The 58,261-nt window shown below is 42.8% G+C and overlaps 1 protein-coding gene across 1 annotated transcript; it reads right to left on the minus strand.

Moving 5' to 3' along the window:
* Positions 1 to 3,583: 3,583 nt before the first annotated feature.
* On the minus strand, positions 3,584 to 21,567 carry LOC144108049 (uncharacterized). The gene is made up of 3 exons (XM_077641329.1): positions 20,115 to 21,567; positions 14,541 to 14,659; positions 3,584 to 13,856 (listed from the first exon to the last, which is right to left on the minus strand). The coding sequence occupies exons 1-3, from the start codon at positions 20,504 to 20,506 to the stop codon at positions 13,567 to 13,569; spliced, it is 801 nt and encodes a 266-aa protein (XP_077497455.1). The 5' UTR covers positions 20,507 to 21,567; the 3' UTR covers positions 3,584 to 13,566.
* Positions 21,568 to 58,261: the final 36,694 nt, after the last annotated feature.

Consider the following 58,261-nt stretch of genomic DNA (forward strand, 5'->3'; position numbering starts at 1 on the left):
AGTTTCATTAAATTGGCACATTGTTCCATTGCAGCACTTCTAACTTATGCAAATTCTTGTTACATGTGCCTGCGGTTGGAATGTTGTGAACAGGGTGTTTAAATTTGTGACCTCTGATGCTGTTTTTTTTTAACAAAATAAAAAAATCTATTATTGCAAACAACCACTTGGCCATATAATACCCTTTTCCACTTGGCTGACTTTTACTTCTAGCTCTATCAATGTCAGTTGGCAATGCCCAGTTTCGAGAACTTTGGAGTGCGTGTTTCAAAGACAACATGCAATCTTTCTTTAGAGTAACTTTTCCTTTTTTTTCGAAAGAAATAGTAATGCTTTTTCAGTGAACAGTTACCTGTCCAAAATGTCTTGGTGGAGCCCCTTGTAACATTTTTACTCAAGGCAGATATTGTGCAGCATTGTATTATTCACTTAGTTTAGTTTTGTGGTTTGTGTTCAGAGGAATCGAAGAGGGCACTTCGACAAGAAACATATGCTTGTAATGTGTTGCATGATTCTGAATGGCCAATTTTGTTGTGTAAGGTGTGATAAAACGCTCTTGCAATGAAAGCCAGTTTTCTGTTGATAGACAGTGACGTGAAGGAAGTGCGCTGTGCATGGACATTTGTGTTTGGTGTGCCTTAATTTTTGTTAAGAATATATTTGTTTTGCTTCGTGCTCTCCGACTCTTGTATGCTGAAAACAGCAAAAGTGTCATGTGCAGCCTGCCTCAGAAATCCAGGCAGAAGCACATGGTATGTGCTTCGATTGTTTATTTTCAGTACGAAGGGCTTATAAACCTTTTTTACAATAAGGCACGAGAAGCATCCTTTTTTCTTTTCTAACACTTCATCCGCAAAATGTTCATCTGTCGCATTTTTTTCTGTGATGCTGCCCTGCAAGTGGGAAAGCTACATGGCATCTATCCTGAGATGATTCATCATTTTTACTTTTTGGGCTGCTGGACTCTACAGCTTCTTCCAGCCATGCAAACACTCTTTTCCCTTGTGGAGCACAAGTCATGCAGCACACCTGCGTGTGGCTGAACTGTTACTAGCAAAGAGTCGAGCTTTTAGTGCACTAGCACTTACAGTGGCCATTCCCTGCATTCCACCTAGTAGGTCGTAGCTCCAACCAACAACTGACCTCATGCTACCACACATATCTGCATTTGATCTAATTACCCAAATCGACTGATTTTTTTTTATTGTATTCAAGAATGTGATCACAAACATCTGTAGTGAACCATTCTTCTCATGTGCATTGAATCACAAGGTTCACTAACTGTTGAATGCACCCTTGCTACCTATGTCTTCACTGACCCGTATTCATGAAGAACCACCTGCACAGCAAAGCAATTTGCACTCTGTTGGTGGCAAGTGCCAGCAGTGGCTGAATTATTTGAAAAAAAATGAAAACTGGAGTGACAGCTGCAGGAAGTGCCACATCAAATTCAGAAACCTGAACAGCACCCAGTGGAAATAAAAAGGTTAGAGTGCAGGAGAGAAGCGTGAATGTTAAATTACTATATACATGAAAGCTTACAAGCACTGATGCACACAAATGAAATGTGTTGGCAGTACAATAGTGTTACAAGTTGATGCATTTACTGGGAGTGATGTCAGTTCTCTCCAGCCAATGGCAATTATCTGGTCTGGTGATGTCACTTCCCTCCAGCCAATCAGCGAATTTTATGACCAAAGACACATTTTTTTTTTGTAATGAGGCTTCTCATGCTATGGAACTGAAAAGAAAGTAAACAACTGTGTGCATGTAATTGTGTGTACTCATTTGTACACTGTAGTGTGGCTTATCCCGGCTGTGTTGCCACAGTGTTTTATGACACGCAGAGCATTGCTGCATTAATCGTTGAACATGAAAATTACTTTGTACGAACCAATAGTAACTATAGTCTACTGTTTCATGTTGATTATAAGGGCATAATGCAATGAAGATGTACATATTAGCAGTAACATTTGTCATTGGTAATGTTGTTGGCTTTGGTAGGCTGTAATGACTCTTCTCACGTCTGATGTCAGCTCGACATGGCCCACACAGGAAGAGGTACTCTTTTTCACAACTTGTTAGCAGTTAAATCTGCAAAGGTGAGGCAACGACTTCCAAATGTGCTGACTTATGAGCTTGAGAGGCTTAATTGGTACACCTCGCACACGTTGATGAAAGATGAAAAAAATTGTGGTGATGCCATTTGGATATTTTAAGTAAAAAGAAAGCACAGCGCCACTGTCTGCTTGTAAAGTGAACTACATGTATACTGGCAAGTGGGAAAAACGGAAAACAGCCGTCCCAATCTGTGTGCTCAATCTCTTAGCGCACACAAGCACAATAATACGCAAATCCTGAGGACTGTGCCAACTCCACACCTGAATCACCAGCTGTGATAGTTGCATACAGGAACATAAATGTAGAATGCAGCTATCTTCTGCTCAAGTAGTGAAAATATTAAACATGACTGTGCCACTGACTGTGCCGCATCCAGGTAGCACAGACAATTTTGTAGTCAAATCCCCAAAGCTTCATTGCTCGTTATTTAAAGGGCACCTCGTACATTGCATTTGCATACCTTGACCAATCTGCACCTTGTGCTGGTTTCTGAAAAACCTGTGCTTTGCAAGGCATATTCACTGATGAAGTGCAATACATTATTACCATGATGTAGCTGTATTATTTCCAGCACTGCAGAAGCTACGAGCGTGCACAAGCCTTCCAAGTGGTGCTTGTCTCCTCAGAAGCGCACAAGCCCGCAACACCGAAACGGTAGCGTGAGCTTGTATCTCCTACAGCACTGCATGGAACTACAGCAAGTCGTCACCCGTCACTTCAACAGGCGCTGAATTTGCAACTTCCATTTCAACTGCGAGACCCCTTCTCAGCTACCAATTAAGTGAACCAAGTTGTGGCACGACCACTGTCAAAATTGGCCATTACAAGGCCACCAAGACGTCAGGAATAGTTGATTCCTTGGAGCACGTGAAGTGTGTTTCATTGCTTGTTCTTTCCTGGTGGAAATGAAGTTAGCCATTAATCCTGTACCTTCTTTTCACGGAGTTCAGAGTACCCAATTTCAAGGGCAAAATATTTTCAATCGCAGCATGTGGCGATGTTTGGTTGGTGTCTGCCTTGCTTTGCAACTGAGCAGGCAAGTGTAGGAAAATTATGGGCTTGTTATGATGTACTCTGCAAGTGGTAGGCACAGCTAGTATGTCTAGGTTTAGGTACGACAGCATCAAGACAAATTTAAAGACCCTTTTTTAATTCCATTCAAAGATGCAATAAACCCCTCTGTAGTACAGTTCTTTTTTCTGATGAGCATTAAAATTTGTTGACAAACAGAAACTACCTCCTCATTGCAGTATATACTATAAAACCTCTGAATAAAATGTGCCAAAGCCAAATTTTTCAAGGCAACTTGGAGGATGTGAGAGCAAAAAAAAATGAATGCATGCGATGTGTCTGAAAAAAAAGCAGCCTATTTGTATTACAAATAAACATTCAAAACAGTCAGTTTGCACTGTCTGGTTTTCCACAGGTCGTATTACCACTTCTACTTTTCCATGTACACAAATAATCAATAAATCAAGTTTATTTTTCCAGAAAGAAGGCTGGATGATCTCCTGGGCTAAAAGCTGCTCAAGTAGCTTGACTGAGGGCCAAGAGACCACAATACAGTAGCAGTCAAATATAAGGCACAGCAATAGAAACAAAAGATAAAGCACCAATAATCATCAAATATCGAGTTGAAAAACAATTCAAAACGTGAAGTAAACATTTGGCAATACAAGAAAAAATAACAATAAAAAATCTAATAATAACTGCATTCTAAAACAGTAAACACACGTGAACACATAATGCTTATTTGAGCTCGAAAAACAAAAACCCGATTAACATTGGTCACTATAAAATAAAATATTGGAATGAAAAATCAAGTAATTACATTCTAAACTGCTAACAGACAACATGATGCTTCCTACAGTTCCAAATACAAAGACCCGAGCTCTCTTTTGTGCAAGCCTGCTATGTGCATGAATTTTTTAAGTAATACTGGAAGATTGTGAGCCAAAGATTGGTGTTTGTAAAACGTATAAAAATGAGGAATTTCCCATACATCCAGATTTCTAGTGGCTATATTAGTGGCTCGGCACTGTAACCAGTAAATGAGGCTATATGGTTAGTAACTGCAGGAGAGGAAAATTAGAACATCTTTAGCAAGTGGAATTCATAGCTGTGTTTTATGGGAACTATTTCGTACAACCTAAAAGCATTCAGCAAAAGAATATGCTAAGCTGAAACCTAACAGCAAACATCTCCAAAAGGTAGTGCACTTTTCATGATACTATCCAATCTTCCCAAGCAGAAGACAAACTGTTCAGTTAAACAAAAAATTTTGTAGTGCGTCTCATTTCAAAAACATGCATCATCATCATGAAAAAGAATCGTCCAGGACCAACACTGTACATATATAAAGTACAATGACTACCTTCAAGTTCACTCCACAATGCTGGTAGAGCATGCTAGTTTTATGGAGCAGTGGATGCCTTGGGTGATTATTCTGTTTGTTATCTAAGTTGATGCTTGTACACAAATTCCCGCAAGTGAAACTGTCATTTCAGGGTTCCACATTTGTGCCATTCCACATGTCGATCTAGGTATTCCTTGCGTGTAAAGGCAATGGGGCAGAGGTGACATCGGTGTGACTTTTCACCCGTGTGGGTGCGAAGATGCCTTGTCAGGATGGTCTTCCTTGTGAATTTCTTGCTGCACTGAATGCACTGGTATGGTCTCTCGCCCATGTGGCTGAAAAGGTGGTCTTTCAGGGTGTCACTCCTAGAAAAATTCCGCCCGCAACGGCTGCATTCAAACGGGCGCTCTCCAGAGTGTGTCCTCTTGTGTCTGTTGAAGTTTCCAAGACTAGCCGTGATATAGCCACACTCAAGGCACTGAAACTCTTCCATTTCTGCCTGCAAATCCACTTCATTCCGTAAGCTATACTTAATCCCGGTCATGACTGCACCTGCATGATAAAAAAAGCACATTTCTTAAAATGTGAAGGATGCACCTCAATGCACAGACAAAAGCTAACCTCTCCCACAAACAGTTAATGCACGTTGAAGATGCACGAGGAGGATGCCCTGCACAGGCCCCTTTTTGTTGGTGCCGTGCACATATGGTTCCAAATTCAGTGAGTCCAAGTGCAACACAACTTGGTCTTCCAATAAATTTTTTTAATCCACATCAGCATGACAGGCAACAAGCAGCCTATCATCAAGAGAACGTCTCAAAGTACAACTCAGTAGAAAGCTACAGGATATGGGCAAACAAAAACATCAGCTTGAAATCAGTCCTTATGCCAGTTGTTTCAGGAAAGACTTTCATGAATTTTCAAAAAAAGTTTTTTGGGGTAAAAATATCGTTTTTGCAGCACAGTATTACCAGTGTTGGCAGACATCGGAAAGCCGACAAATTGTCTTAAGTAGTAAGCTGATTAACTAATAACTTTTTAACTATAACAGCTAGCCAACTGGCCACAATTAGAGATTTGTAGCCGGTCATTAGTATTAGCCATATCAGTTTTTAGAATTTCGAAAACACAAAATTATCACTGGCATTGTGGCTCGACAAAATTTGGCTACATCGTGCCAGATTACATGCGCTTTCGAAAAGCATGCAGGCAAAGCAACCTTTCCAGTCCACATAACTAGACAAAAAAGCCAAATATTGTTGAGCCACAGTGCCAAGGGCAATTGCGCTTTCTAAATTCTAAAAACTGATATGGCCATTACTAATGTCTGGCTACAAACCTTTAACAGCAACTAGGTGCCTAACTCTAATAGTTAGAAGTTAATTATTAAAATTAGTTAACCAGCTTCTACTTAAAACGGTTCACCGGTATTCTGGTGTCCACCAACACTGGTAATACTATGTTGAAAAAGCCATATTTTGATCTCAAAAAACCTATTTTTGATAATTATTTCAGGTCCCCTTTAAATAACACCTGGTATATCCATTCACATATTCATGCTGACATCTTTAGCATAAAAGGATGCGAGCTGAAGTGCCCCACTCTGCTTACAGACACCAGACAGAATATCCAGATGTGCTATTTTACAGACCACAACTTTTGTGCTACCATTAGCCTATAAATATGGTAGTTGTTCTGAAGCACTGTTTGCCTCCAACTTTTTTTATACTTTTCATGCCAGCTCCAATTCCCACAAAAAACAGAACAGATGAAGCACGCACAGAAACAACTTCAAGGAAGTGGCAAATTAAATCCATAATCGCATTTGACAGAGTTTTGTGAACACGCCTTCAGAATATAGACCGTATTCATCAATTTGCATCATTAGCATAAAATAATAGCTTTTGATTATTCACCTCAGTGTTCAAACACGATCCACTAGTTTGCTCTAGTTTAGCTGGCTTAATCCTCATACCAACACTGTCAGTGCTGTCTTTCACACCCAGTATCTGCTTTATAAGGTGATTACTATCCCACCTCCTCCGTTGTTAAGTGCGTAAGTGAGTGCACTTGTCGCAGAAAGAGTTGCTCAGAACATGTTTATGGATAGTGATTATAACCAAATTTGTACAAAGTGTGATCCCTTGATGTCCCAGCAAAATGTAATCAGAAGAGTGGAGAGTTGGGCTTGTTGGTTTACGATCATTTTGGGAACAGCATTAACACAGGACGGAGCGCGCGCCTGTGTTGTGTCCTCACTCCGTCCTGTGTTAGCGCTGTTCCCAAAATGTAATTAAGTCATTAAAAAAGACCAAGTATCCTAGACAAGTCAAAGCAATTCAGTGCTATTGAAAGTCATATGGCCTAGTCTGCAGTATTTTTCTTTTGTGCTGCAAAGTTAATTAGTTAAGGCTAACTAGCTAATATTTTAAATATTGGCTTCAGGATAAAGTACCTATTGTAAAGTTGATCAGCTTGAAAAATTGCTGGCTGAAACATTTGCAATAAGGTACCGTAAAGCGATTAACATAGCTTTTATAATCGGCCCTGAAAAGAAGTGCGCGAAATTTTACAGTGGTCCTGCTTTAACACCCCAGTCCGTCATTAAGACGTGTGCCTTTCGTACCAGTGAAAATATGCTTCTTTTGCCTGTGCAGCACACCATTTAATTTGCTGTATTTTAATGCTAAGTGCAGTATAAAACCTTTTCTGATGAGCAGCACACATCATAAACCTTTTTGACTCAGTCTTGAACATCACTGGTCAAACCCAGAAAACAAAAGAGACAGCCATCACACAGGTACACAGGTAATTCGTGTTGCCCCCCAAAATGGAGATCAGTGTTTAGTCTTTTAACAGATGCAGCTATAAATGCAAAAGCGGCACTTTGCTGTTTCTCACAATTGCTCCTTGTATATTTGCACAAGTCGTGGAAATTCATAAAAATATTCTATTCATACTCAATTCGCTTGTCTCACTATTCAATTTGGTAGCAAAGCTACACCATTCATATTCAATTCGGTTTGAAAAAAAGTATTATTTGCACACACACATTTTATTGCTAATACACTTCTTCATGCCAGTGTACACCGATCTCAAATGGAAATAAAGGTGTACAACAGTACACACACACAGTACAACAGCACACACAGTGTGTGTACAACAGTACACAACAGTGTACAACAGTACACACACAAAGAGAAATTGGGCCCGCCTCACATCTGTTCCCAAAATGCCACATCGAAACACATTCAAATATAATCCTAGTCAGGCATAATCCTTCTGGATCCATCACTACTTTATCGCAACATAAGACAGTTCGAAGTATACATAAAAATCAGAAACAAGAGTAACAAGGCATAAGCATTCACAATCACTGGATGAATATCGATTCAGCACAGACTGTTATAGACAATGATTTTTTTCCGTTAGCTATTAGAGAATAGAATAACCTACAATCATGTGTAACAAGCTCATCTTTAGAAAATCACTGGAAGAATATCAATTAAACACAGACTAACTAGAATGAAGTAACCAACCATCATGTGTAACTAGCGCATCTTTAGAAAATTTTTTAAAGTCATATACGTTTAGTTTTGTATACGAGGTTTAACGTCTCAAAGTGACTCAGGCTACGAAAGACGCCATAGTGAAGGGCTCCGAAAATTTTGACCATCTGGGGTTAGTGAATTATACACACATGGGGTTAGTGAATTATAAACACATTATAAATACAATGTGAATTATAAACACATTTCGACTACTGCAGTGCTCTATCTTAACTAATAAAAATTATGCTTTCTAGTGTATAATGTAACATGGTGCAAATAGCTGGACTACCTCTGTTTACATACTGTTGCACTGCTGTATATTATGTACTTTCTTTGTTATAGTTTGTATTTCACCCTTGCTGCGATGATCCTAACTGGGACTGACAGTATTTCTATTTTTTTCTATTGCCACAAGAATAGGCTCCATGAACTGGTACAGAGGCGCCAGCACTCTGTGACACCTTACATCACACTCCAGCCAAATCAAGCAGATTGCGGACACCTCCACACATCAAGTACCCTAAAGAGCCCCGCGAAGTGAATAGTGTGTGCTCTTCTTCAGCCTCAGGGAAACGGAAGATGGCAATGAATACTTCAAAAAGCACTTTGTTGCACCAAGAGCAACCTTCTAGTTTAATCACACTTAAGACATGCAAAATATGCAGCGGCACACAGCCAATCAGATTCATTAGTAGCTAGGTTAGCTGAAGGCTTTTCTCACCTGAGATGCTAATCTCCCAGCTTTTCAAGTGTTTTCACTATGAAGCAATTATGTTTTGAGCAGCGGCTCCCTTTGCCATTTATACATTTTTGCTAAGTTCTACATTATGCTTTCCAACATGTAATAGGCACAAGGCAAAGAGTTCCAGACTGGTACAGTTCATTCAAGAGCGCATGAGGACTGCACTGCCGCTCAGGCCATCACCCTGCTCTTGTTGCCGAAACTTCCCTAGCAGCAAGTTTGTAACGATTTTTATAGAACTATGCAAATTGCAGACTGCCTTTTTTTCTGTTGCTAACTTCGTCTGCACACAACCCTCACACTTCGTGAGTCCAGAAGGGCTGGTTTTGGAATTCTTTGGGAAAGTATACTCTTCTTCAGAAGTATTTATTAATTTCATGTAGCTATATGGTTGTGCTTGGGTGGATGCAAATAAATAATTACTCCCTGATTTCTTCATTCTTTTGAAATTAGAGACACCGCTATAGAACAGCTGGGATAGCAGTGCAAATGGCATGAAGATAGTGGGTGGCACATTGCGTTTTCTTGGTTCGGTCAAATTATGGTAATAAATATCCTCTTGTCTAACACAGTAATTGAAAATTCCCAATGATTTTTCTCGCTTTCAAATAACGTTGGCTTTTTTGTATATGCTCTAATGAGCCCCCCGTTAACTGTATATCATCTTCACTTGAAGAGGTGAATTTTCTACTGGTGTCTTTTTGCGAGCATTACCAGCCTTATTAGCGCAAGACATCACAACTTACACAACAAAACAATGTCATCTTTTATAATGTTTTTAACCCTTATATTTTTTAACCCTTTATATCAGGGCTATAAACGAGAAACACGAATATCATACAAGGATGGCCCTAAAGGACGTCGACTTAAAATTATGATTTTTTAGACTTTAGAAACGCCCTGCTATGTGACTGAGATCTGCTCTAGTCTAGAGAGCAGGAAGAAAGAAACCATGCAGAGATAAAGTTTGGTAATTCTGTGCACATTAGACGTTCCAGTTTATTTGATGCACCGACAAGAAATAACACGCATAATTGAAGCTTGTATCACGTGCAATGTACAGGTTCGGCCACATTACAGAGCACATTTCGGGGTTAAAAAATATTTCATGTTCTGCAGAGAAGTTGCGACTGTTTCTTGAATTCATGTGTGAGCGCACCAGTAGTGTGTTTTAATGTATGTTTAAACTATTTCCAATTTTCACCATATAAGGCATGCTAACAATTTAATCGCCAAAGTGTGCTCCACATTATTATAGTCAGAATACATGCTGCACTGAATTATAATTATTGTATCAGAGAACGGCTTTCTGCACAGCGACGGTGCCAGGAAATTTGTAGTGAGGTGGCATGGAGGAGGGGGCAGGAATGGCAAATTACACTTTAGATAAGATGCCTCAGTTGTGCAGCTCCTTAGAAAAATAAAATAAATTAAATTATTAAAATGCAGTGGCAAGAGCTTCACATATTCGCTTAACAGTGAAGGGGGCCTCAAAACAGGCTGCACTACCCGGAAGCATCCTGCATGTTAGCTTCATTTCTGAAGGCAGCAACTGGCTAATTTCTGGTCCAACAAATCCACTTCTCGCATCCACTCTTTTGGCACAGCTACTGTTTCTACAGAGCCGAGGAAAGATTATTTCGCATATTGACTTAATCTTGACGGCATTCTTGTAAAAGTGGCACTAGCACACATGGCAGAGCAGAAACGGGCTCGCTTTTCAGGCGTGCTGCTTGCAGCCTATACGGCACAGTGCTGGAATAACATGCTGCACCTTTCTGAAACATTGGATGCCTTTAGGCAATTATATTCTGTTCACTGTAATTCAGAAGCAGCTTGCACACAAATTTCCTGAAACAGAGTCACTTGAATGATTTCTCACAATTGTGTTTTTGCACATGACGCTCCAGGCTTCTCCTATATATGAAGGTCATGGGACAAAGGTGGCAATGGTATGGCGTCTCTCCAGTGTGGATGTGAATGTGGTCAATCAGGGTCTGCCTCCTTGTGAAACGCTTGCTACAATGTATGCACTGGTGAGGCTTCTCGCCTGAATGGGAGCGAAGGTGTACTGTCAAGTAGTCGCTCCTTTTAAAGCTTTGGCTGCAGCATCTACATTTAAAGGGCCGCTCTTCTGAGTGTGTCCTCTCGTGTTTCCTCCAGTTATGACGACGATCTGTGGCATAGCCACACTTGTGGCACTGGAACTGCTGCCTTCCGGTCTGCAATTCCAGCGAATCCGCTGGGCCGTAGCACCTGCCTCCAGAGGTAGACAAGCCTGCGCAATGAAAGGAAGCACTTGCTCCATTAAATATGTCTCAATGCATAAACAAGAGCCAAACCACAAGAGCAGTCAATGCAAAGTGAGGGCATACAGCAACAATGCCTCCCTCAGGCCTTTTTACACTGCTGGAATGTAGGATGTCAAAATTTTGTCAGTGAAGAGTTTACAACTCTGTCTCCAAGCAAAATTTTTTTCCTCAAACGTAGCATGCGGCTTGTATAAGCATGAAATATAAATTAAACATTCAACAGGTGCGCCATGTCCATTATATTTTTCGTGTAATATTATGCATCCAAAACACATCTATATCAAGGAATCAATACTGTATACAGTGGATGCAAGTAAAGATGACATTCTTCCCAATAAATGACGGCTATTCATAACAAAACGCAGATGAAATTAGCTGCCTCTCAACAAGTCCTCATCATAACATCTTTTTCTTCTTGCGACTGGCGTTGGAACAAAATGACGGGACAATGAATGGGTCAGACAATCTTTCCAACTAGGCTTGCAGAGTACCAACATTACACAATCAACACTTTGCCAAAAACGTCCAAGATGGGGCCCAGCACAAGCTGGCGCCACGACCGAGTAATAACTGCAGGGACAAAAATGAGCAGGGCACGACACAGGCTTTTACACGCATACAAAAACGGGAAACTTCATCAGGAAGCCTAACATGGTGCTAACAGTCATACTTTCAATGTCAAACCATGCACGGCAGCCTGCCCTTGCACCCACTCCAAAAGTAGAACGTAGCACATGAAAGGACACAGGCAACGCAAGGAAACTAAGAGAGAATGCAAAAGAAATATGGCTCTAAATGCCAGTAGGAATGCACACAGCTTATAGTATGCTCTATTCAGTGCTGTTTGTTGCTGGTCCCTAAATGCATAGTGTACAGCAACTGAACATAACAAGCATGGGCTGAAACATCGTCAAAAGAATGGCACTCAAAACAAACATCATGAACGATACACGTGTTCAGATGCTTCATAAGAATCTCTGTACCATTCTCCTACTTAGGATACTATCATGAAATGCTGAATATTCGTTGTCACCATCACTGTTATTAATAGGACTAATTTATTACTTGTTTGCATCAAAGCTCTCAACATTGTGCTGTTCAGAATACTCTGTCACACAGCCCCATTCAAACTGCACCCTCTTCGTTCAGGTAAAGTGCTCACACGATGGTAGTTTAAAGGTGACCTATAGATATCCTAAAGTACTTAAAAACAGTTTTTAAAACAAATAGGTACTTAAAACAAAGAATTCAGAAACTGACTAATTATAGGTACTGGGTAGGAGAAAAATGACAAGACATGCATTGCAGCTCTTAAATAGCTTTGAAATTGCCAGAAACCGCTGGCTACAAAGTTAGAAAAAGTGTATAAAAGCATAAAGAATGTGATGCTAAACTACTGGAAAATGAAGTGGTTATGATGTTTATTTGCAGACAAGTAAAAAAAACCTTCCAAAGAATGTGATACGCAAGTTCTATGCACCCTGATACTGACAGTGAAAAGAAAAAATTCTAATAAGGACAAAGATCGTTTACAATAAAATGAGGGGTAAAATGCCTTCACAAACAGTAGACAAATAGTATGTATAGAAAAACTACTACTGAAACTAGTATCTGTCCTTAGGGAAAAAAAAAACTGTTCTCACATTGCTTTAGAAAAAAGTGCATTATGAAAAACCCAGACACCACCCTACATCTGCACCTAGGAAAAATGTGACTAATACCTGTTTGCAAAAGGAAGATGCTGACTGAACGTCATTAAAGAGCAGGTAGAAAGTTGTGGCTTTATTTAAACAAGGAAAAAACAAACAAACAAAAACAAACAATGAAGCACACTTTACATAAGCTGTAAGACAGGAAACCTAACTGACATTTGATTGGCACAGTAATCATTACCACTGCACATCCTTCGCAATCACTAAAAATAAGACTAGAAACAACCCCAGGAAAGGGTTTGGTTTTCCCATTTATGTCATCAGTACAAAAAATGGGTAAAAAAAAATTTTAACAAGACTTGTTGGAAGCAATAGTAGAAAAAATTAACTTGATACGGAAATAAACACTAAAAGGTCACATAATGTGCAGCCTTGATTTCTAATGCAGGTTTAATGACTGCTTTTTACTTTCCAAGCATGCAAATAAAGCAGTATTCAGATAACAAATATACTAAAACTATATCCAGCCTTAGTACGAAACAAACACATCGCATTTTTGCAAATGCAGCTCTTTCATGCTACTAGCCAAGAACAGAAACTGTTCATAACAGTCCAGAAAATCGGTGCACCCCACACTTTGGAAAAATGGTCATACTGTAACACATTACAATGATGCAGTATATAAAGAAAGAATACCCCAGGATCCCTGTAAAGCACACTTGTCCACAAATGTACCACAGAATGCTGGAAGAACACATGACATATTCATAGAACAGTGGATGCTTTTGAGCGATTCTTCAGCTAGCACACAAATTTTCCCCAAGCACAAGTGTCACTTGTCAGGCTTCTCATGATTGTAGATTTTCACATGACGATCTAGGCTCGACTTGTGTGGGAAAGTCATAGGGCAAACATGACAGTGGTATGGTCTCTCTCCTGTGTGGACGCGAAGATGCCTCGTCAAGATGCTCCTCTGCGAGAAGCTCCTGCTGCAGTGCACACACTGGTACGGCCTCTCGCCCGTATGGATGCGAAGGTGCCTCCTCAGGTAATCACGCTTTACAAAGCGTTGGCTGCAATGGCTGCACTGAAAGGGGCGCTCTACGGTGAGTGTGACAGAGCCTGCGTGATCAAAAAAGCATATTTAATAAAATGTGAAGGATATGCATAAAAAAAAACACAATAGCTCGCTCATTGCTCGAGAAGAGTTAATGCATGCCAAGTCTACACAGTGAGGACACCCAAATCAGGTCTTTTTATGTTGCTGGCATTTCAGATGCCAAAACTTTGTTAGTACAAATTTACAATTCAGTCTTAAAATGCAAATTTTTCTCTCTCAAAGATAGCATATACTTTGCATCAACGTAAGAGGACATAATATGACCATTCTACAGGTGCAAGGAGCCTATTACATTTAATCAGCCAATTAAGGGGTCCAAAAACTTCTATTCCATGGTAGCAGTATTCCACATATCTATCAGTAAGCATATTCTTTCCAACGAAGGATGGCTGCAATTGTAACCAAACATAAGTTACCTGCTAGCAACATGATCCTGTATACTTTTTTGCAATATGTTATGGAACAAGATGCGATAACCATGATAAAGGCTTCATGGAATACACGATCCTGCCAATTAAACTTGCACAGTGACTACAATACACAATCCACACTTGCCCAAAAACCCCGAGACGGGGCTTAACAGAAGCCGGCACCACAACAGAGTAAAACTTTGGAACAGAAATGAATGGTGCATGACACAGGCTTAGGTTCAGATGTGCAAGGTTGTTCACTCTTAACTTGAATACGCAAGGGGTGTGGCTGTGCTCTTCTGATTTCCAGTGCATCCAACAGGCTACGCACCGAAGCAAAGTAGAGCGGGTGTATAGAAACCTGGAGCTGGTGCATCTTGTCGCCAGCCACTTCGCTTTGGTGCACACATGCAGCGGACATACTGGCACCCTGAAGAGCGCAGCCATGCCAATCGCATCAAGCTGGACCTTGTACACACAAATGCAGGTTTTGTTCACAAACCTACACAGGGCGTAGTTATCCCTTGGATGCAAGTCTGTAGCGGCATGATAGAACACATCTGGTGCCCTTGTACACACTTAAGAAGCATGACAGAGCACAGGAAAACACACAGGCAACAAAAAGAAGGTAAGAGGAGGACAGAAAAAAAAAATTCCATATCACTCTGGATGCCAGTACGAACGGACATTGTTCACATCTTCTATTCAACATTGTTTGTTATTTATTCCTGAGTGCAACGTGCGCAATCACAAAACAGAAACATCACCAAGAGGATAGCCACTTAAAACAAATGCCATGCGTGACACGTGTTCAAATGCTCCTATGGAATCCATCGCATTGTCAGACTGTGGCTGTCATGACTAAATACTCAAAACTCATTGTAACCACTACAGTGACTAAAAAAAATTACTCAGCGGATCATTTTTTTTTTCATCAGAGCTCTTAACATTGCCCTTTTTGCACAAGCTTCTACTTAGTATTAACGTGAGGCAGTTAAAACTGAACCTTGTGCAGCTTTAACCTGCATTTTGCCTTGCAGGTGGCCCAGTTTTGGAGCCTACATAAAAATATATTATGCCACTATACAAACAGTTGCTTCAGCATGCTGATATTTTACAATTCAACACTTGTGGGCATTTAATCAAATCACAGGTATTGTGTGGTAAAAAAAAAAACACTACAGAAAATGCACATGCAGCTCCCCAGAAGTACAGAGTCCAAAGAGCACAAAATATGGTGAAGGTATGTTGTTGAAAAGTGAAGACGTCAAGAAGTTTATTTGCAAACAGTTAAAAGCAACCTTCTAAAGAGAATGATCACATAAGAATTCTTATAGAGGCACAGATCAACTGCAATAAAGAATGTGAAAAGAAAACCTAAATACTTTCACACTGTCTCACACCTGCAAACACTGTGATTAGTAACTATTCGTATAGTAAGGCAGCGCAAAGCTAAGTGCTGAGATAGAGATTTCAGATGAAAACTTGGCACTCTTAGTTCCACACAGAGAAACTACAAAGTAAATGTCATTAATCGGCAGGTTACAATCCATTCTTTCATTCTAAAAAGGCAAAATAGATTTGCGACTACAATAACAATGAAGCACTCTTTACAGATGCTTGAGGAGAGACGCGGGTCTCGAAATGAAAATTTTTATTCTTAAAAATATTGAAATGAAACTGGGTGTGCATATGTGTTTCTTCTTCCCATTTTCAAAAATGTAAATGCAAATAGTTTCAGTACATCTCAATTAGTTTCCATAACATGTGGAAATAACTGAAGCCTAATTAGCTAATTTCTTGTTGATCATTTTTTGGTTTTGTTTGAAATGAAGCCATAGCCAATGAACTGCAATCTGAACCTATGTTAATTATATTGTTTTTGAGGCAAAGCATTATATAAAAATGTTCAATTATGTCCAAACGCCATATTTATAAAAAATAGGTGAAATTATGGTCCACAAAATTTGTAGTGTTCGACTAGGCTAAAAAGAACAGCATAGCTACCCGGTTTAGTACTTTGTGAATTCAACAGTATAAGATTAATTGAAATTGCATCACAAGAACATAACAAAAACTTCCGAAAGGCTAGTCACGCTGGCAAAAAACACCCAACTGAGTGAGGCCCAAGCGATGCTGGAGGCAAAATGTGCAAATATGGGATAGAAACGAAGGACACACAAAACAGGCTTATTTTCACAAGTTCATCAAAATGAGACTTCACATCATGAGGCCTAATATGTGTTATAGTCTGCAAGTCAAACCTTGTGAAATTGACTGCCCTTCCATACCGTTCGACAGCACAACTACATAAGGAAGGATATTTTATCCCTCACGATTTTAAATAATGGATGGTGTTCACACGCTCCATTCAACCTTGCTTGTTACTCATTCTCATATGCGCTTTGTACCATAATGAAATATGCCAAGCATGGGCAGAAACATCACCGAGAGAATGGCCAATTAAAACCAATGACACCCATGACATCGGTGTTCAAATCCTCCTTTAGAATCACTGTCCCATTCTCCGACTTCAACTTTTACCTTTAAAAACTGAATTCTCATTATTATTCAATCTTTTGATAGCCACAACCTATCCACTGTTACCCGTCTCCGTTATTAAAAAAAATAATCTACTATGTGGCTCAGTTTTGTGTACCAAAGCTCTCATCATTGTTTATCACACGAGGCTCTACCGTAAAAGGCCCTTAAAGCTGCACCTTGTTCACTCAGGTTAAATGCTCACATAACTGTAGCGAGAACCGATATATCAATCTATTAAAGCACCACACAAACAGCTGTTAAAAGACATGGCAATTTAGAACACCAAATGAACAAATTATGATCATTCAAGCTACCACAGGCAGTGTGTGGATCAAAAGATTGAAGGGCCTGCATAAACAGGCTCCTAGAAAGTTCTCAGGTTGTCTGTAACCAGTGCACATAAAGTTCAAAGAAGTGCACAGGGATATGTTGGATGGTGAAGGTAACCCTCTGGAAAACCAAGTGGCCATTAAGTTTATTTGCAAACAGTCAGAAGAACGACCTCACAGAGATTAAAGGCAGAAATGCTATATGTCCCAATATAGACAGTGAGAAAGAATAAATCTGATACACACACAGATCAATAACAATAAAAAATGTAAAAAGAGTTCCTTCATTAAATGAACAATGAGACTTGTCACTATCCTTGGCCACAAAAACAAAGGCTCTTACGTTGCTTTAAACATTTCGAAAGCATGTTCAAAAACGTAAACGGTGATATCTTTGAATGCAACAAAAAACTTAAGGAATCTCTTCAGACAACCTCTACCTGTACCTGTACCTGCAGAAGCTAAGTCTAATAACTGCTCACAGAAAGGTAGATTAAAGGCGTAGAGACGCCAAATTTTCGGATGCGCATTTTTTTGAAGCGAAAAGCTTCGCTACGCTAGTCAACACCGCGCTTTGCATGAGCCGGCGTATGTCGGAGCACGAGTGACGTCATGCACGGCGCAGGTGGCCGCTGCCGACTCCGTCGCCTGACCTTTCGCCAGTGGCGCAGGTGGCCACTGCCGCGCTCTATGCGTCATCGTTTGACGTTCGCCGCAAGTGCGTGTTTATCGCAGAGGCCGAATATATAACCACTTGCCAGAGAATAGGCGTGCACGTTCAACATGGAAGGAGAAGAGAGTGATACTATCGATACAGAAGTGCTACCACAGGAGTTGGCTGAAAAGGAGCAAAGAAATGAAAGCGCTGAAAGCTCAACGAGCGTCCGAGACACCCGAACAATGAGAAGAACATCTCGCTAAACTACGCAGCAAAGCAGAGTCTGAAACGCCAGAAGTACAACAGGCACGTCTCGCTAAACGGCGTGAAAAGGAAGCTGAACAGCGACGTTCGGCCATGTCAGCTGAGAGTAGCCAAGATGGTGAAAGTTCGGGAATTGCTGAGCAATTGCGACGTATAGCAGACGTATAGCATAACCATAAGCTAACCAAAGCATATCCACAAGTTAAACCATAAGCATAGGCATAGGCTAAATCATAAAGCATATCCATAAGTTAAACCATAAGCATATCCATAGCATAACCATAAGCTAAACCGCAAGCATAACCATAGGCTAAATCATAAAGCATAACCATAAGCTAAACCATAAGCATCATCGAACCTTTTCGCTTCGAGATATCCAGGCTTAACCTTGGCTAAGCCCCAGCCAATTTTTTTCTTTAGAATGCTGCGTACGACAATAGTGTACAGGGTCGTCCACTCTTAGAATGTCGTTTCGTGCTGCCGGCGCTCCACGGGGCGCCTCTGGTGGGCGCCGTAGAAACTATTGCGCAGGTGCAGTGAGAGCTGCAGGCGGAGCTTCATGCGTCGTCTGCTACAGTGCGCTCTGTATAGCGGTGAAGTGGGCTTCAATTTTGCACTGCGTGCGCATAACGCCGATCGGAGAAATGTTTTTGACTAAACAAAAGACTGCTAAGAAGCCTATCAGCTGCTTTTATTTTGTTGAAGAAACAGTACCAATGTGTTCTGCTTGCACGGTTAATTTGAAACCTACAAATAATGACACTCAGAAGTTAAAGCTTTGCTACTGTTGCTGCAACGGGATAGAAGCGGCTGATAGGCTTCTCAGCAGTGTTTTGTTTCTCACGTTTCTCCGATGGGCATTATGCGGACGCAGTTCAAAATTGAAGCCCACTTCACCGCAATACAGAGTGCACTGTAGCAGATGGCGCGTGAAGCCCCGCCTACAGCTCTCACTGCTCCTGCGCAATAGTCTCTCCGGCACCTGCGAGAGGCGCCCCTCGGAGTGCCGGCAGCACAGAGCGACATTCCAACTAAGAGTGGACGACCCTGTACATGAGTCATGACGTGAAATTTGCCTATGCTGCCTGAATAATTTGTAACTGATTTCTTTTTTCACATGCACTATTGATTTCGGTTTCAACAACGAATGATGGCTGTTGCGTAAAACAACTTGGTCACGTGAGGCATACAAAAACTGCGATATAATTACTGCTTCATTTTTTGCCCTTCAACCTCTCGGCCAAGCTTGCATAACAGCAGGTGTGAATCAAAATGAAGAAAGCAGTGCCTATAGTGCAGTTTTTGTACACAAAAGGCTGTTGCCGGTTAAGGGGGGATGAGGGTCTTAACAGCTTTTTTTCATTTGTCAACATATCTAGCTGAAACTTAGCATGCAGGTATATACCATATAATGCTGATTTTAAATATGCATTTAGATTTCAAAAATCTCACCTGGAAGGAAATATATGGCAAAATAACATCCTAATTAGGTCATTTCTTACAAGCTTTTATGGTAATTTCCCAAATAAAGAAAAAGCTTTTTAAGAATATGCAAGCATTTGCAGAGGCCCACCACCATAAATAACTGAAATAAACAACGCAGCTCAAATTAGCGCACACCTGACCCGATTACTAACCTAATATGTGCAAGAGACATTGTCTAGGCAGCATGCAGCAAAACAATATGTTAAACTTAAACCTAGCCTTAATACACAGCAAGCACATCTTTCTATTGCTAGTGCACTTCACCACGCTACTGTCTACTGTTATCAAGCAAAGAACGGTAACTGTTCATAACAGTTCAAACACACACACACGAAAATGGTTATGCACCCGGCACCTTTTTGCAAAATGGTCACATTGTAACACATTACGACAAAGCTCTTATCAAAAAAAGAATCCTCCTGGGTCCATAAAATGCACAGAGCCTGCCTGCAAGCGCACTACAAAATGCTAGAACATACACCTTTATAGAACAGTGAAAAACTTTGTGCGATTATTGTGCTTACAATTCAGCTGTAGCTCTACATAAATTCTCCCAACCACGAGCATCACTTGAATGGTTTTTCACGAATGTGGTCTTGCGCATGACGATCTCGGTCCTTCTTCCTTATGAAGGACATTGGGCAAAGGTGGCAATGGTGGGGCTTCTCGCCTGTGTGGGTGCGAAGATGTGTGTTGAGATTGCTCTTCCCCCTGAAGCTCTTGCTGCAATGCGTGCACTGGTACGGCTTCTCGCCTGTGTGGGTGCGAAGGTGCACTTTCAGGTTGTCACACCTTGCAAAACTTTGGCTGCAGTGACTGCACTGATAGGGGCGCTCTCCTGTGTGTGTCCTCTCGTGTTTCTTCAAGTCAGTGTGCTGAGCAGTGGCATAATCACAATTGGGGCACTGGAACCGTCGTGAATTCGGTCTATTAAGTGAGCCGCCATGCCTGCTCCAAGCCATGCCAGCACCTGCACAAGAGAAAAATTATGTTAATACGTATGCCATATTTTCTCACGTAATGAGCATGTTCGCAAAAGGCTCTCAAGCACAATTTGTTTTCCGTCGCGTAATAGGCAGACCATCCCTTTTTTTTTTGGCATGCAGTCTGCTGATGACAGCAAATGCTATAAGGCACATCTATTGTACTCTGAAACCGCTACGAACACTTTAAAGTGCTATCAAGACTACCTTACTTTACAGGATGAATAGCCGAAAAGAACATACCACGAGGAATCTTAAACCAATAGAAGCTACAACTGGTCACAAAATGTTTGTTTGGTCAGCCATATTGAGGATTGTAGCAACTTGTTGCGTTTGGGCTTCGCGCTGAATTCAGAGTTGTGCTACAGTGCACTCTTTGGACAGCTTTGTGCCAGTACGCAAGTTATACGTGCGGGTTTAAGAGAAATATCATTGACTATGCGTAGAGCATTGAAACTGTAGAACAATGCATTTCGTTTTTATCCCAACAGCCTACTTTTTGTCCTATTTTTACCGCTCCGAATTTTTTATCAGTATTTTTCCCCCGCGTAATGAATGCACTCCCAAATTTTCAGGCGTTGTTCAGGAGAAAAAGTGCGTTTGTTATGCGAGTAAATATGGCACAAGTTGATGCACAGACAAGAGCTAGCCCACCTCACAAGAAGAGTTAAAACATGGTGAGGGCACATGGTGAGATGTCTAGCTGAGGCCATTTTATGCTGCTTGCATAGATGTCGAATTTTTGGCAGTCAAAAATTTACAACCTAGCTTTAAATAAAAACTTTTCTCTCTCAAAGTTAGCATGCCCTTTGCATCAGCATAAAAAGACACAAACTAACCAATCTGCAGGTGCAAGGAGCTTATAACAATTTTTCAGTCATTTAAGGGGTTAGAAGAAATCTCTTACATGGCACAAGTTTTCCACACATCAGTAAGCAAATTCCACACATCTGTAAACAAACACATTCTTTCTGATGAATAATGGCTGCAACTGTAACAAAACGCAAGTGAACTTATTTTCCAGGCAATATGACCCAATACCATATATACTCGCATAAATCATCGGATTGTGCCGTGATACAGCAAACACTTCAAAGTATATGATGCTTAACATAACGAATGCGTCTGACTGCATGCTTTTGTTGATGATGGATGGACCGATAGATAGGCAGACGTATATGAAATTTCGACTCTCCCAAAGAAAATCTTTGAAACTTTTTATCTCGTGTAATGAACCCTCCCTCCAAATCGATGTCAATTTTTCTGGAAAAAAAAAAGTGGGATCATTACACGAGTATATACAGTATAATTTTTTTGCCACGTTTTTTGCAACATGGAGGTGTCCAGTGTATGAGTGAGGATTCATGGAATATACAGTCCTGCCAATCAGACTTTCAACAACCAACAACAGCCAAAGCCCAACAGAATCTGGTGCCACAACACAAAACTATGCGCAACAAAAGTAAAGAGCGCACAATACAGGCTTATATGCACAAGTACACACACAGATTGAAATGCTCAGAACAAAGCTTAACATGTCACTAAATGTTATCCTTTGGAAGTGAGGCCATGCACAGTGACATATGCACAGTGTTGAATGGAGCACGTGTTCCATTCAACACTCCCTCACTACTACATGCACTGTGTACAATCACAAGACATCAAGCATGGGCACGAACAACACCAAGAAAAACGAATATTATGAATGACAAATGCTATATTATTTAAAGGGAAATGATACAGGCTTTAAAATACTCTTTCCATATCCCCATCTATTTCAAAGTTGAGCCTTAACTTACGGTCACATCATGTATGCTATTATCAGAGTTTAGCGTGCATGGCTCTTGTGTACACTAAAATAAGCATTTCCAACATAGTAGCGCGCTTCAAAGCAGAACCCCTCGCTTCAGAGTCAATTGGTAGTTGTTATCAAAAATTATATAAAGCGCACTTAGGACAACAGACAAGGGAGACCAAACAACAACAACAGTAGTTGTTACTGGGTTTTTCAGTACGCTCACTAGTCATAAATCCATGAGCAATAAATCTGGTTTATTTTTTATTTCAAGTGCAGATTCTGCCGCTCTTTGGCCCAAAGAAGAATATCGGTTTGTTGACAGAAATGGTTTCTCAAAAACCCGAGGCACAACTAGGCTGAAGTTATCGTTGAGTCACCGTTTGCATATGTGACAAACAGCGTAACGTCCCGCAAAATTTTGCGCTACGCGCACAAACCGTGCATACGGCATTCTAAAACTGCCCAATGTTCCTTCAGTATTTTGTACACAGCATCTATCTACACTATTTTCCAAACACATTTACGAATGCCGCGAGCAGATGACAAGCAGATGACGAAGCGCGGAGGAACAAGTTTAACATACTCCTGCTTGGCTAAGGAGGTTTGTAGCTTCCACAGTGCTGCAAAAAGAAAACTTATGAGATGGAGCATAGATTTATTCCTTGAACAAAAGTTATTAAGGTAGTGCTTTTCACACGAGGGTCTCCTGTATAAAACCATAGCTTACAGCTAGCTTACGAATATATTAAGCAGTGTTGTTGAAACAGTTCGTGAATGCACATAACAAAAAATGCACACACTGCATACACTATGAACACAAACTTATCGCAGGTACAGGTGCCCACAGAAGGTTTCAGAACACCAAAAACACAAAAATCCTCTATTTGCTTGCAGCCGACATGCACAGCCAGGAGGCACTGACGGGTACATTGTACAGGTCCAACATGAAAGCAGAAGCCAGGCCCTTTAGTTCATGACTGCATGCACAGACTGCACAGCAGTTACACTTTCCTGTAATTTTCGTATTCCAAGAACTTTTGTAGGCACCTGTACCTTTTCGAGCAAAAGATCATAAATATGCATGCATGCAGAGGCTTCTAGAAGGTTCTGGAATCGTTGGAAGCAACTGGGTATAAAGCTTGAAGGTACACATGAGAGTATGAAGGATGGTGAAGTTACCAGCCAGAAAACAAAGGCACTTATCAAAAAGTGTGCACCAATAATTGCTATGCACCCTGACACAGACAGTGAAAAAGAGAGAATTCCGCTATACATACAGATCAGTTAGAATAAACAATGCAGAAGAAAAGATCTGTTCACAAATGGCCACAGGTATAAACAAATTAGAGATGAAATTAGAAGCTAACTGTGACCAAAAACACAACAAAGGCTCTTACTCTGCTCTACAGAGAAATCTCAAATCATGTTGGAAAGGGGCTTCTGACATCTCTGAATGCAACCAAAAAAATGTTAGCACCTTTGGCACTGTCTCATACTGAAACCCATAAAAAATGTTACTCACGGCTGTTTGCACAGTAAGGCGGATATAAAACTAATACCCTGTCACCACAGCTACCTCAAACTCCCTTGAACTATAGAAATGCAAGTCCGTCAAGGGAGCTCCATTTGGAGGGAAGTTAGGTGTCACACGGTCCTTGCAGTGTATCACAGTTGTGTGCAGCAATACTTTCAAAAACATGCTAGAAACTTGGTTGTCAAAAAAAAGAAAAATTACTGCCGCTAAAGGCTGAGCTTCAAAACTATCGCAAATCTTTTACAAACAGCGCATGCTCATTATGAGCAACAGTATTCTGTCCAACAATAAAAAAAGATCGGAAAATCCTTTTGAACTCCCTTCCAAGGCTGCTGTGTGACAGCGTGAGCATCTCCTTTAGGATAAGCACCCTCTTTACTTAGGGGAGTTCGCCATGGCCGTGTGACATGGGTAAAAGAGCTGTGATTGAGGAACTTCAGCTGAAAATTGGGCACTTTTACTTCTATGCAAACAAGCCACAGACAGGATGTCATCCATGGGCAGGTTGGAATCTGTAGCTTCATTTTAACATAGCAAGGACGACCAATGCCCATAACAACAAACAAAAATCACACTTCACACGTGCTACAATCCATCAAACAGAACAGACGTATAACACTGGTGCAGGAAAAACTAACACTGCATGCCCATTGCAACACATAAAATTAATGTCGAGGAACCATCTCAAAACAGGAATTAATTTTCTGATTTACATGGCACCAAACCATAAAAAAATGTACCAAAGACAAATTTTTATGCATGAGGAAAAAAAAGAAAGATTGTAAGGTAACACAACTGCTTTGTACCAGAAATAAACATTAACAGGACACACAATGTGTTGCCTGGCTTTGTAATGCAGAATTCACGAGGACTTTTGACTTCCCAAACAATAAATTTTAAAAGGCAGGAGAAAAGGATAGAAAATATGCTAAACCTAAACCTAGCCTTAGTACACAGCAAAGCAAGTCTTTATGGCTAATGCAGTTCTTCACGCCGCTTTCCACCATCCCCAAATAGAGAAAAAACTGTTCACAACCATACATAGAAAAAGAAAAATCGAGTTCGTTAGACACCTTTCTTCAAAGTGGCACAGCGTAACAAACTAAAAGATTGTTCTTGTCTGACACAATTTTCCCGGATCCATATAATGCTCAATGTCTGCCCACAAGTATCCAGCACCACATTTTCATGGAACACTGAATGCCTTTAGGCAATTATATTCTGTTCATTGTAATTCAGCTGCAGTTTGCGTAAATATTCCCTCAAGCAAAGAGTCACTTGAATGGTTCCTTCTCACTACTATGGTTCTGCATGTGACAGTCGAGGTTCTCCTTCCATCTGAAGTCCATGATGCAACGCATGCACTGGTATAGCTTCTCGCCTGTGTGGGTGCAAAGGTGGCCTATCAGGTGGGCATTCTTTACAAAGCTTCGGCTGCACTGACTGCATCGGAAGGGGCGCTCTCCGGTGTGTCCTCTCGTGAGCCCTCCAGTTGCCATGATGATCCGTGACATAGGCACACTCAGAGCACTTGAACCGCCACCTTCCTTCATGCAATTCCAGCCTATCCAGTACGCTGCTGCCTCCAGAGGCAGCCAAGCCTGCGCGATGAAAGGAAGCATGCAATTCATTAAATGGGAGAAATATGCTGCAATGAATACACAAGAGCAGGCCATCCTCACAAGAAGAGTCAATGCAAGTAAAGGGTACACGGACAGGATGCCTACCTCAGGTCATTTTAGCACTACTGACAAACAGAACGTCAGAATTCTGTCAGTGAAGGGTTTAAACCTTAAGTCTCCAAATTAAAAATTTTGCTTTGCAATGTAAATATGAGCCTCGAATCAGCGTGAATTATCATAAATTAGCCACTCTTCAGGTGCACAGTGCCAATTACAATTTACTAAAAACATCTATTGTTTAGCAGCAACTCTGCACACAGCTGGAAGTAGAAAGTTGTTCCTCCCAATGAATGACAGCAGCAATCATAACAAGACATGGATGAAATTAACTGCCAGGCAACAAGTCCTTATAATATTTTTGACAGCTAAGACAGCCTGCAAGTGAGGCAGCCAGAAAATTAAGTGCAGGGATAAAGAGATTTTGCCTGAAAATATGGCCCTCTTACTACCATACAAGAAAGCTACCAACTGTATCATTCAGGAAATGTAGAAATCTGTAGTTCCACTTTAACAAGGCATGAATGAGAAATACATACAACAAATGATGAAGCACACTTCATATTAGCTGAGACTGGTTTATGGTTTACAGGGGTTTAACATCCCAAAGAGACTCTGGCTATGAGGGACGCGTAGTGAAGGGCTCCGGAAATTTCTACCACCAGGAATTCTTTAATATGCATGCCATTCCACAGTACATGGGCCTCTAGAATTTTTCCTCCATCGAAATTTAGCTGAGATATAAAAAAATAAGACGTGTGATTGCTACAGCAAAGATTAACGTTACATATTCTTTGCAATGCCTAAAAATTAAGATGAGGCACCACCTCAAAATAGGGATTAGTTTTACCATTCATGTGGCACCAACGTATAAAAACTGTGTCTAAACTAAAATTTTCGAAGACAGATTGTTGGACACAACGTCACTGGAACCACTGCCTTCCAGCCTGCAATTTCCATCTATTGAGGGAGATGCCATGCCTGCTTCCAGCTGTGAGTGAGCCTGCATGAGAGAAAAAGCAAGTTTCCTAAAGTGAGAAGTATACATGATGTCAATCCGTAGACAGGAAGAGGCACACCTCAAAAGAGTTAATGCATGTTGAGGGTGCACACTGAGAGCACTCAGCTCATGCCTTTTACCGTCAGTCAAAAGTTTATAACTGAATCTTCAAATAAAAACTTTTCCACCTCGAAGTTAGCATGCACTTAGCATCAGCATGAAAGCACAAACTCATCATTCTACAGGTGCGCAGTGCCCATTACAATTTTTGCTCCTTTTCTCCAGTTGCTGTTTGCCAACATACACCTTGTCATTTCCAGGCTAGATCCAAACGTTCAACTTCTATGATAGCGAAAATTTCCATTTTCCAGTACATCAGAATTTTAATTTTGTGGTTCCGTCTATTTTCTGCAATGAATAATCATGTCAGCAGTCCACCAAACTAATCAGTACAGGTGCATCCGCAACAAGACTGGCAGATGTTCTTCTAGAAAGTTTGCCTATCACCACTCAACAGCCACTGCTCGCAACTGTTGAGCCCTGGTGGTGTCAAAATCACACTCAAAAATATGTTGCAGCACAGCCTCTATGCATTAAATATTTATGAAACGGGTACATGCTTGGATAGCCAAGCTTGGATCTTGGACGAACTATCATATTAACAATGGTATTTTCGCCCTTTACTGAGGCTCGAGCGGAATATTTGTGTTGTGGTTCAATTGACACCATGGCTGAAAGCGTTAAGACAACTCAGTCTTCAAACAAAAGATTTTGTGAGTAAAAGTTAGCAAAGTTCGCACGTACTTTGCATCAGCATGAAAGGTCATAAATTGTCCAAAATCAAACACAGATTATTACAACTGTAACTCAGAAAAATACCACAAGTATTAGGAGCCACCACATGATTTCCAATCAGTGCTGCTTACAAAAAAATCCGCATGCAGCAGAGCACTCTACACCACCTGTCATATCTTCATCCTGTCACATCTCATTAAAAAAAAACTGAAAAAATCAGCAGAACTTTATATACAGTTGCGAAGTGTTGAGTACAAATTTCATCTACTATACAAAAACATTGGTGATAGTGCCGATATTCCAGGTAGTGATATGTAAAGCAACTGCTTCACAAATTGAATGGGAGCAGATCTTCGAGCAAACACAGCTAAAGCAGTGAGCGTGGAAACAAGACCTCGTTATGCCATATTTACTTGCTTAATGAACCCATTTTTTTTTTTCAGAAAAGTGCACATCGATTTGAGCGGGAGGGTTCATTACGCAGAGGAAAATAACTTTCGACAGATTTTTTCACTAGAGTGGCAATTTCATATACATCCATCAGCCTGCCCGCCTGACGGTTCATTCGTCATAAACAAATGCATGTGGTCCGCCATGGTCGTGTCGCCGGTGTAAAGCATAGTTTACTTTGAAAGGTGTTTGCTGTCTCATGGTACGATCCAACTATTTTTTTATCGTCGACGGCGCCGGCCAATCACGATGAGATAAAGCGAAAATGCTGAACACCAGCCCTGAAGGTCAGGTGTGTGGTTGAAAAAACTCGAAGGTCGGTTACAAGTGTGTAATGCGAACGTTTAAGCATTAGTTGCAGTTTGAGAGGGGTTAGGCATTTTCAGCTCCAATCTCGAGCTCACCAAATCGCTTGCGGGTCTGAAGATCCTGCCTTCTCCACAGCAGTTCAGTGCAAAAGAAGTTCTAAACAACCTGGTTTAAAGTCCTACACTCCTCTCCGATGCTTGAGTGCATGTCGGCTTAAGCCACCTCTGCCGGATGCTCCCGTGAGAGCCTATACAGGAATACAAGGGCACATAGTGTCTTGGTGCCCTGCCAAGTTTGCCGAGCGTGTCCCTCCTGCCGGAGCTCCTGTCAAAAAGTCAAACGTGCCTTTATGTTATCAGCACGCTACCAAGGACTGCGTGAATCTAGGATACGCGCTAAGGAAAGCTGACACTTGTTTTTTAAGTAAACTCTCAACAAAAGTGGAAGGCGGGTTCACTGCGCAAGTAAATACGCTAACTACTATTTTTTTGCCACAGATGCTGGAACAGGTGATGTTATTAAGAACACAAATTTTGTGGAATACACAGTCCTGCCAACAATACACACTGTACACTTGCAAAAATACTCATAGGCGAGGCCCATGAGACATTGGTGGCAAAACATGCAAATACGGGAAAGAAATAAGGGACACAAAACATAGGCTTATTTTCACAAGTTTAAAAAATGAGAATTCACATAACGCAATGCTAGTGGTAGTTTTCAAGTCCAAGCATGTGAAACCGACTGCCCTTTCACACAATTCAAAGACACAAGTGAGCACACAAAAGCACATAGGCAATGCAAAGAAACTGCAAGAATGGACATAAACGGAGGTAATTTATACCTCACTAGATACCAGAAAAAATGGACATGTTCTATCCAACCTTCTCGGTTAATTATTCTTGCATGCACTCTGAACAATCACAAGACACCAAGCACAGACAGAAATATCCCCAAGAGATTGGCCAAATAAAACAAACAACAAGCATGACACCAGTGCTCAAATACTCCCTCAGAATCCCTGTCCCATTCTCAGACTTGAGCTTTTATCCTTAATTACTAAATTCTCACTATTTTTCAATCTTTTTGGTAGCCCCAAACTATTCAATGTTACCCGTCTCTGTTGTTAAAAGGGATAATCTATTACATTCGCTTAGTTTTGTGCATCAAAGCTCTCACCATTCTTTTTATCACATGGGGTTCTACTGTAAAAGGTCCTTAAAACTGCACTTTGTTCACTCAAGTTAACTGCTCACGTAACTGTAGTTAGGACTGATATATAAATACATTCAAGCGCTCACACACAGCTGTTAAAACACATGGCAATTTAAAACAGTAAATGCACTAATTATGATCACTCAAGCCACCATTGGTATTGTGTGGATGAAAAGATTGAAGAACATGCATAAACAGGCTTTTACAAAGTTCTCAGGTCGTCGGTGCCCAGTGGGCATAAAGAAAATGTTTTAATGTCCACAGTACACAGATCAATAACAATGAAAAATGCAGATTGCCTTCACGAAGAGCCATAGATACAGGCAAATTAACAATGAGGCTAGTCACTATCTTTGGCCAGAGAAACAAAAAGCTCCTGCGTTAATTAAAACATGCTGGAAAAGGATTGTTAACGGTGATGGTGCACAAGACTATTAATAGTATACATGAGTCCCGACTCATTTGCTACGCAATCTTTTTTTCTCGTCATTTCGATTTCAGTTTTAATGCCGAACAACAGCCATTCTGTAACAACATGCAAAACCTGCAATATAATTGCTACTTGTTCCTTTTTTGTCATTTAAACTATTGGCCAGGCTTGCATATGAGAAGTTATGAATTAAAACGAATAAACCAGCCATCATCATACTACAGTTTTATTGCGAAGCAATACTACTTTAGGTCGCACTTCAGCCCGTTCCGTGGCGAGGCGGTGGTAGGCACCATTGACCTTTAGCGTCACCTCGCTGCATGACGTCACACCACGTGACCTAGAGTGACGTCACACCAGCTGTGTAAAAATGGGGCCCCATCTCACGCCGTCGCGAGGCGGCAGCCACCAACGGCGGCCTAACTCCCGCTCCTCTCACCAGGGGCGCTACGGTCGGTGTGACGTCACACCAGCTGTGTAAAAACGGGGCCCCATCTCACGCCGTCGCGAGGCGAGGCGGTAGCCACCAACGGCGGCCTAACTCCCGCTCCTCTCACCAGGGGCGCTACGGTCAGTGACTTCACACCAGCTGTATAAAACAGCTCCGCTCCTCTCGCCTTTAAGGTTTTGTAATGGGCACGCTGGTGAGGGAAATGTTTGTCGGCCGTTTTTTATAAGCCTCACATGACCTCAACTTGCCTTTATGTGAGAGCCATTGTTTGGGTGTCGAAACCGAAACAAAAAAAGCATGACAGAAAAGCATTTAATATAAATTACTTCCTGCTTGTTAGCGCAATCCACATGGCAGTCCATGTTTTCTGATATGCTCTACATCATTGCAAAAAAAGAGCATGCAACTAAAATTTCGTGTCCAATCCTTTTAAGATAATTTTACCTGAACATTGGGGAATCTTACATCTATAAAAGGAAGCTAGAGACTACATGTCATTAAAGAGTAGCTAGGAAACAAGCTTTATTTCAGCAAGGAAAGAACAAGCAATGAAGACAAAATAAAAAATGAAACCCAGTTCACATATGCTGCAAGACAGAGAAAATAATGGACACGTGATTTTTTTATTTTTATTTATGAAATACTGCGGACACTAAGTCCAAGCAGGGTGGGCGTACAAGTGAGCGAAATAAGAAAGAAATAACACTGGAAAATGGACAGAAATAGCACTAATTGGTTAGACCTCATGGGGCAATGGTTGGTTTATTTGATTCCAATCTATTATAGTTCGTGGGAAAAATGAAAACTTGTAGGTGTCTGTTTTGGCGAATATAGGGGTTAGAAAACTAGGGTGGTAATGTCGAGTTTGTCTGGCAGATAACGGCTTTAAGTATAATGAGGGGTCCAGACCAAATTTGTTCTCTGCTACAGCAAACATAAACAATGCACACTCATGATACCCAAAAATGGCCACAAGCCATCACCTCAGTACCTCATGACTTCCTATTCACATGTCAGCAAAATACAAAAAATGTGTGAAAGCCAAATTTTTGAAAACAAATTACTGGATGCAAAAGTAAAAAGAAAAGCAAAGCTCATAATGGCTCACTAAAAAGAAAACACAACCACCTCAAATCAGAAATGAATATTCAAACAACATACATGCACTTAGCCTGGCCTTCTAATGCAAGTTTTGTGACCACGTTTCCCTTTCCAAGCAGACAAGTAAGGAAGCACGCAGCAAAATAGCATGTTAAACCTAGCCTTAATAGACAGCGAATGTCTTTCCATTGTTAATGCACTTCATGCTACTGTCCACTGTTGCCACGCAGAAAACCAAACCGTCCACAACAGTCCGCACACACAAAAAGAAAGTCAGTGCACCTCACACCTCTTCATTAAAAAAATGGCACCTTGTAACATATTAGAACAAAACCAGTCTTATCAAACATAATTGTCCTGGATCTATGCAAATGACAACTACATGCAAGTACATCACGGCAATCTGGAAGGATATACCACATCGTCATGGAACAGTGGACGACTGAGTAATTACTGTTTGTTAGAAACCAGACGCCATATAAATTCCCCAAGCACAAGCATCACTTAAATGGTTTGGCACGATTGTGATTTTGCACATGACGAACTAGGCTAACTCTTTTTGCGAAGATCATGGGGCAAAGGTGACAACGGTGCAACCTCTCTCCTGTGTGGATGCGAAGGTGTCCAATCAAGTTGTCTGCCCTTGTAAAACTCTGGCTGCAATGAGTGCACTGAAACGGACGTTCTCCTGTGTGTGTCCTCTCGTGTTTCTTGATGTCGGCATGCCGATCCGTGGCATAGCCACACAGAGGGCACAGGTACCGCCCCTCTCTTGGTTTCCACCTTCGTCGACGTGGTGCAATGTGCCCACTCCCAGCGGCGATCGAGCCTGTACAATAAGAGAAAGTGTAAGTTTCCTAAAATGTGAAGGACAAGCCTAACCACAAACAACCACCACCTCAAGAATTATCTGCATGGGGCAGATGCCCTTACTCAGGCCTTTTTACATTGCTGGCCTATGTGGTGTCAAAATTCAGGAAATTAAACTTTAGGAAAACTAAGCCTTCAATTAAGATTTTCCATTACGAGGTTAGCACACAATTTGCCCTAGCATGAATGGCTAAAAACTGTCCACTATCAAATAAAAATGGTTGCACCAGTAACTCGGTTAAACGCTACAAATACTCTGAGCCACTGCATGACATCCGATCAGTGTTGTTCAGAAGAAGCAACTGCATACAGAGAACACCTGCACTGCCCGTCACACCTTTGTTTCCACCAGATTCACTGTCCTAAAAAAGTCAGTCATGCTAACGATAATTTAAGGGTGTGTGAATATTCAAGATTTTCGAATAGCGAATCGAATATTCTCCTGTTAAATTTGCTGAACAAATCAAATAGTGCACGTTCAAAATTATTCAAAATGTATCGAATGCAATCATTCACTGAACACGTCAAATGGTGCAAGTTAAAAATAATATGAAAAAAATCAAATTAAACCTTAAGTTTTTGGTTATTTTTTGAATAATGGGCATGCAGTTTGACTTGAGCATGCCATACTTTTGTTTTCAAAAAACAGGGCTCACTCAGACACCACAGAGAGTGCAGTGATGATAATCTGTTCACACATTGAGCACAGCGACATGGTCCATTTCTGTGGCAGCGTCAATGATGTTCATACAAACGGTCTGCAAGATTCAGCAGCCTGGCAGTACTCAACGAGGTTCAACAACTCTGCTTTCATGACCGATATCCAATGTCACGCTCTGTAACTGACGTCCCTCTCAACAACATGAAATAAGAGCGTTTGTTCATTGTCATCACCAATAACAAAAGGCAATTTTACACTGAAAATTATATGATAGACACATCTTTATATACTGGCTTCATGTTTCGTGCCTTGTAGCAAAATTTAGTATTTCAATCAAATGAAAAAGCTGTTGTTGTCCATAGTAAAAAAAAAAAAAAACCTTTTGAAACCACAGCAGGTTTCTTTTCACAGTGTGCAGGACAGGATTGGTCATGTCTTTACATGCAAAGAGTACGACGTAATGATCGAGCATAGGTTCCTGACAAGGTGCCTTCATCTATGTTCCAAGATGCTTGCGCAGTCTGGATGAATAAGAATTTTAGCAGAAGGCATTTCATCAGGTTCGTTTCTTTGGATAAGATGAAGCATTGTTCCAATCAATCTGGTGCAGCTGGCAAGTCCGTTCATGGCGTGCTGGTTGTTTTTGACATCACACAATACTCCTTTAAGCATCGACTACGGTAAGTGGCTGCTTACTGATTCTGTCGGACCATCGACCCTAACCAGACAGGGTTTTGTTCAACCCTCGACTAAGAGATCAGAATTGCTGCCAGCATTTCACAGTTTCGAATAAATATTCGTTCTGTACGAATATTTGCACAAGCAGCAAATAATCACACGAACATTCAGTTTATATTTGATTTGATTTACAATTAGATTATTTGCATTCGTTTTGGTACCGAAGGTAGGCTATTCGTTTTCGATTCCATTTCGAGGAAGTACAACTTGCACACCCCTACACCCAATGCCTGTCTTTGCGCACAACTCAAATGCATACCAAATCATTTGAGAACACTTAAGTGACTTCAAGAAATAAAGGAATTTCATTTCTTGTGAATGGATGCTACTTAAATAATCCATTCAAAACAGCTTGTTACTCTTGTTTGTGAACACTGTACAACAATGAGGGCATGAAACAGAAGCAGAAGCACTGATTTGTCCTAGCAGCATAAAATAAAATGGTGAATTGTAACACAAACTGCAATACAAAACATTAGCAACATGTAAACAACAAAGCAAACCACCATAGTTTTGTTGCAGGAGTCTGTAAATGTGCACCGCACACAACAACGAATGCTAAGGCACTCTTTAACAAGTTGCACTGCAGCCAGGACAATGGTGGCTTGCGTCGAGTAATCCACAAAATTACAGCAGTGGAGGCTTGCACTTCACCAAAAATGCGAGACAGGCTTCCAACCTGAAAAAGAAAAAGAGAATTTATCATCTTTACCTAGGACTTCCTTCGACCTCTTTTGCATTTTTTTTCCCAACTTTTTCCACACAAACAGTAAAGAGGATGTGGCACACTAAGGTTGCTCGATGTACACGTAGAATGCAAAAGAAAAAAAACAAAAGAAGAAAAGGGAGTTTGAATACAGTAATGACTTCAGATTCCAATAAAAATGTATCATTCCAGCACTTTTTGAATCATTCAGATGCATTCGCTGTGCAGAATGGCTACCAAGGACTGTATTCACTTTGACTGCACGTATCTGCAAAACAAATGTTCATAACCACACAGAACACACGTGCAACAAAGTGAAAACTGAAAATGTTTGATGTATAAACAATGTACACTAACAAAAAGAAAAAAAGGGGTGACACACAGTTCCATGTGTGAATTGCAAAGTTGTTTGATAACTTATTAATAAGTAGCAAGTTATTTGATAAGCTACTTGAATGTGACACATAACAAATTCAACCATGACACGTGAAGACAGCCAACAGCGCGAAGGGATGCCAAAACAGAAGGCTTAAAGATGGCACAGCACTGGCATACACCTTGCCACAAAGAAGCAGCTTTCATGTTTCATTTTTCACAGCACTGAAACTTGCACCAAAACTAGCATGCAGAGATTACGGTCCTCTACAGGTCTGCACCATTGCCTCCCCCAGGTTTCTTAACCCTTTCAGATGCCACTCACTATTTCTCTTGAAAAAAAATTTGTCTGCACTCAGATATTCTATGCAGTCTGCCAGAAAGCCAATTAGCTATGCTTCAATGTAAAACGCCTGCAAAAGGTATGTACAAGCTTTCGTAAAGAGTGTCACAACAGTTGGGAATTGTAACAATCAAATGCCTGGATTTGTCAAATGGACCAGATGGTCATAATTTTTTTTTTTTTAAGACGCACATGCCACTGAAAATGCAGAAAAAATACGCTATTCTGAGTGACAAAATCTTCCTACATCAGTATAGCAAAGGACGTGCTACCAAGCCCACTGTTTCGACAGATATCACTTACCATATTTACTCACAATTTGCACCCACGCATAATTTGGGCACCCCTAATTTATCACCCGGGTATTTTAAAGAAAACTTTCACTCGCACATTTTACGCACCCCGATGTGCCAGACTACCAGTATGCATGCGAGTGCGCACAGGACAGGATTGGGAAGATCGGCGTGGCCGTGTCATGTGCGGCTACGAAAGGTGCAAGTGACGAGACGAAGCATTGCATGCTGCTTAGTTTACCTGGTTGGCAGTCGCTTTCCCGGATGAACAGCTGTGACAGCAAACTTCCAGAAACCGCCAGTACGTGCCAGAACCCGAAACTACCAAACAGTTAGCTATTCATTCTGCTGCTAGTCAGCCAGGTAGCATGCATGGCCACCGGTTTATCGCCAGTTATTTTCATTTGCCTCTGACTGCTGGCTTTGTGATCGTTTCACTGAGCATTTATTGCTTAGAGCTGCGCATCTGCCATCATGCCATCACATGGGAAACTGCATAACGGGGAGCATGGTGGGTGGGTATGCGTCCTATATTTTGAAAACTTTTTTATGGCCAGCGAGGGGCGCGAGTTGGGGAGGAGGCAGGGATCGACATACAGGCAGCAAAACCCAGTATATATTGCGTGTTACAACATTGTAGAGTATTGTAGGACGCGTTCGTGAAATCTACGCGTACTTTGCACACCCTTTTTTTGAAGCCATAATTTAAAGAAAAAAGTGCACAAATTACATGAGTAAATACAGTACTGTGTTCGCCAGCAAACATGAAGATGCACATTAGTTGTGATTGAGCAGTGTTAGTTCACCTGGAACAATGAAATCATTGCCAACTGAAAGCTGAAACATGCTTCCAGAAAAAGCTGCGAATTTGCAAAATGGCAGCAGCAACAACAGAAGCAAAACAAAGTCCAGGTGCACAAGAAAACCTAAACAGTGACTCATTCCAAAAAAATCTCATAATGCTTTAGGGCAAGCAACACCAAACATAATGTAAAAACAAAGAAGACCACACCACACTTGTGGTGAGGTCCCGAGCCCACTGTTCCATGTGCACTCATACAGATGGCCACACAGACACGCTTGTGCAACATGTAGCTGTCAGTCACAGCCCATATGAACAGCACGAAGGGATGAGGTGACAAGTCCCCCACTGTGTCCACGTGCACAAAGTATTGAAACGCCACACATTATTTTACAATCCACGACTTCCAGGCCATAATGAGCCCGTGAAAATAGCACAAGGTTTTAAACAGTTTTCACCTACAAACTTTTTCTTTGGCTTCTTGACACATTGGTATTGGAAGTGACATATTGGTTATGGCAGATGCCGTAGTGGACGGCTCTGGATTGATTTAAACAGCCTGGGGTTCTTTAAAGTGCACTGACATCACACCAAACACGAGTGTTTTCGTATTTTTCCTCCATCAAAATACAGCCGTCGGGGCCAGGATCAAACCCACGACCTTGGCATCAGCAATCGAACCCCAAAGCCAATGAGTCACTGTGGCGGGTTGATATCAGATCCAATGCCTGCAAAAGTGAGCAGAGATGTGCAGGGTATGCACAACAAAAACCCAATGTTAGAATCAGCTCTGCTTAACTGACTTGTGCATTACGCAAGTGATTTCTGGGCAACTGAAATCTCTCAGAAAGGCAAATTCATGAAGCATAATGAAGCAGTTTCAAGTGTTCTCCACTAAAGAAGCTCTGCTAAAGTAGTAGTAGACACCAAATTTTTGCCTGTGCGTTTTCTTCTTCCAAATGATGCATTGGATATCAGTATACATGATCGAATAACCCTGCTGTATTCCACTACGACCACTGAACAATTTATAATTGAATATCTTGATGCTGCTGTGGTTTCAACAATCGAATGATGGCTGACGTGTAAGAGGCAAGTCACATGCGACACGAAAAAGCTGCAATATAATCACTGATACATATGTTTAATTCACTTAAGCCAGCCTGCTTCAAGAGCTGAAATGACAACATATCAGCAATTATATTGCAGTTTTTCTCACGCTCCATGTGGCCTAAACACTTCTTACACATCGAGCTATTTTCCAGTTGTTTAAACTGAAACAGCATCAAGAAGAAATTCAATAATAAATTTTTGCGTGCTTGTAAGCAAACACCACATGGTGATTCATATATTTTAATGTTTTATGCATCATTACAGAGAAAAAAAAACAACCATAAAACTAGGTGTCTTAAGTCCTATAAGCCCTCTAGAAGGTGGACTGAATTCTCACACAAGAGCATGACACCATTCAGGAGTGCCTTTTCCTACAACAATGCTAAGACGACAGAACCAGTGCTAGCACCTGTTTTCAAATTTTCGGTATAACAAGTAAGCCATGCCAATAGGTACTATATACCATCGGTACCACTTTATCTTGTAACTCACTTGGGTCATCAGCACATCAATAATCCCTTGACACATGCTGCCCCAACTGGCTGGTTCAACAATGTGCACACATGGTTTCTGCAGCAGCAACCTTTAAGAGTAATCAACGTGTGTTCTTTTCAAAGCTTGAATGTTCAAATTAATGTGCAGCCCACAGAAGACCCCAATTAGGAGAGTAGGCTGTGTCTCCAGCGATCCGGCGGTGATATTCATGAGTAGCTCAGGGCATTAAAAAACAGTAAAGGTTATACAATGTGGCAGGGCAGCGATATAAAAAAAATACACATATGGTTCAGTGTCTCTTCTGTATCGGTCCTCCCATGCTGCATAATAGTTACTATGATGCCACACCAACTAGCCCAAACTGCTACCACAATAAAATGTTTCTTCTGAGCCCATGCTATCCTATAAGCACTAGTAAACAATTCGTGTTAATGTAGCTTAGTACACTCTGGTGATGTGGTCTCAACAAGAGGTGATACATCTGCATATACATGTAGCTGGAGCACCCTTCACTCCCAGTTGTAGCAGGGATCAAAAGACATGCAATATTCATAGGTTACTGCATTTACAAGGCTGTCACTACTGTCCATAGCAAACATTATTTCATGCTACGGGTTTTTATGGGTTTATGATGGTTTAACGTCCCAAAGCGATGCAAGCTATGAGGGATGCCGTAGTGAAGGGCTAAGGCAATTTAAACTACCTGGGGTTCTTTAACATGGTTGCACTGACATTGCACAGTAAACGGACTTCTAGAATTTCGCCTCCATCGAAATTCGACCGCCGCGGACGAGATTGAACCCACGTTTTTTGGGTCAGCAGCCGAGTGCCATAACCACTGAGCCACTACAGCAGCTAATTCCTGCTATGTAGTACTTCAACATACCATAATTTCCAGTATACCGCTCACACCTAGCATACAGTTAGAGCCCTTTATTTTTGGGATTTATTTCTTTTAATTCAAAGGGTAAGTACCGGGAAATATTTCTGAGCTAAAATTCAGATATAAATTGGGTTACTCACCTAAGTTTTATATTGCGAGCTTATTTGAGAAATTTTTGTTGCAGCAAGAAAGAAAACATACTTTAACAGGCTGATTGTGTGCAGGACATAAAATGACTTTTTTTTTTTTTCATAGACATTATTTCATAGACATGAAAATTGCAGGCTGCACCAAAAACCATCAGATCTTTTTTTTTCCATCTAATACAATTATTTCATTGCATACATTACTATAATTTCCTACATAGCACTTCCGCGTGTGTGCAAGACCTGCCAATTTTTGCTCATTCATGTCAAACGCATTCCTTCAGCCATACATGGCAAAATTACTTTTGAAAAGTAATTAAATTCCATTATTAATTAATTTCCTAGATATCTCACAGAAGTAATTAAATTACATTAAATTGCTGGTCACAAAATGTTATCACCTTACATTAGAATTACTTGCCTTAAGTAATGAAAATTGCTACTTATTTTTGATGCTAAAAATTTTTCCCCTCTTTAGTCAATTTGAACAGCTGCTTTGCTGATGTAGATGAGGTCCTCATATCACTCTTCAATCAGAAGTACATCGTTCAATGTGTATTATGGTCCCACCATCCTCATTTTAAAGAACTTATCATCCGCTGTTTGACTGCTTATTCATGCTCCCAAAAGTGCACAGGGGCGCAGAGAAGCTGCCAATTCTGCTGTTGAATTGATTCATTCTGGAGGCAAGTTGGTGGAAATAAATTGCATTTAACGGTGACGTTGTTGCCTGTGTTGCCCTTGAGTTAAAAATAGGACCTCAAATGAGGCCACAAAAGCCCGACAACTCGCAACCAACTTTCTACAAGCGTCAGTTGAAACTTCTTGTCAGTGTGGCGACGTCACAGTATATTATGGAGCAGTATAGAGGGAAGTACCTGCTCAAGCACTCGCAGTGTGTCTGCGAAAAGGTCATGGAGCCCTCCTCTTTCAAGTATGTAGTGTAGGAAGATTTCGTAGCGGTCCTATGACTGCTCTTCACCAAGGCAGTGCTGACACCTGCACGCACATCGCCTCTCGTCCACATGCGCCGCTTCCCTGGAGTGCTGGCTATTGCTGGTTGCACGCTTCTAAGTTCCTGATATGGCACATTAACACTGATACCCAGCGTCATTGTCGGCGTCCAGGAAAAGTGGTTTGCAACCCCCAATGACGTCATCATCAAAGAGAAAAATTTCTTCCGAAGGTGCAGAGAATTGAACCAAGGGCCTTTGCTTGCGAGGCGATCACGCAACCCACAGGCCACAAAACAGTGTTGCTTTTTGGCGAATAATGATTCATTTAATGTATGTGTTGCCTTATGACTGTATGCTAATGAGTAGGTGTGTCATTAGAAAGGAAGGAAACAATAAAAATTAAAAAATGAATGCTTTTCATCTCCAAAGCATGGAAGTAGTCTGAAGTGCCCTCCGTAATTTATTCTTGCTTTGTAAGTCGCCGCGGTGGCTCATTGGTTATATGGTGCCCGGCTGCTGACCCGAAAGATTCGGGTTTGATCCCGGCCGCGGCGGTCGCATTTCGGTAGAGGCGAAATGCTAGAGGTCCATGTACTGTGCAATGTCAGTGCTCGTTAAAGAACCCCAGGTGGTCAAAATTTCTGGAGACCTTCACTATGGCATCCCTCATAGCCAAAGTCGATTGCTTTGAGACGTTTAAACCCCATAAGCTGTATCTTTGCTTTGTAGATGCTCAACTCCACAAACGTGGGGCCGAATCATGGCAGATACGAGAAGCATGGACTCAGTACTCAGCAAAACTAATTTATTACTTTTCTGTGAAATTACTACTTGAAAGTAGTTCAGTACATTGCTAAATTACCAGGCCACAAAAGTAATTAATTACATTTGAAATTACCGAGAAAAGTAATTTAATTACTGAAATGAATTACAGTAATCTACATGTCTGCCTTCAACATCCCAGCAGCCGTTTTAAATGCGCAAACAACATTGACATAGGTAGCACTTGATACAATGGTGCCAATTTCTGTCCAGTGCTCGTGTTATGGCCTCTCTCTTCGCTTCTTGAATAGCTATATTGAATCCCTGTGGTGTCCGCCCAGCCAACCCTGGGTGACCAGGGAGTGCCACAGGTGCACTGACACTGTTACCAATGTCTTCCTCTTGTGGTGCTTGGAGTGATTTGCAACACTGCCATATGTGCTGCCCCGATCACGACGTCAAGCAGTGGATATTGCTCGCCTCCCCCTCAAGAGGGCAGGGGTACCACATGGACCTCTGCAGGACACTGTTTACCCATGTGCAAACTAGATAATTAGGAGGGAGGCTTCCTGCCCTCTGCTACAATTTGTTTCTTCAGGATACTGAACTAGGCTTGAAATGCTGACAGTGGCAGTTTGACTCTCGTGGGTGCTTGTGTGCTTGGTTAAGTCACAGGACAGTACCACGAACTCACACTATTAATTATTTTTTTAATGTGTCGGTACAGTAGAGAAACTGCCAGCATATTTAACACAAGTCTAATCCTACCTGTAGCCAACAACAATCTCAACCTCCTCCTACACCTCTCGAATACGAGGCCGATATCGTAACTACTCTAAAACATAAACTCTATGTGTCTCCATTTCTTCGCAATCACAAGCCACCACTCATGATACTAACTCGTAACCATATTATGATTTTTTTCAAATCATAAGATTTTTCCAACCCGTCATAGTCCGCATTATCATTGCTGTTAAATAAAGAAAGTCTATTGTTTCTATATCGACAAAAAGCTCGTCTTCGCTCCGACTTTTTAGGGCACACATCTCTAGCACTATGAGCACAACCTTATTCCTTCCTGAGATGAGAAACAGAGCACAGCAATGTGTTGGCCGCTTGTGATACCAGCCACGCTACGTGCATTCTTAAAGTGAGGCCTGGCATCGATGATCAGCCACAACCTTCATTTTCAGCATGGGCTGTAGGAGGGAGATATATAGCGTTCTTCAAAAGGAGATGGCTCTTACTACTATAGTAGGATACAACTTATACCCCTGCCAAGCGTGCAAAATAAAGTGCACTTATGGGGAGTGTGCTTCAGGCCCTGGAATGCACTGTACACTATGTAGCCCTAAATGGGAAAGCAGAGTATGCTCGTAGACACAAAAACAGCAGCTGGCTAAAAAGAAATTTATTCGAAATGGCTATCTGCAAGTGTAACTGCTGTAAAGTGACGTCAGCCGCAATCAGACTGCCTTGCAAGCGCTGACGGCACGTGCGTTTATCGTTTGATATCCTTCCCTTGTTCTCCCTTTCCCCTTTCCCCCTCTCTGTTTCGTATATATACGCTCCGAGCCGGAAGCAATAAAGATTCATGTTGCAACCTTCGAACGGCATACTGTCGTATACAGTAAGACACGCCACGTGTGTCGTAACGATGTAACAGTGGCGACGAGGCCAGAAAGAACCCTTGAGGTGAAAAATGATGTAAGCCAGGCAGTTAAGGGCACAGGGTAAGGTAAAATTAGAAAAAAATCGTTTTTTTTTTTAATTTTAGAAGTTCAATTCTTTCTACACATGTTCCATGATCGCACTTTCCTCAGAAACCCATATTTACGGCTGAAAAACGCTTTTTCCGAAACCAAGTAGTGAGCGGCCACGCCCCCTTTCAGGATTAACGTCAATTTTTTCAACCAAAAAGTCCACCACCTGATTTCAAAACTTGTCTAAAATCAGCTACATATAAAAAATTGTCTGGCAACTATTGTACAGCTCCTCTTTTTTTAGCCAAGACAATCCTGAGACGCTTTGCACGTTTTTTCCACGTTTCTGCAACCTTCATGCAGCTGCGTCCGAGTGCTATCCCTTTCGATCAGTATTGTAAATTGTGCCGGTGTTGGTTGCTGCTGATAAGTTGAGATGCCCAGGGCAAAGAAGGCCTTCGTCAGGCGTGAATTTCACGGCAACCGCTACACTCATCGTGAAAAAGCAAAAGGATGTCCACGACCGAATGAGATCCCGAACGCGCCAGCTCCTCGACATCGAAGCTTTCAAGATTTTCTCTGTGCTTCCAGGAAGAGGATGTGCTACAGAGCAGCAGCCAATATGCCTTAATGGACATGGACGGCATTTGTGCCGCAATTACACAGATTTGTGTGTGCAGAGAGTGCGGTGGAAGTGTTGAGCTCATCGAAATTGTGACAAAACGGGTAGGTGTTGCAAGCGTTTACAGTTTGAACTGTGAAGTGTGTAGTGCCGCACAACGATTTGAGACGTCGAAGAAAACTACTTCTGGCCTCTATGAAGCCAACCTCAGGTTAGTGTAAGCCTTGAGGTCCATTGGTAAGGGAATGGCTGCAGGAAATATACTCTGTGCTATGCTAAACCTTCCTAAGCCGCCGACAAAGTTTGCGAAATACAATCAAGAGCTTCTAGGTCACATCGAAGCTGCTGCTCAGGAGTCGATGAAAAGGGCAGCTGACGAAGCTGTGCAGCTGAATGAGGGGGATAAAGACATCGCAGTTGCTCTTGATGGAAGCTGGCAGAAGCGAGGCCATACTTCCAATAACGGCATAGTCTCTGCGACCAGTGTAGACTCTGGGAAAGTGCTGGATGTGGAGGTTTTGTCTAAACGTTGTGCAAAGTGCAGCATCAAGGGTACAAACAGTGACCCCCTTCACAGAGAGGTGTGCCAAAGCAACTACCAAGGCACCAGCGGTGGAATGGAAGTCGCAGGAGCACTGAAAATTTTCGGCAGGAGTGAGGAGCTTCACAGCGTTCGATACGTCAAATACCTTGGGGATGGTGACAGCAAGGCTTTTATGGCTATGAAGGCACAAATGCCATATGGTGATTCCGTTGAAATATCCAAGGTTGAGTGCATAGGGCACGTGCAAAAAAGGATGGGCACAAGGTTACGAAGGCTAAAAAAAGGAAACAAAGCAGGAAAACTCTCTGATGGAAAGAGCCTCTCGGGCCGAGGCCGACTGACTGATGCAGTAATAGACAAGCTCCAGACGTACTATGGTTTGGCCATCAGAAGAAATGTAGGAAACCTGGATGAAATGCGAAAGGCCGTTTGGGCAACCTTCTTCCACTTATCGGCCACAGACGACCCATGCCATGGACTTTGCCCAAAGGGACCTGATACGTGGTGTGCCTTCAACAGAAGTCAGTCAGAGGGCAAGCCATTTTTCCACAAGGAGAGTTTGCCTGCATCTGTCTTGGAGGCTATCAAACCCATTTATAGGGAGCTATCGAAGGCTGAGCTCCTAGAGAAGTGCCTGCATGGGCGAACTCAAAATGCAAATGAGTCGTTCAACCATGTTGTTTGGGAACGCGCGCCAAAGAATGTGTTTGTTAGGCTTCGGACCCTACGGATGGCAACACTGGATGTTTTTTCATTTAATGATGGTAGCATCGCACAGGCCAACGTTTTGAAGGCGTGTGGATTGAACCCAGGAAGCAACACCATCAAGTGGCTGAGGGAAGCTGACCATAAGCGCATGTACTTTGCAGACCGAGCAACACGACAGCTTACAAAAGAGGCCCGACAGTCAGAACGACAAGCCGAAAAGCGAAAAAATGACGGCGACAGTGACTACGAAGCAGGGGGCTATTAAACCAATTACTATGGAGGCGTTTCTGCGAATAAAAAATGGTTTTTCACATCTTTTTTCTCTTTACGCTCTATTATCTCAAAACAGTGTTTTTTCTTACAAAGGTACCATTATTTCCAATGCCTTTCAAGACAGACGGCTGATTTTTTTTTGCAATCATCTACATAAGTGTTGCCAACTACTGAACTAGAATTAAGCAATTTCACTGAGCAGTTATTCTGTTATGAATTTTGAAATGCGCAAAGAAAGGCCAGATTTGTGTACTACTGGAAAAATTTTTATTAAAAATCGAATTTTCAACACATTTCAAATATTCTAGTTCAGTAAAAAGAGCACAAAATTTGGCAAACAATGATATATGTATTATTAGGCTACTGTTATTAGTTAGTGAGAAACATGTACCTCAACATGGCCTAAAATGCATGGGAAGTATAGGGCTTACCCTGTGCCCTTAAGCAGAAAACAGCGGCCGCGGAAATACCGACCATGGCTCATCATCAACTACCGGAATACGATGACCAGTCCGACAACTGGAAGGCCTACATCACGAAGGTAGAAGCTTATTTTGAGGCAACTGGCGTCAGCGACTCGGGAAAGAAGAGGGCGTTGCTGGTAGCAGCATTGAGTACGCGCACCGTGCAAGTGCTCTCAGGACAGGTTGCACCGAGGAAGCCAAACTCGTTGACGTACGAGGAAGCAGTCAAAGTTTTGGATGCCTACTTCGACCCCAAGCGTCATGAAATAACGGAGAGCTATCGGTTCTTCAATCGCTACCAGTTGGAAGGTGAGCCCATTCAACAGTTCATCGTTGAAGTTCGCCAGATTGCGGATGGCTGTAATTTCGGTGACATGTTAGACCGGATGCTTCGCGACAGAATCGTCTGTGGCGTGAGGTCAAGCGCTATTCAGAAGCAGCTATTAGCGAAAACAGATTTGACATTGAAGGAGGCTGAAACAATTGCCATATCAGCAGAAGCAGCGGAAAACGATACAAAGAAGATGTCTTCTGACATTGAACCCGTTTTGAGAAAAACCGTGAACATTGGCCGCAATTAGAACCCGCATTCATTAAACTGTCCTGTTATCTTGGACAACTTCCAGTATTAGGGAAACTGAGTATGTCAGTGTCCTACAACGACAAGGAGGTCAAGAGTTCCTTGATGGTCCCGAACTGTTCAGGTCCGAGCCTTTGTGGACGGGAGTTGATTTCCAAGTTCAATAATGCAGGAACCTCGGTGTTGAACGTATCAGTGCAACAAAACTCTGGTCCAGGAAGCAGCCATACCCCGCCATGCATGCCGTCCTGTCAGAGTTCAAAGACGTCTTCAGCCCCGAGCTGGGCCTAATTGACGGACACCCTGTTCATCTGAAGCTCAAGGAAGGCGCCATGCCCAAATTTTGGAAGGCCCGTTCCCTTCCATTTGCTTTACGCGACAAAGTTTCGAAAGAGATTGATAGGCTCGTAACGCTTGGAGTACTGTCACCTGTAACGCATGCCGAATGGGCTACTCCCATTGTGCCTGTAATGAAGAAGAACGGCGAGGTTAGAATCTGCGTTGATATTAAGGTGACCTTGAATCCCGTCTGTGAACTGGAGCAGTACCCGTTGCCAGCTATTGATGACATCTTCGCATGCCTCAACGGTGGGGACTGCTTCAGCACGCTGGATTTAAGAGACGCGTATAACCAAGTCCCCCTCGATGAGGACTCAAGGAAGATGTGCGTAATCAATACACACCGTGAGTTGTTTTGCTACAACCGACTGCCGTTCGGCATAGCTTCCGCGCCTGCCATCTTCCAGCGGAAAATAGAAACAGTTCTGCAGGGCCTGACAGGTGTTCAGGCTTACCTTGACGACGTTTTGGTATCAGAAAAACTTGGTAGCACCGACAGATTACGACAAGTACTGCAGCGTTTTCGTGAGCATGGAGTGAAGCTCAGACTTGAGAAATGCAGCTTTCGCCAAGAGGCAGTGACGTATCTGGGTCATAAAATTGATCGTGAAGGTCTGCATCCGATAGAGAAGCATGTTGAAGCAATCGCGCAAGCCCCCAACCCACAAAATGTTCAGCAGTTGAGGTCGTTTCTGGGCATGATTACATTTTATTCTAAGTTCGTGCCCAACATGTCTTCCGTACTTGCACCGCTGTACAAGTTATTGGAGAACAGCACACGTTGGTTCTGGGGACATGCGCAAGAAGCAGCTTTTCGTGCAGCAAAAAAATGCCTTCGGGAAGCGGCTGTGCTGGCTCACTATGATCCCGAGAGACCCCTCAAGCTAGAGTGTGACGCTTCACAGGAAGGAATAGGTGCCGTGCTTTTCCATACATTCGGAAAGGTAAACAAACCTGTCGGGTTCCGTTCTAGGACGCTAACAAGGGCTGAGAAAAATTATTCCCAGCTTGAGAGGGAAGCCCTTTCTCTTGTGTTTGGAGTGTCCAAATTCTGTGATTATCTCGTAGGCCGAGAATTTGTATTGGTCACCGACCACCAGCCGCTCGTGGGCCTGCTGAAGGCGGATCGACCAACTCCAGCATTGGCAGCCGCCAGAATACAGCGCTAGGCGCTGTACTTAGGCGGATTCCGCTATCAGCTTCAATACTCTCCTGGTAAACAACTCCTCAACGCTGACGCCCTTAGTAGACTGCCACAACGGACGTCTGAGCCGAAGCCACCAGAAGCGGACCCACCAGACTATCTGCTGGCCTTGAATGTGTTCGATGAGGGAACTGTGTCAGTTGAGGAGCTAAGGCAGTTGACTGCGGGCGACCCTGCTCTGAGTCAAGTTATGCGATTCACCAAGAACGGTTGGCCGCCCTGCGCGAAAGGCTTGAACACGAGTGTCGCACCTTTTTTTGACAAGAAATTGGAGCTTTCTTTGGCCCACGGGTTGTTATACTGAGGCCGGCGAGTAGTCGTTCCGATGGAGGCGCGACGTCGCATCTTATACCTTTTGCATGAGACGCACCAGGGATCGTCCGCTATGAAGGCGGTTGCTAGATCGTCATTCTGGTGGCCAGGGTTAGATCGCGAAATAGAGACAGTGACAGCGTCATGTCAGAGTTGTGTCCAAAACCTGCCCATGCCAGCTACAGCAACGCCAAAAGGCTGGCCCGCTACTGTTGAAAAATGGGCAAGGGTACATATCGATTTTGCGGGACCTATTGCAGGGAATATGACACTCGTGGTCGTGGACGCATACAGTAAGTGGATTGAAGCTGTGCCACTCCGACAAGCAAACGCTTCATGCACAATCAACTGCCTGCGCGGTATCTTCTGCAGATTTGGCGTGCCACGAACCATCGTATCCGAAAATGGAATGCAGTTTACCGCTGACGAGTTCGCTACTTTTGTCAAGAGGAACAACATAACGCATCTGCGCACAGCTGTATATCACCCTCAATCGAACGGCCTAGCAGAAAGGGCTGTCAGGACAGTTAAGGACAGCCTCAAGAAGATTGGTGAGGGGCGGCTGGAAGATAATATAAACAAGCTCCTTTTCAATTACAGAAGGACACCTAACCGCTCTGGAAAATCACCGTCAGAGCTGCTCTTCGGATATAAAATTCGATCCCGTTTAGATACGTTTCCCTCCTGTACATGCAGGGCCAGCGAACGAAGCAGACGAGTGGCCACTGCCATTGCCTGAAGCTACCGTGTACGCCCGCAACTTCGGAAGGGGTGAGAAGACTCCAGGAATTGTAGAGTCTACAACAGGCTCTCGGATGGTGAGCATTCGAACACCAGCCAGATCAGTAAGACGACATGTTGACCAGGTGCGGGACCGGGAAGATGCGACGCCACCGTTTGGTAAAGACCAAGAAGCGGCAAAACGAGACTCGAGAACAGGTACTCCTAGCGACTACCCACTGTTGCCGAGAACGCCAGCCGAACAAGGGGGCATAACAGAACCTGAGCATGAACTTCAGCCGGAACTCGCAGGGAGCAACGCTGAACCCGTCAGATCGCCCCAAGCCTTGCGGCACTCTACACGTCAAAGAAAACCAGTACAGCGACTTCACTATTAAGGAAGAAGAGATGTTGTAAAGTGACGTCAGCCGCAATCAGACTGCCTTACAAGCGCTGACGGCAAGTGCGTTTATCGTTTGATATCCTTCCCTTGTTCTCCCTTTCCCCTTCCCCCCTCTCTGTTTCGTATATATACGCTCCGAGCCGGAAGCAATAAAGATTCATATTGCAACCTTCGAACGGCGTACTGTCGTATACAGTAAGACACGCCACGTGTGTCGGTAACGATGTAACAGTAACCTTCAGAATTATACTTCTTTAGAGCAGCAGAGCACATAAAAATGAACATGACTGCATTTTTAGCCATGACCGCATTAAATTTGTTTTACAGTAAATATGTAGCAAGACAAGCTCCTAGCAGGTCCAGAATTCAGGCACCCAACAACATGGTGGACTGCAGCACATTTTTGTCAGCTGGTCGCTGTCATTAAACTATTTCACAAATAAAAACATGAGTAACAGGTGAAACCAACTTGTATGCGCATTTTGTTATATATTACATTTGGCCCAAAAAATCACTGCCGTGACGGCTACATACTTGGCCCACAAAGTGTGTTCTGTGAATGGATTTCGACTTGAGTGCACATATGTTACGTCGTTTAGCTGTGCTAGAGTTCACTTCTAGCAAGTGGCAGTCTTCATAAGTGCACTTTATTTTGTGTGCTTGACAGGGGTATTAAAAAAAAAACAGCAGTTGGTAACAACAGGCCACGGTCCTCAGCGTCCTATTACTTCGCTTACCAATCACAACAGACAGTGTCATAGCCTCCTCTATTTTTTCTGTGCCTGCCGAATGCGCCCTCTGCGGCCGTCGGCGCACCTCGGTTGGTTACGCTACTGAATGACGAGTGGTGGCGCTAGTCACGTGGGGGTCGTGCATTCGTCTGCATTCGTCTTCCGCGGCTGCACCGCGCTGTCGGTCAGTCGCATATGCGCATATTTTGATCCGTGTACACTGAAAATTCAGTTTCTTTGGCGCGCACGTGCAAAAAAACTAAAGCTTGCTGGTGTTCGTTGTTGTGACAGCACTGCTTAGACGCTGACTTCGTTCTTTAGGGACCGAAAATCGGCAACGCTCAACGCATGCTGAACCACCTGTTCCCTTCTAACGGTGAGCCAAGAATTTTTTTTTGTGATAGCAATAATGTTATTTGTAGCCTGCATAAAGTCCTATATCTGTCTGTGGCTTACTGTGTGTTTAATTCGAATATTTGTGGGCGCATTTTCTCAGACTGACATCTCTTAGTTTTGTTTTTGCACTCGCGCTCGACGAATTTGTGTGGTTGCACTGAACTTTTTAAACATACGACTGTAATATCGAAGCGCATTGTTAAACCGCTGACCACTGCCTTGCAGGACTTGATGGCATACTCCTGTGTGCAACGTTGCCGCTCAGATGGGAAAAGGAAGATTCCAGGCATCTCTTTCCACGAGATCCCGGCGGACATGGCGCTACAGGAGCAGTGGTTGAAAGCCATACGGAGGGAAAACTGGGTGCCGAACACTACTTCGAATTATTCAAGAGTATGTAGCCGGCACTTCAAGGAAACCGACTTTGCGGAGGGCAAGCGGCGCAGTCTCAAGAAAGGTGTAGTGCCCTCCTTGTTTCCGGAATACCCTTCATACATGAAGCCAAGGCAGTTTCAAGAAAGGAATGCAGAAAGCATCAAGAAAAGGGCGTTTCCGAAAACGAAAGAAAAGGAACCTGAGCCGGCTACAAAGCGGCAGAAGTTGCAGGATGGCACAGATGCAGAAATGTCAGAGGACAATTGTCAAGAGGCCAGCCCGTCGGCTTATCCAGAAAGAGATGAACAGGCAAAACCTGAAAATGAAAAGGAACCACAGGAGGCTTCAAATAGCGCACATGCAAAGGTTTCACACCAAGCAACGCAAGTGAATGTTGGAGTATCTAGCCTACTTGCAACTGAAAGAACAAGATGGAAATGCAGAGAAACGGATCTGAAAAAGCAGGTTGAAAAGCTTCGACGTACAGTTGACCAGTACAAAGCAGAGCTTGAAAAAATGAAAAATGATTGCAATTTTGGTGATCTGCAGTACATTCGGGAGCAGGCTGAAGAGAAGCATATTTCAGCTGTGTTTTTATTGGATCAAATTGTGAACTTTCGCCGAAAAAAACCAACTTGGACTGAAGACGTAGTGCACCACTGCATCGTACTACGCCACCTGTCAACAAAAGCTTACGAGCACACAAGGAGGGAAATGCTACTGAAGCTACCTAGCAGAAGCACCCTTCTGAATTACCTTGGGAGCAGCTCGGGCGACACAGGTGTCAACCACCTAGTGCAAGCAAGACTGAAGGCTGAATTAGAAAAGCTGGATGCATCCCAATCTAGAACCTGCTCACTAATAGTAGATGAGATGCGGATAAAGCCCAAGCTTCAGTATAATAAGCAGCGAGATTGCTTTGTCGGTCAAGTCGACATGGGCATAGCAAGTGCACCTGACAGTGAGCTTGTTTTGGCAAACTCCTTGCTATGCTTTATCAGAAATGGGCTTAGCACTACTTATAAGATTCCCGTTTCATACTTTTTTACGAAAGGGCTAAGTGGCTATCAGCTATCAAAGTTGCTTCTCTATGTAATGAAAGAAGTAGAAGAAATAGGGTTCCGTGTAGTACGCTTGGTGACAGATAATCATAAAGTCAATGTAAGTGCAATGAAAGAGCCCTGCGGGGGTTTTTGACCTACAGAATTCAACACCCGTGCAATCCCGACCGAGAACTTTTCCTAAGCTTTGATTACTGCCACATAATGAAAAATGTGCGGTCCCAGTTTCTGTCACGAGACCTCGGCAAAGCTGGTGAGGTGTCTTCATCCCACCTAAAGAAACTGTATGAAATGCAGAAAGCATGGATGGTCAAGCCAGTAAAGAAATTGAGCAGGAAACATGTCTATCCAAACAATATTGAGAAAATGAATGTTAAGAGGGCAGTGGAAGTATTCTCTTCAGATGTTACTTCAGCACTCGAAGTTCTCGTGAAGCAAGCAGGCCATAGCTGCCATCCTGCTTTTGCTGCTGCAGGACCGACAATAACCTTTATGAGAAATGTATAGCGATGGTTCATTTTGCATGACACAAGTAACACCGTGCAACATGTCCAGCAGTGCTTTCCGGATGTGAGGCACTACGACAGCCCTGATGATGATCGCCTCGAGTGGCTAGAAGTTACGTTTCCCTTGTACATGGAGGAATTGAAGAGAAATACATCATCTCCTCGTGGATTCCTTACTACTGAAACATATGAAGCGCTGCTGCTCACGACATACTCCACTGTTCATTGTGTCCGCTTCCTTCTCACAAGAGAAAAGTTCGGTTTTGTGCTAACAAGGAAGTTTAGCAGTGATCCCATCGAGTCATTGTTTGGGACACTCAGGCGGTCGGTCGGTTGCAATGACCAGTTGGATGTCCGTTCTGCGATCTCGGGGCTCGAAAAAGTTTTGAAGACGGGCATCGCAGCTGTGTCGCAGGACAGTAACGTCCTTTGCGCTGAAGAGCTTGGACCATCCAAGGGGGTTTTACTTGAAACTCCACAGGTGTCGAAGAGCTCAGCTGAGCTTCCAAAGCAAGCTGTAAATGTACTAGAAGATCTCAGGCGGCCAAATGTGGCATTGCAACATTGCAAGTGTCAGCAACGGTTTATGTTGGTGGATATATTGCCCGTGTAGTTAAAGAGCGTATTGAATGTGATAGCTGCAGTGCGATCGTCACCAAACCTTTGACTAAACACCACTTCAGATGTTTACTTTTCACCAGGACAGAAGTGGATTGTTGTACCCTTCAGACAACCTGCTTCATGTCCTAGAGACCCTGCGGATATTTGTCCAGACAGCACTTCAAAAATGCCCAACGCTTCACAAACCTCTACAAACGCTCTTAGATGCAGCTGTACCAGCTGTTTCAAAGCCTGGCCTTCTTCACTGCCCCAACACCCAGCACCACCATGATGTCGCTAAGTTGGTGTGCTCAAGATTCATAAAGCCGCTACTCATGAACTATGCCTTTGCTGCCACTGACAAGAGTGACATCTACAAAACTTTCTTCCAGAAGCCAGTGTCAAGAAAATATGTCAAGTTGTGAACTGATGTTTCACTGTTTCCTTTCCATGCTGGGAATAAATTTGCTTCTTGTTTTGCTTAGGCGTAAAAAGAAGTTTGATTTTTCTGTCTGACGTGCACGCAGTGCTTGGGGACCTAAAATGATGCTTTTTATATGTGCGAAGTGCAAGTAGATTGCTTAAGCATGTGCTGTTTATTGTGAACATTCATGCATGCAACCTTCAGCACACGTTCCTGGCAAGAAGCATCCTGTTTGGAACATGAATTTTTCGCGGACGCTGATAAATTGGACAGGAAATGCACAGAAAAATGCACAACCTGCCTCACAAGCGGCGCGCGACCACCAATTCGCCGCTGAAGCAGCATGCGCAGCACCCCGACGTGAGTGGCGGCGCCGCGCAACTGCAGTGACGGCGCGTCCCCTTTGTTGGCTCCTTGACCCGGCAGGCACAGATAAAATACAGGCCATGACAGTGTTAAACAAGCCAGAGGAATCATGATTATGGGTTTTTATGGCACAAGGGCATCTAAGGCCAAAGAGCGCCATGACACAAGGTATTTTTCTTTTTCTCAAGGTGGGGTCAAGGACCCGTTTTCCAAGCATTTCACCCTAAATAAGCCGAGCACCAGACCAGGGGAAAGCTTGTACCCATTGTATCACCGGTGGGTACCCGGCGGCACTGGGGATCGAACCCCGCACCTCCCGCATGCGAGGCGGATGCTCAACCACTTGGCCACCGCTGCGGTCCAGAGGAATCATAATTCTCCACCTTATACTTTCTATGGTGGTTAATTTCTTAAATTCTAACAGTGCGATGGCAAGAAATGCAACTGTGTTTATGCAACTGTGTACTGTGTTTACGCACGATGATGGTAGAAAGCCTCATTTTAACTCAGCTTGTCCGCCTATTACTGATGTTTCTGTAACTGAAGAAGGTGTTTTCTCTCTGCTTCTCAGTTGTGACGCAAAAAAGACGCCGGGAATTGATGACATACCAAATACGTTTCTTGTGAGATATGCCGAATGGTGTTCCAAGTACTTAACGCTCATATTTAAGAAGTCTCTGTTAAACGCCGAGCTCCCGGAGGACTGGAAGCACGGAAAAATTATTCCTATTCCCAAAACTGAAAATTCATCTCTACTTTGCTCATATAGGCCAATATCTTTACTGTGTACTTCTTCAAAAATACTTGAACATATACTTTTTGGGCATATATCAGCCTTCCTGGAAACCAATCACGTAATTGACGACCGGCAACACGGTTTTCGCAAAGGCTTCTCTACAGTGACCCAACTTCTAGAGACGATGCAGGATTTTGCCGCAGCCATTGATAACCAGTGTCAAATTGATGTCATTTTTTTAGATTTCGAAAAAGCATTTGACCGCGTCTCACACAGAAAGTTCTTGCTAAAGCTAAATACTATCTTTAAAAATGATCTACTGTTGACGTGGGTACAAGCATATCTATCGTCTCGATATCAGTCCATATCAATCGGCAATGCATGTTCGAGCCCAGCTTTGGTAAGCTCCGGTATCCCACAAGGCTCAGTACTTGGGCCATTGTTCTTTTTAATTTTTATAAATGACATTGTTAAAGAAATTCCTGTCAAAATCAAGCTGTTTGCCGACGATTGTGTATTATATCATGAAATACGAACTCCTGCTGACCAGCTTCTTAATGACGCCTTGGCTAAAATTCATGATTGGTGCTCAACGTGGCAGATGAGTATTAATACTAAAAAAACAGTTTCAATGTCTATTACGCGGAAGAAGCGGCCATTAAGTTTTGCCTATACTATTAATAACCATCCCCTGTCTACCGTGGACAGCTACAAGTACTTGGGATTAACGATTAGCTCTGACCTACGGTGGAACAAACACATTTCTAATATTAAAAATAAAGCTATGAAAAAACTTGGCTTTTTAAGAAGATCTCTCCAGTACTCTACGCAGGAAATTAGGTTACTAGCTTACAAAACTTTTATCCGACCTGTTTTAGAATACGCCTCTGTTGTGTGGGACCCTTATACTAAAGAAAACATTAAAACACTCGAAAATATTCAAAGAAAGTCAGTGCGATTTATTTATAATTCATACAGCTGGCAGACGTCCCCTACCATGCTACTTAAGAAAGCAAATTTGGATTCTTTGCAGCTCAGGAGATACCGCGAGAGGCTTAAATAAATGTTCATGATTGTTCACAACAAATTAGGAATTAACAGCAGCAAGTACATTGAGCTCGTCCCGGGTCGTTCGACACGATCGTACCATTCTTTAAAAGTGAAGGAATACTCATGCCGCACAGAAACATACAAGAATTCTTTCTTCCCCCGTACTGTGCGGGAATGGAATGTCCTCAAAGCGAATATTGTAGAGGCTTCTACTGTGGAGTCATTTACGGAGTCGCTTAGGAATTCGTAACAATTTTGCAGCATTCAACATTTTCCTTTTTTTTTTTCCCCAGTGCTCATTTTGACGCCAGGCGTCGTCTAATATTGTATAATGTTGTTTCTTTTCGTCGTTCATTTTTTTCGGTATTGTGTGCTGAGTTGCGTGTACCTCAGGGAGGTTTTCTTTTTGTCAAAGTGTATTTTACACCCACTCCTGCTTAAGGCTTTGCAATAAAGCCAGCAGTCTTCTGTAAATAAATAAATAAAATAAACACAGCGTCAGGACTAAACAAATCTCGTGACACCGAGAATCGCGTTGGGGATGTTGCAATAGGCGATTCTGAGGACAACGGAAATTGACACAGCGCGGAAGCGACAACGGACAGAAGAATAAAATACAACGAGACGACATGTGCAGCTCGGTGTTTGCGTTCTGTGCCCAAGTTGCAAGTTCTGCGCTACGCCTGTTTGAGTGTTCTCTCCCTCAGGCCTTCGTCGCCTTCACGCTGTGTCAATCCCAACATAAAGACATAACCTCTTTTACGATCAACCGTTTAGAGGGACGTTAGCCCAGCTGTTATACTTACTGAAGGAATGTAACGATGAACGCTAGGAAGAGCCAGGAGTCAACTTCGGCTTCGCTTTCTTCGTGGTCAGAACACAGACGCTGAAAACTCCCGCATCACAAATTTTGATGTAAGCGCACAGCACATTTTTGTCTTTGCTTGTAGAACACCTCGTTTTGAACACATAACAATAAAGACTAAACTAACAAGTGCACAGCATTCGTTGTCGTTGCTAATTTTCAAAAAGATGGCACGTCAACACTTCCTCTCAACTGTATTTCCACCTCAACTCGTTATCATTGCCGGCGTGATTGATGCGTTCTCGATGCCGCTTTCCCAAGCTGGATTCCTCAGCACCAGTCAGAAACCCTATGGAAAATGTAACGGAGGTTTCCGGATTTACTAGGCCACCTAGTTGAGGGCCTTTAATGTGTCCTGGCAGAGCACAGAAAATGCAAATTGGTTTTTGGGGAAAGGAAATGGCGCAGGATCTGTCTTGCATATCGGCGGGCACCTTAACCGCGCCTTAAGGGAAAGAATAAAGGAGGGAGTGATAGAAGAAAGGAAGAAAGAGTTGCCGTAGTGGAGGCCGGGCTCCGGAATGATTTCGTCCACATGGGGATCTTTAACGTGCACTGACATCGCACAGCACACCGGCGCTTTAGCGTTTCGCCTCCATCGAAACACAGCGTTCCGGATTATTATAAGGTGAAAGCCTTTATACATTGTTACGCTGAAGTGGCAGTGGAAGACGAAGTGGCCTCCCGCGTGAGAGGACGAACGAAGAAGAAAAGGCTCCTTGATCGTGTTGGTGCTCCCTGCTAGGAACTCTTTTATTCTAACCCCAACACTTGTAAATAAATGTAGTTTTTCCCCGTAAGAATATATGCTCATGACATTGCGCCTTCGCATGCTCGCGTTCGGCAGCACGTGCTGCGCGTTCCCTCTCTTGCTCGGCCACCACCCACGTGCGCAGCTCGGCGTCTTTCAACCCCAACTCCTTTAGCGTGTTCATCCTTCCCTTTTCTCAAAAAAAAAAAAAAAATCCTCAATATAGGTTAAACGGCTTTGTCCTAGCTGTCGTGGACGCATTGTCGCGAATTGGTATCGCGTGCCCAACTTTCCGAAGACGAACGCTATCGCGTGCAGGTTCGAACAAGAGAACAAAGAGATCAAATTTACAAACAAAACGAAGTCGTATTTATAATTTAAAGGAAAAGGGGCCAGAAATGCACACGCCAACAAGAAACACACACTCAGCAGGGCACAACACTACAGAATAAAGGGAAAGAGTTCACCATGCAGTACTGAGCGTCCCAGGTAGCGGGGATGCTTTGCAGACAGGGCGAACTCAGGTCGATGTAGTGCGACGCGTCGCTGGCGATGCGTCGAAGGAAGCGGCGGAAGGGAGCCAGGTGGTAGTAGGAGCGGAGAGGATCACAGGAAGACGCCGGTGGACTCGATCCCGTGAGCAGCCCGAAGAACTTGGCAGCAGCAGAAAACCCTAGGTCTCGTCTACGGCGTCACAAAATGCCGGAGGTTTCAAGTTAGGCTATCCAAGAGTGCCGCAGCACGGACCCTCAGTCCATCGGCTGCCACCTCCAAACTTGCTAAGAACGCAGTATATGCTTACGTCGGTGATCCAAGGGAGGTCACAGCAGCACGGACCCAACGTCCGACGGCTGCCACCCACGCTTGAATGACTACGATCTCCGCTGCGCTGTCTTGACACCTCCGTTTTCTGACACGTCAGCTTTCTGCTCCTCGTGCTCGCCACGCTCTTTGTCGCGGTCACCTCGCACACACCCTTCGCACGCGCACCGCTGGGTTGGCACGCGCAGCGCTGCGCTGTCCAACGCACCACTGTCGACGTACCGCGTTCACAAATCCTCCGAGGATCTTTTGTGTAACTCACACACTCCCTCTTTTATCCCTTCCCTTACGGCGCGGTTCAGGTATCCAACAATATATGAGACAGATACTGCACGCCATTTCCTTTGCCCAAAAACCAATTATTATTATTATTATTAGTTATTGCATCCTTTCCTCCTCGTAAACAGACGAGTGTCTTCACAGTTAAAGAGTAATTAGTTAATTGGTAATTTATTAATTAGTAAATAGTTTAGTAATAATAGTGGTTTGCATAGAATGTCGTAACTGGGAATTAGATTAGTATAAGATAATGCAGATAATACACTGCGCATGCGCAAGGCGCTAGCAGAAAATGCACCTGCGCTTCAGCCTACTGCGCATGCGTGTCACGTCATTGAGTGGCGCCGCCATCGTTCGAGAGGAGCGCTCCCCAGGCAATCTTGCCAGACTCCTCCTAAACGCCGATCAGGAAGGATGCCACCTAAATGCTCTCCTGAGCCTCCAGCAACAGACGCCTCCTGAACGCCGATCTGGAAGGATGTCGCCTAAAGGCTCTCCTGTGCCTCTAGCAACCAAGCGTGCGCGCGCTAATGAAGGTCAGCGAAAGTGTTGTGCAGTCTTTAATCAACATCTTCACCACACATCAATGACATAAGCAGCAACACCGCACTAAAAGCTTTCCCCTCCCCGAACAGGTCAATTACAAAGTATCCCCTGAATTTTTATTTGTAAGCTTTATATGACATCAGTCAGAAAAATTGGCTTTCACCCCGGCTGAACCTAGTTTACAGAGCGGAAGCTCGATTAAGCATGGTCAGACACGGTTTGCTGTGGTTTATCTTTATTAAATATCAATGACTTGACTTGGCTGTTGCTTGATTAAAGAGAAGACGATCATAAGAATCTTCAGATTCAATTAGCCACCTAGGTACACAGCCGAAGCACATGGTTCCAGTGCGCGACTCCTTCATGGCTAACTGCAAACATTAATCAATGCTTCGCGCTTTTTATCTTATCAGATGGGCGCGAGTTAAGTGGTCCAGCACAACTGTGAG

Source organism: Amblyomma americanum, chromosome 10 (genome assembly GCF_052857255.1).
Source record: "Amblyomma americanum isolate KBUSLIRL-KWMA chromosome 10, ASM5285725v1, whole genome shotgun sequence".
Lineage (NCBI taxonomy): Eukaryota > Metazoa > Arthropoda > Arachnida > Ixodida > Ixodidae > Amblyomma > Amblyomma americanum.

Coding starts and splice junctions, on each gene's coding strand:
- LOC144108049 (XM_077641329.1), bottom strand. CDS start 20,506: ATGGCTTGGAGCAGGCATGGCGGCTCACTTAATAGACCGAATTCACGA. Junction 14,660..20,114: donor ATTCGTGAAAAACCATTCAA/GTGATGCTCGTG, acceptor TGTGCACCAAAG/CGAAGTGGCTGGCGACAAGA. Junction 13,857..14,540: donor AGCACAGCCACACCCCTTGC/GTATTCAAGTTA, acceptor TTGATCACGCAG/GCTCTGTCACACTCACCGTA.